General features: G+C 34.8%; 1 protein-coding gene across 1 annotated transcript; it reads left to right on the forward strand.

The window, feature by feature from the left end:
* Positions 1 to 18,925: 18,925 nt before the first annotated feature.
* LOC145094198 (putative carotenoid cleavage dioxygenase 4, chloroplastic) lies at positions 18,926 to 35,955 on the forward strand. Its single transcript, XM_079032521.1, has 3 exons — positions 18,926 to 19,034; positions 33,829 to 35,301; positions 35,389 to 35,955. Exons 2-3 carry the CDS (start codon positions 33,839 to 33,841, stop codon positions 35,777 to 35,779), a joined length of 1,854 nt encoding a protein of 617 aa, XP_078888647.1. The 5' UTR covers positions 18,926 to 19,034; positions 33,829 to 33,838; the 3' UTR covers positions 35,780 to 35,955.
* Positions 35,956 to 72,089: the final 36,134 nt, after the last annotated feature.

Consider the following 72,089-nt stretch of genomic DNA (forward strand, 5'->3'; position numbering starts at 1 on the left):
AGTGTAATTTCATGGATTAGCACCTTATTCACATTTTTCCTAAGTAACTAAGATTGGGTATTATTAAGAGTTTAGTTACTTAGTATTTTCATTAATACTTTTAATGAAGGGAAAATTCTAGTCCTGTCAAACCCGTTCGGCTAACGACCCTCCACCGGTCAAGCAAGCGGTGGGTGAGAGTGGACACCCATTAAGTTGCCATTTTATAGGCAACAACCTTATACCCACCTTATAGACCGGCTTCGTGAATGAGGCGTACTAGCGGTAAGACTGACTTTACTCTTATACATATATATATTATTAACTTATAATATTATAAAGTATAAGGGTTGAATTTTAACTTTTAAAATTCTAAGGGCTAACTTGGAATTAAAGTATTCATACTTGAAAACTTTTTCAAATTCCAAAACTTGAGGGCAAGTTTTGAAACTATTCAAAACTAATTAATTCCATAACTTATGTGTTTAAAGTAGTTTTAATCCAAAAACTCTTCAAGTTCCATAACTTGAGGACAAGTTATGGAAGACTTTAAACTAATAAAAGAAGTAACTATTTCCTTTATTTTATAACTTATGGATTTAATTATGGTTACATATTTTTCTTTAATGAAGTGACTCTTGAACTTCCATAACTTGAGGACAAGTTATGGAGTCATAAAAAAAACATTCAATGACACAAGACTCTTCATTTTGTAACCATTGCCAACTCTTATGAATTTTATGAGTCTTTAATGTGACTCTTCATGTAACTTGAGGACAAGTTACACAAACACATTTTATACTCAACTCTTAGATTAAAATGGATTGAAAACAACTATTTCACTCAACATTTCTATTAATCTAAGCAACTCATAAGAACAAGATAATTCAAATCAAACTTGTTCATGTAATTAGTCTAAACCTTAAACTAATACAAAACATGAATCTATTGACAATTATCTTTGAAAATGGATTAGCATGAACATTACCTCATCAAAAACAAGTTTATAAGGTCAAAAACAACTTAGGGTAATGTTCCTAGTCCATTTCTAGCCAAAAAAACTCGAAAATATGCTGTCTGGGGGTCCAACTCGTCGAGTGCATGAGCAAACTCGGCGAGTTGGATCGAATTCATCACTTTTTAGGCATGGACTCGTCGAGTCTCCTGATGGACTCGCCGAGTCTGATGGCCAGACAGCACCAGATTCGTTTTTTCAGCTTCTATTGCAGGTATAACAAGAAAACAAGCCTAGTCTCTGATACCACTGTTGGGTTTTGAGCATTCTAACACTCCTAAGTGTACATGCAACCCTAAATACCTTGGATCTATGTTTTCTCTATTATACATGCAAATAAGAACTTCCAAGGTATTATCCTAATCTAGCATACAAAACAATAACTATAGCAAGATAGAATACATACCTCTTTGATGTAGAAAGTCTTCATGAAGCTTGAGTGCCTAGTGCCCCAAGTGTGACACCTCAAATGGAATCACAATCATCAAAACACTTGGAATGACTTGAGAGAATTCTACACTTACCAAAATCGGCTAGCCCTCTCTAGAATAATACTAGTGTCCAATTTTGTCAAGAATAAGATCTTTATATAGTGTTACAATTAGGGTAAACCCTAATTGTCATGACTTTCCATTTCCTTGGATCCATGGGTACAAATACACCATGGAGCATCCATGGACCATCCTATGGGTTTTAGCCCAACTTGATTATCCATGGAGCATTAGCCCACTATACAAGTATGGATGATTTACACAATCAACCCATATATTTAATTAGTCTTCTTTTGATCACTTAATTAATCCTAGATTAATTCTTGATCAATACTAATTAAATAATCTTATTATTCTTATTATTAATATACTAGAACTTATAATATATTAATAACCATAAGTGTCTTATTTCTCTCATCCAAGTGCATGATGGTATGCAACCCAAATGGACCATGCCGGGTCGGGTCAAGTCTTACCAAATATAGTTATGGACTTAGACATTAATCCAACAGGGTCTACAAACCTTGCACTATGGGGGCCAAACACTAATAAAGGCCACCAGAAAAGTCTCTCTCAATCTTTCTCGCTCTATTTCTCTCCCTCCTAAATCTCTCCCAAATCTCTCTCAAAATCTCTTTCAACTTTTTATAAACAACCGGACCATCCTGACTCTTCAATTAGTTGAAAACCACTCGAAACCGGAAGAAAATATGAAAAACAACACAATGGATGCGAACCTCTTGGATGCGAACCTTCTCGGATGCGAACCTTCTCGGATGTGAACCTCTTGGATGCGAACATCTTGGATGCGAACATCTTGGATGCGAACCTCCTGATGCAAACCTTCTCGGATGCGAACCTCCTGATGCGAACCTTCTCAGATGTGAACCTCCTGATGCGAAACCTCTCGAATGCGAACCCTCTCAGCTGCGAACCTTCTCAGCAGCGAACCTTCTCACTTCCCAAGTCCGGTTTTTGACCAGTTTCGCATTTTGAGTCCGTTTTTGATGATTTTGACGTGGGATTTTCACCCAATTCATATTTTTGAAATATTAGACCCTATAAACTCATATATTATCCACATCTTGAAGATTTATTAAATATAAATCTTATTTTTGTTTAGGATAATATCAAGAGGACATAAAGGTACTCTTTGACTTTTCCCATAAAGTTATGACATAAGTCACCTCCATATTTACTTTGTGTCACTATTCACACTCTACCTAGTCAAATCATTATCCTTTTAATATCTCCCAACACTCTATCAGATTATTTTGAACAAATCCAACCAATAAATCTTCATTCTTCTTATCCAAGATTTCACTTTCTCTCACTAAAAGCAAACTTCTCTTTCTCTCTCTTTCTTTCTTTCTCTCTCTCTCAGTCACGAGTTTTGCAAGGGATTTTCTTGATTTTTCCCCCATTTTGGTAAGTATCTCATCATACTTCTACACAATCTTCACATCTTCATACAAACCGTAAATCATTTACACAAATATCTACATATTTGTTTTTAGGATCTTCAAATCTTCAAACATCTTTCAAGTGTTCTTGACTTGAAACTCCTCATCTCTAACCTTCATCCACAAGAAATCACAAAAGGTGACTTCATAACCCTATGTTTTCTTCAAGTTTTAGGGGCGGGGGGGATACAAGTTACAACACCGAAATAATATTCTAAACTTAATCAACAGGTTTCAACATAAAAGTTTTGGTCTATTCACGAACTGTTTTGACCATCTTAAACTTAATATTTTTCAAAACTGTTCAATATGCATTTACTTCAGGTTTATACCTTTCTAATGTCTAGTTGAACACGTTCATATAACTTTTATACAATTTATGGCGATTTTTACAAAATTGCCTATCATTTTAGAAATGATTTCGGACTAGTCTGTGAAGATGGACATTTTCACACTGGTTAGAGACAACTAAAAATTATAATAAAAATTATGAACAAACTAGACACATTTTCTGAACTCCCAGAGTTTACGGATTCCGTTTTCGACTTACAGTGATTTTTCTATTATTTTTCTGAAAACAGTGACAGAAAAGTTAAAACTAGTAAAATAATTTATAAGTTCATTAACACTTTGTAATGTGTTGAGAAAAGTGTATAACAATAAATAGCTACAATGTTGATTGTATTTCATGTTAGTTTACTTCCTTGAAATAGAAATAGACCTTCACATTAGGGTCTTTCATCATTACAAACACATATGATAAACTATAATATGTATAGTTTATGGTACATTAATACTTCGAACATACTAAGGAAGGTACACATATGATAAACTATAATAGGTATAGTTTATGGTACATTAACATTACAAACATACTAAGGAAGGTTTCATTCACACTACACGTAAACTCGTTGAATCAAATTTGTGAGATACTACTTTATTGTACTCCTTAGAGTACTGGTTAAAGTGTTGTATTATAACCATAATGTATTGAAGGGAGAGCGTGATACTTGAGTATAGATCTATATTGGGACTGACAATCCTGCACCCTAAGTTGCATGCAACAGCTAGACCTGCAGGTCTGGGGTGACAAATGTCAAAACATTCTGATGCCCGAAGTACGTCGTAACAGGCTTACTATGTCAATTGCACGGTTATAATAACTCACATAAGGAAACAACGACACATATAGTTTACAAGAATTCTCACATTCAAATGGGTTTTATTTATTTAAACCTGCACTTACTATCATAAGTATGGAAGATACTTGTATATTTCGGTCTTTGAGCTTTAAGACTACAAATCATTCTATAAGGAAAATATTGGATTTTTCTTGAACATACATTACATTTACAAAGAAAGAAGTTCTAATTATGTACTACTGCAATATACTATTTCCAATAACAAACATTCACTCTTGTCGGTCTTAGGGTAGTTAAGACTACATTTCGTCTAGAATGGTTAGATTCCATCCATAATTGCTACATGTATATATATAAAATTTAGACACGATCGACTTGGAAATAGCTGGGTCCGCCTTAGATCTTGTTCTTTGTTTGGTTGTGGGCTTAGGGTAGACCCATTATATTCGACGGTTTATTCGATCTTGATTTTTTTATAACTTTTATACACTTGGGGATTTTAGAAGGAAGCTATAGGTTTTTCTAGGAGTACACTATTTTATGACACAGAAACTTACATATCTAGAGTAACTTTTACTCGGGAGCTTGCATACATAAGGGTTGTATCATCATAAAACTACATTGCACTGTTTCAAGTACATAACAACTTTTAATTTGGAAATCATTCATCCAAATGGTTTTTATATAGATTAAAAATCTACGTAATATTACCACTTAAGAATACGATAATATTTATACATTTTGGTCCGAAGGGACTAAGACTACATTCCATTTTACTAAGAAAATATAGGATTTTCTGGAGGAGCATACGAACATTTTCAAGGAACAAAGAACTTATTTTCTAAAACAAAATGCTTATGAGCTCACCAACTTAAATGTTGATACACTTTCAAAATTACTTGTATTCTTAGGAAACCAGTAGGCAGGTACACACATAGGTTTTCAAAAAGATGGAGCATAATAGCTTGTAGTCTTAGTTTTTACTATATACATTTGGAGTCATTCAAGCTATGTTTCAAATACAATGTAAACACTATATTATCAATACAATGGTTGTTGTTACTTTAATTACTATTATTCAACTGTGATGATATTGTACATGGCACGCTCATGCACTACGTATGTTGGGCGTACTAAGTCGTACGTGGGGCGTACGTGGTATGTGAAAAAACCCTAATCTTAGGGCATGTACCCTATTTAAGCTCTTTTTTAGCTTTCAGACCTCACTCTTATCAGCCCCCACTACCTCCAAACGTCCCTAAAAACCCTAAGTTGCCATTAGAAGTTATCCTTGAGCTTGAGGTGTCAAAAGTAACCCTTTTTGGTGTGTTTTCAAGGAAAAGAAGGTGGTGAACAAGTCTTGGTCGTGGTTGAGCTTCTAGATCCTACATCTACATCACCTTGAGAAGCTTTTGGAGTGTGAGATTTACGAATCGGTAGCCAAGTAGTATTATTTACTTGCAGCATGAGGTGAGTCTTTTTCACTATATCAATGGGTCGAAGGCACCAATGCCGACCCATTACTTGTCACGTGAATTGATAGTTGATTATGTATTAATTGTTTGAAGATCCCAAGGGTAGCCTGTGACACTCATATGAAGACCATGGGGGTAGCCCATGACACTTAGATATCAGACCATGGGGGTAGCCCATGACATTCCAGGTAAAGACCATGGGGGTAACCCATAGCATTCGAGGTAAAGACCATGGGGGTAGCCCATGACAATATGTATGTAACATGGTATTCCATGGTTGTATGTTATTTGATACTTTGGGAACTCACTAAGCTTTTGCTTACAGTTTATTTGGGTGTTTTCAGGTACTTCTGGTACTAAAGGGAAGATCCCGGCTTAATGACGCAACATTCGTTCTCGAACAATGCATTTATTGATATCGATACTCTAATATTTTTACATGATATGATGAAATGAATTTTTGGGAACAAATTATGATTGTAATATCCTATTTTAAAAATGAAAAATTTTATCTGATTTTCGGGCTGTTACATCTCTCACGTTTCTATCTCTTCTGCCATATATGTGACTGATTCCTCTGTTGCCTCCCGTCTTCTAGGGTTAGAATCAGTCCATCTCTCGTACTCCACATACAAATGCATCGACCATAGTCTAGGATTTGAATCAGTTTAAGGTTCACCGTCGATTTTCTTTTTTCTCACCCGCTCTCCAGAACCACTACCATGACACATACTCCTTTGTGCGTTCTCAGTTGTGAAATAGAAAATGAGGGATGAAAGATTAATGATAGTATGAAAATCGTGAGAAAGTGAAGGAATGTTGCCGATAGATAGAGCGATCCGAATAAAAGAAGAATGAAAGGTATTGGTGGTGACATCAGGTTGCTTCACAGGCCGACCAACGTCGGCTAGTCGGCAACGACGACGACGACGACGACCTGAGGTGGTGGTGGTTGAAGTGTTCCTCCATACTCATTAAAGTGAATGGTGGTGATAGCAGGTTACGATAATTTTTTTACCCCAAAATCATAAATTTTGCTTTATATCTGCAAACTATCAAGTCTTGGGAATTAGATACCTTATAGCCTTTCTCCAAATGTACAAAAATTGTATGCTTTTTTTGTTAATCTTTTACTCATCCATTTTCATACTATGTTTTTCATCTCCTTTGTTGTATGACATTTTTTATAATTTAGAAACCTTGTTGGATGTAGATATATTGTCACCCTTCCATGGTCCCTATCGCAAATGGTTGGCACCCTTCCATGGTCCATATCACAAATAGATTCTCTAGAATACTTGTGAGTAACTTTTTATATTTTAAAACATGAATTTTACTTTGGTTTTGTTGGTTATGTTTTCTTTTTTATTGTTGAACATCAATGTTGCCCACAAACTAATTAGTGGCCATTGCCTCACATGTTCTGGCAACTTTCATCTCTTCCGTTTATTTGCTTTTGATGTTTTACCCTAATTTGAAAACATGCCCCCAAGGAGAATGAAGAAATAACTTATTTAGACAAAAAAGATAAAGAAGAATTCAAATGTGTACTAATCATTTTGTGTTCATACTCTTATTCTCTATTTGTTCTCAACGGGTATATGATGGTAGTTATCGACAACTAGTGGTGGGTGGTATGTTTTTCACTTTTACAATTAATTGTAAAAGACTCAATTTCATTAGGGATCAGACATAATCACTACGCATATCTTATTAGCTTTATCTATATTTGCTTATAAACTATCATGCTTATATAAGGATGCCAACATCCATGCAATGTAATCGATAATTCTTTAAGGCATGTTACAGGATCCAGAAAATCAACTTTATCATAAATCATTTGAAGTGGCTGCAAAGGTATATATTCAATTATGTTTCACTTATTTTTTTAGTTAATTTATAAAACAATGTTTCATATTTTCACCAATTTATGCAACTAACATTATTAATAAAACAATGATTCACCTTTTTACCATATATATGGATGGGTTATTCTTGCTATGTTGATTGTGGTGTATACGCACTCAATTTGATTTGCAATTACAATAAAGACAAGCTGAAATGGATGTGTAATTAGTTGATTGCAAATAAGATAACATGAAATGAATATGCCAAAAACACAACTAGAAGAAAAAAATGGTGTTTATTTTGAGACATTTGAACAACCCACTTGGTAATTCGCCTAATAGTTCTTAGCTTTATGATTTTGTTAGACATTAATTTATTTGACTATTTTAATGTATTTGACAAATTTTCTTATAATGAATATTATTTTTTGTGGTTGAATATGAATATAATGTTAGGTCTAATGTATTGGGTTTTTTCTAGCATTTTGGGTAGAAAAAATCTGAATTTTGTTACAACTATTTAATTTTTTAAAAAATAAAATTCTTTTAGTGACGGATTTTCGACAGATAAATCTGTCACAACAAATTGGAAAAGTCGTAGGCAATTTGTAGTAAAATATTTTGTAGTCAATCCATATGAAATGATTATGTATTAAATTGATAGGTAATAATTCTGTAGAAAATCCGTAGATGATAATTTCATAGGTGATCTGTAGTAAAAAAAGGTTACGTAGGTAGCCCATAAGTAAATGTAGCTGTAGGCAATCCGTAGGTAAATTACCATCGAAAATTTCCATAGGCAGTTTGTAGGAAACTTCGTAGGTAATCCATCACAACCAATTACCCACAAGTTATATTCCTAAGGAGCTGTTTCCATAGGCAATCTGTATGTAACCTGTTTTACCTACAGATTACCTCTGGAATCTTTTGTAGGTAATGTGCATTTTTCTAGTAGTGATATTGTTGTTAAGAAAAGACTAAACTGCAAATTTGGTCCCTATGGTTAGCAAAAAAGTGTGGATAAGGTCCAAAATCTTTTCGACTTGCATGGATGGTCTAAAATCGAAGACATTTTGTGGTTTTGGTCCCTAATAAAGTTAAAATGACTACTTTACCCTTTTCATTTTTAATGTTTTTTTTTTACATTTTTAATGTTTTTTTTACTATTAGTCCTTTCAAATTTTCCAGGGACCAAAACCAAAAAAAGTTTTTGATTTTGGACCAATGGTGCAAGTCTAAAAGATTTTAGACTCTATCTACATTTTTTTGCTAACCACAAGGACCAAATTTGTAGTTTTGTCTTAAGAAAAAATCTTACTATAAAGGGTTGATAAAAGTCGTCACCATTGATAAGCAGGTTGTCTCCCCAATGGCGACATTGTCATGGGTTTCATCGCCATAGGTTTATGCATGTTGTTTATTGTCAAGATTTCGTTGCTACAGATGAGCCTCTCCCGTAATAAAACCTGTATAACAAAATTCCATCTCTATAATCATTTAAACTGATAAACATGAATTAAGCATCCACCTTGATGAGAAGTCATCAGAACATGCCTTTTTAATTTTTTTATTTAAATATATGGTAAAAAAACAATCATCAATATATGTATTTATTACACACAAGCCTTCAACCTAGCAGTAGGTATGACTCCCCCGCTTTTTCTTGAGTTGGGTTTGATACTGATTTGGTTTGGTTTGGTTTTTAATTTCATAATGCTTTTGGTTTTGAATTGTTTGGTTTTGACTTTGATTCTATATCATGTGATTGTTTTTTTGTTTCTGGTTTCATTTGATTTGGTGACAAAGATGACAAGTGGGGTTTGCCAAAGGTGAATGTGTCATTGGATCTAATCTATATCTATCTATCTATCTATATCTATATCTATATCTATATATATTATAAAGCTAGCATTTTTCCTTGAACCTCATGTATTTTAAACTACCATGCATTTTTTTTTCTTTCACCACATTCATTTGAAACTCCCATGACTTTTTAATTTCTTTATAATAATAATTATAAGTTGGTTAATAAGGTTAAATAAATATCAAACCTAAAATATAATCATATATAAACTAAATTTCAATATTAAAATAATATCATTACTTCTACTTATAAAGTTATGTTTTTAACGATTAACATATTATACTTAATTTATTAGTTTTAATATATTGTTGGATGTAAATCATTATCATTTTAAAGATACAATTTTGGAACAATTTGTATAAAATACATAAATTATTAATTTAAATATAACATTGCAGGGTCAACTTAAATATAAATTTTAGTTTACCTTAAACAACCCAAAAAATATTTTGTAAATAGTTAAAATTGATAAATTGTAGTGTCTTTCTAATAATGATTATAATTTGGTTAATAAGATTTAATAAATATCAAACCTAAAGTGTAATTATAAATAAACTAAATTTTAATTTTAAAATAATATCTTTTCTTCTACTTATAAAGTTATATCTTTAACTTCTAACATATTATACTTAACTTATTAGATTTAAAATGTTGTTGTATGTAAACAATTATCAGTTTAAAGCTACAATTTTTTAACAGTTTAGACAAAATACTTAAATTGTTAATTTAAATATAATATTATAGTGTCAACTTAAATATAAATTTTAGTTCCACTTAAAAAAACAAAAGAATATCAATTTAACTAAAATTGAAATTTGTAATATCAATTTAACTAAATTGTAATATCAATTTAACTAAAATATTTTCTAAAGATATTTTTATAATTGTTTAAAGTTTTCAAATAAGTAGCTTAAAATAACTTACAATAACAATAGTTAAAAATAACTCTATATAAATAATTATATTGTTACATTTAAAATCAAAAACCAATGTTTCATGTTTTAAATAATTATAATGGTAAAAATTAAAACGTTAAGCAAATAAATTTTAAAAAATTAATTAACAATAACAACAACTATAAACAACATTAAACCATATATTATATTAAATTTTATTCGTGATACTACTAGAAAAACAACGTTTTACAATGCGCAATGTGTGTCGTAAAACGCTCAGACGATGCACAAATGCGTGTCAAGGAAGACTCTGTCATAACGAGAGACGACACATTTTTGCGTGTCGTCTATTTACGACGCAAAATTACGACACACATTTACGACGCGCGTTTATGACACACATTGCGTGTCAAGGAAGACCCTGTCATAAAGAAAGATGGCACACATTTCCGTGTCGTAACCTTACGATGCGCGTTTAGGACATGCATTACGTATCATTAAAGCCCCTGTCATAAAAGAAGATGACACACATTTGCATGTCATAAAATTCAACAACCATTTACGATATACATTTACGACACATCTTTACGATATTCATTTACGCATAATACAAAAATATGGAAACAAAATATATACCAAAACAATTAGGGATGGCAAAAAAACCCGAACCCGACGGGGAAACCCGAAACCCGATCATTTCGGGTCGGGTAACGGGTCGTTATCGGGTTTTTTATCGGGTTCGGGGCAGGGAGTGGGTTATCCTCTCCCCGACCCGCCCCGCCCCGATTATATATATATATATATATATATATATATATATATATATATATATATATATATATATATATATATATATATATATATATATATATATATGTTCAAAAAATTTTGCTGTTAATTGTACGTGTTAAAATATAAAATACTTATCGTGGACAAATTTTTTAGTTATTAACAATCTGGTATCAATGATCATTTTTATGTGTTTTGACGTATTAAAAAAAACTTAAATCAAATAATTTTTAATATAACGTCCAATTTATTTTATTAAAGTGATGCATCATGGTTTTAATTTAAAAGAGTTGCTAGAACATATATATTTTATAAGACATTGGGGTACCCTAAAAGAGAATAAAGATTTCGTTATCAATTGTTTTAAACCCGATAAGATACCCGAAACCCAACGGGGAAACTCGAAACCCAATGGGGCACCCCGATAAGAAACTCGAAAGTTATCGGGGTGGGTTTGGGAATCCATGCCCCACCCCGAACCTGCCCCGTTGCCGTTCCTAAAAACAATCAATTTCATCAAATAGCATCATGTCAAAAAATTGTAATACGTTGTTATTAAGGGGATCTGATTGTATATTGCTATTAAAAGGTTTTCCCTAACTATATAACCTAATACTACATTGCTATTAAGGAACACCTTCTTGTAACATGTATAGAGGAGAGGGGGTAGAGTTAAGGATAGGGTAACACAATAAAAGAAATAAAAAACAAAATAGCTCTAAACATACAAAATAATATTTAGTAAAGGTAAAATAGTTATTTATATCTTTACGGGTGTGAAATTCATTACATATGGTCTGAATAAAAATAAAGATAGTTAAGAAACGTACAATTACTCCAATCAATAGAGATTATTTATGTAATTCACTCTTAATTTTGATATGTTGATTGATAAGCTATTATTATTTTAATGCTACAACTTTTAAAATATCAATCTATTATACTTAATTACTTAAGTTAGATACGGTGTAAAACGTAAAATCTAAATTAAAAGTTGTTATATATAAATGACAAATTGAAAAACCGGTCCCTGTAGTTGGTAAAATTTATTTATTTTTGGTCTGAAACAAAATATTGGTGCATCATTGGTCCAATTTTGAATACCTTGTGCAATTTTGGTCCCTATGATTGACATTTTTGTGTGGTTTTGGTTCACACCCAACTTAAAAAGACGGATACGCCCTTATATTTCTTTTATTAATTTCCTTGTTAATTTCTTATTATTAAAAGAAAAAGAAATAACACCTACCCCACCCCTCGTACCCACCTTTACCCCCACTCACTTATATTTTCTCTCTCTCTCTCTCACACACACACACACACATAAAAACACCATCACCGGTCACCCTACCACCTACCGAATCGACCTCCACCTGCCGGACAACCATCTTTTCATTTCCAGATCTGCAAAACGAGACCGGTGTCATCATAACACCTCTCTTCCACTACCAACGTTCATCGTTGTCACCACCCTTCACCTCCACCGAGTCCGATACTGTCACCCCTTACCATCCATACCCGCACCGGCGACCATTATACCACCAGAACCAACCGAAAACCATAGCCTCGCCGGTAGAAGACCACTAACACCACCTGTGGGATCTGCCATGGAAAGCCCTAAAAATCCCACCTTCTTTCTCTCTCTGCTCTATCTTTGATTACCATCTATGAGACTGGAGGAGGTGGTGGCTCAACAATTGAGATTTGAGAATCGATAAATCCAACCCACCTTTCCATTTGAAACGAACCTTTCGATCAAGACCAAGTTCATCTCATTTATCTGAATCTAATCGTCAACGAAACCATTTTGATCACCAAATCGATGCAGTGAAATTCTTACCACTGAGATCGACAACAAATTGAAATCCATTAATCAAGATCTAAATGATTTAAACAAACATACATATCACAGATTCTAGAAAATGAAGAACACGATGGGAGGAAAAACAAAAATCTTAAAACTAGTATCCAATGTGTTTAATGCTCAAATAATAACCATCTCCAACCACCATCATATATCTTCTCTATTTTTTAGTAACCATCTATGTAAGAACAACAATGGTGAAGGAGAGGTTTTTCAAATTTGAGTTTTTCAGATATGAGGAGAGGTCTCATCGAGTTAAGGCCAATGAGATATGGAGGTAAGGGTAGGGAGATGAAGGTGGTTAGTAGCGGATGGTTGTAGCGAACGGCGATGGCTGGAAAATGGTGATGCCAGTGTCGACTTCTCCGTCATCACCGTTGTCCCTTTCTTCTACCGGCTCTATGGTGCAGAACGAAGTCATCACTGCTCCTTCCCCGATGTATGAAGATATCCGTGGCGTCTGGTGGTGCTGGAGGATGGTGGTGGCAGTGGAGGTGTTCTTGAATGTGTTTTCTTGAAAGAGAGATGAGAGGTGAAGAAGATGAAATCTACCACGAGAGAGAGAGAGAGAGAGAGAGAGAGAGAGAGCCATTCTCTAATTTTTAATTACTTAATATCATTAACATTTATATAAAAATAAGAAAAACAAATATAAAGGGTATAATTGTCTTTTTAAGTGGATAGGGACCAAAATCACTAAAAAGATCCAATTCTAGACCAGTGGTGTACCGACATTTCGTTTTAAACAAAAAACATAAAATTTTGACAACCACACAGACTATTTTTGCAAATTTGTCTATATAAATTTTCAAGTGCAACCTATGATTACAAACTATTAAGATGATTATTTTCTAATAAATATCTTGTTTATCACACTAGTCACAATAATTATAATGCTTAATATCAAATTAGTTGAGAATTATTTTTATAGTCGATGACGATGGCATAGTTATTTGTAACAACTATTCAAGAAAACGCCTTAAAAAGGACAGACCATAAAAATTTTAGGGTTGGCGCAAAGCAAATTTCAAATCATCTATATTTCAACTATAGGGTGGGGGCAAAATAGATTTTGAACGTTCTATATTTCAATGGTCTTTTTCAGAGTGGGTTTAGACAATTATATTTGGGTTAATACCTTAAAAACCATTATTTATACATCCTTGTTTCGATTTAACCCCAAATTTATTTTTTGTTCTTCATTTGCCATTATATTTTAGAAAACGTTTCATTTTCGGACCCTTGACCGGTCATCAACAGGTAATGATGACGTGTCAGTTTTTGCATTTTTTTGTTTGCATTTGGCCCCAACATTTCCGTATAAGTTTGCATTTAACCCCAATATTTTTTGTTCCCCATTTGCCATTATTTTTTAGACAAAATTTCGTTTTAGCCATTGGTCAGTCACGAATAGATATTTTAAAACGTAAGAGTTGAAACTACGACTTCTCATTGAGGGTGAGGCGTGTTACCTAGTAAGCCAATAACTTTTTTTTTGTATTATCAGTGTTTGTTGTATTTAATCTATACATGTATTTTAAAATGAAGGAAAAATATCTAGTGTAAGTCTTGAGTCTGTAACATCTAATAAACAATATGACATGCTAATCTTTAAGCTAATCAAAATTGTTAATTCATTCGTAATTCATCTAAAAACAGTTGGTTATGTTTACCAACATATTTGTTAAGAAACCATATATTTCTAAAGAGTAAAAAATGTGCCTTCTCTTTAAGGGACGAGACGTGTTACATGTTTACATTAAATTCAATACAACAAATATTGATAATACAAAAAAAGAACCATTAACTTACCATCTAACACGCCTCGTCCCTTAAAGAGAAGGCACATTTTTTACTCTTTAGAAATATATGGTTTCTTAACAAATATGTCGGTAAACATAACCAATTATTTTTAGATGAATTACGAATGAATTAACAATTTTGATTAGCTTAAAGATTAGCATGTCATATTGTTTATTAGATGTTACAGACTCAAGACTTACACTAGATATTTTTCCATCATTTTAAAATACATGTGTAGATTAAATACAACAAACACTGATAATATAAAAAAAAAGTTATTGGCTTACTAGGTAACACGCCTCACTCTCAATGAGAAGTCGTAGTTTCAACTCTTACGTTTTAAAATATCTATTCGTGACTGACCAATGGCTAAAACGAAATTTTGTCTAAAAAATAATGGCAAATGGGGAACAAAAAATATTGGGGTTAAACGCAAACTTATACGGAAATGTTGGGGTCAAATGCAAACAAAAAAAATGCAAAAACTGACACGTCATCATTACCTGTTGATGACCGGTCAAGGGTCCGAAAATGAAACGTTTTCTAAAATATAATGGCAAATGAAGAACAAAAAATAAATTTGGGGTTAAATCGAAACGAGGATGTATAAATAATGGTTTTTAAGGTATTAACCCATTATATTTCGATTGAATTTGTAACAAATTTATACTTGTTTTGATACTTGAAATTTATACTTATATATGCATGAAAGAAAAAAAAACAAACAAACAATAACAAAGAGAATTGTGTAGATAGGATGTAAGAATGTAAACAATGGAAGAATTTTTAGGAATATATTTCCCACATCGATGGTTACGAAGATATACCAAGAAGAGTTAGTGGGTTTTACAAAATAGAGGGAATAGTTACTCTAAACACGGAGGCCTTTTTACATCTTAATAAATATTAAGCATTTTGTGATTTGTGATATTTGAAGGGTGCAAACTGACAACTTAATTTTTCAAATCAGAAAATATCAAACATATTTGGAACCTAGTGGAGGCATGTGCCCCCACCCCACGGTACGTGGAGCCCGCCTGACAAAATCCATTAAAATTGCAATGAAAAGTACCACCAAGTGGAGTAATCATGTTTGACGATACGATATGATGTCGATTTTTTTTTAATAATATAAAAACGAATAAACTAGAAAAAGATCAACACAACACAATAATATAAAAATGGGATAATGACTTGAAAGGGTAACAAATTTTTGATTTTTTTCACATTTAGTCACTAAACTTTTTTTCGTTATCTATTTGCCATTGAACTATTGAAACTGTTCACATTTTACCCTTATGACTGGCTGTTATCGGTCATAAGGGTAAAATGTGAACAGTTTCAATAGTTTAATGACAAATAGATAACGAAAAAAAGTTTAGTGACTAAATATGAACAAAATCGAAAGTTCGTTTCCCTCTAAAAAGTTCAATGACTAAATGTGAACAAACTTCCTCTTTATTATGTTTTAGCAAATTATTTATTTTTGTTAAATTGTATCAACATTTGTTGATGAGAAATCTATGAAATAAAAAAAACCCTGAAAATATATTTAAAAAAAAAACAAAAAACCGAAACCGAAATAAAAAACCAATGGTTTGACATTTTCCAAAATAAAAAATCAAAATTTCCAATATGGTTTTGGTTTTACAAAAAAATTGAACCATTCTCATTGATGTGAATTATGACCATTGGTTTAACATGCGGAATTTGTGACATCCCATGAATACGTAGTTACAACATCGTTTGAACTCGTAATTCATAGTAAGGGGTTAGTATCATCGCATGAATACGTAGTTACAACATCGCCTGAACTCGTAATTCATCACCTACAGGTTATGGGTCTATTGGTGTTTCCACTGGGTTGTCTAGAATAGTCCGTGGTCGCCATCTATACTCTGGTAGATGACTACATCGCCACATTTCCGGTTAAGGTTATGGTATCTCCTTTCATCCTATATCACCTATTCATCATCATCTATTTACCTAATTATCATCACATATCTCTCATCATTTTATTTCATTACACACCACCTATTTCATCTACCCATGTTTCATCCGCAACATATTTGTAGATATAAAATAAATATACCGTTTAAATCTTTTAAAACATGTATAAAATCGTTCATCCAACATAGACATCAAGTATTCAAATAATATGCACACATAACACGTAATTTATATAAAATACTTCATATCTATGTGTAAGATGAAAGTAACTATATACACCATAAAAATTCCATAAATGCTTCCTAACTTCAAACCTCAAGGTTTACTCTACTAAAGCTTCATATTCTCGGCTCTCTGGACCTAGAAGGGTCCAGATTCTTAACTTCAAACCCCAAGGTTTACTCTACTAAAGCTTCATATTCTCGGCTCTCTGGAACTAGAAGGGTCCATATCTATAACACAAACTTGCAAGAGGGGTTTGAGGCATTCAAAACCCCAAAGATGAAGTGATTCAAGCCCTAACCCCAAAATGGAATCTACATGATAGGGAAGGAAAGGGGTTCATTTTTGTACCTCATAATGAAGCTCCTTGCTTGAATAACTCTGAACAATAACCTTCCTTGGTCCCTCTTGCTGGAACTCTTCTCCTTTCTTGCAAAATCACACCAAAAAGCTCAAGATAGCTCTTCCTCTCACTATACATACTCAAGCTCGCTAGGGTTCTCACTTATGGGAAAGGTAGTCGCAATTGAAGGCCATAAGTGCCTTTAAATATGGCTCGGGCCCAAAGATTTAGGGTTTCTACCAACAACGCGGACTCGTCGAGTCGCCTCACCGACTCGTCGAATCCATTCATTAATCCGAGTCATCAGTTGCGACCTTACTCGACGAGTTGAGGCGTCAACTTGTCGAGTCTCTCTTCTTAACTCAAGAGAAAAATACTTAAATTATGATACCTGGAAATCCGGATGCTACATTTTGTTTTTTTATTTCATAGATTTCTTTATCAACAAATGTTGCTACAATTTTATATATATATATATATATATATATATATATATATATATATATATATATATATTTCAAAGTTCAATACATATCGATTGAAGGCAAACGGGCAATAAGCTGCGCCGTCAACCCTTTCTGGATGACAAAACCAATTCTTTTGAAAACAACATTTATGGATCTAGGAGATATGACATTAGAATGCATGACCCGTTGGACTCTATTAAGGAGCTCCACTGCCTATGGTGCGAGAAAACCAAATGTATCGAATGCAAAATGAACAAACACATGTTGATTTTCTCTACATGCATTCTTGTGCTTTACCACTTTGCACGCAGCGGCTTTCAAAGCGGCATGCCCAGCTACGAAACCTCCGCTCCCCAAACCAACGAGAGGAGAGACCCCAGTAAGATCCACGCACGCATGTTTCCCTCCTATCCATCCAAAGACCAAAATGTCAGCCGGTCTAAGTGTGGACCTGCCATCCTGCTACAATTAAACAAAAATAAATAATTTGCTAAAACATAATACAATAGGAAGTTTGTTCACATTTAGCCATTGAACTTTTTAGAGGGAAATGAACTTTTGATTTTGTTCACATTTAGTCACTATTTGCCACTAAACTATTGAAACTGTTCACATTTTACCCTTATGACCGGTAACAGCCGGTCATAAGGGTAAAATGTGAACAGTTTCAATAGTTCAATGGCAAATAGATAACGAAAAAAAGTTTAGTGACTAAATGTGAACAAAGTCGAAAGTTCATTACCCTTTCAAGTCATTATCCCTATAAAAATAACAAAGAATAACAATTATTTAATTTATTAATATTTAATTATACATAAACACCAAAAACACTCCAAATTATAAATGTTAAATCGTGTTAATTTCATTTAAGATTTCAAACCCGAACACAAACTTCTATTTCAGTTTCATCCAAATATCTTTTCATGTTGTATATTTTTATTGTATCGTATAATCCGTTGTCACCTCTAAATTTATCTACCCGTCGTAGTCGTAGAGAGATGCTTTAAGTTCATCCAAATGAAAGTGTTATATCCAAGAAAAAATTGTTCTAGTTTCTTATATATTTCATTTAAATTACGTACATATATCGCATTTATTAATGTATAATATATAAATAGGAAAACAAAGAATATATAAGTATAACTTAATATTTTGAGATAAATGAAAGAGATAGATAAAACGTGTAAAATGCTCGAAAATTTAAAAGTAAATATTATTGGCAACAGCGACAGCGACAGCCATTTCCAATTTGATTTGCACCAACTAGCTAGGTGGCTATATATACCTACGCATTTTTTAAAGAGTGCAAACAGCAGCTTCTGTTGGCTTATGATTATGAAGCTCCATAAATAAAATACCCTCCCTCTCATCGGCAGCAGTCTTCATATCTATATTTCCTGCAGCCTAAAGAGTCAAATATATAGGTAATATATACTTCTTTGTGGTTTGCGTTGGATTTTGTTGTTGCTTTGTATCTTGCAACTAAGTGCCGTAATACTGCTAGCCAAGTAGTTTTCACTTTCTTTCTAGTTATATTATATATTAACTCTGTGTTGATGAAACATCTAAAAGTTATAACAACACAACTCATGCTGAATGATGACTTAGAAATGTAGAGAGTTGTTTCTATAAAGATAACAAAATAAGAAACTGAAACACTTGCTAAACAATGCATATGTATTATGTAATCATCTTGCTAATCGAAAAATCGGAAAAATCGAACCGTAGAACCGAAAAACCGTACTATTTTAGGTTAATTGAATAGCTTTTTTTTTCCTGGTTTGGTTAAGTAACAATTCATGTTCTTTGTCACGGATGTTTACAAACAACCAATTTTTTTATGCAGGATGTTTATGTTTAAACTTTAGTATTTATATTTGATTAATCTAATTAAAAATTAAAGTGCCTATTCTATTTTCGAGTATCTTTTCCAAATCCATAATTATCATTTTTAATTGTAATATTATTGGACTAGTTGTTTTGTGAGACCCATATAATACATAGATTAATTTAAAAAAAAATTAAATATAAATGTCAAAATATTTGAAACTTTGAATTTACAAAAAAAAAAAATAATGAATTATTATAGTTGAAATGATTTTTATTTTTTAATTTTAAACAAATAATTTAAATAAATAAACATAAGAAACTAATGAGTTTTAATTTGAGAATTTTGAAATTAAAAAGTAAGTTTATTAATAGAATTGATATCCATTTATTATTATATTTATTGCAATTATTACATTAAATATTATGTTTAATTTAATAAAATAGAAAAACTCATAAAATAATATATGAAAAAAATTAATTTAAAACAACTACAAAATAATATTTGACAAATTAAATAAAAATATGACATGTGACAAAAAAAACCTTTATTTGTTAGAGCAAATTAAAATATGATTGTAATATTATTGTTGTTATTAATATTTTTTCAAAAAAAAAGAAAAGAACCAAATTAACTTTAATAATATCATCTACCAAATTTCAATAATGTACATTAGAGTAACAATTACTTTTTGTTTCTTGCCCATTTCTCAACAATCACATCATTCATCACACTTTTCATCTTTAGGATCATATAAATTTATATCATCTTTAATAAATAAATAATCTTTTGTCACATGTCACACTCTCATTGATTTGGTCACATATCATTTTGTGGTTATTTTCAATTAATTTTTTTCCATATGACATTTTGTGTTTTTTTTTTTCATTTTATTAATGTCAACATAATATTCAAATGTAATAATTACAATAAATGTAATAATAAATACATATCAATTTCATTAATTGACTTCTTTCTAATTTCAAATTTTCTAAATTAAAGTTCCATTAGTTTCCTTTGTTTATTTATCTAAATTACTTGTTTAATTTAAAAGAAAAACAAACAATTTAATTTTAATAACTCAATATTTTTGTATTTTTTTTTTCTTATGAATTCAAACTTTTCAGATGTTTAGAATTTCATATATATATATTTTTTTTAAAATGAACCCAAGTAATACATGGGTCTTACACCTAGTAAATTTATAAAATGACGACATAAATACATGATATACTTCACTCGTTTTAGTTAATAACTATGTGAATCTGTGAATTTACGCGCAGTATGTGATAACGTGAAAATATAATTAAATAAATAAAATGGTAACTTTTAATAAATTGTGATTTGATATTTACAAATAAAAAAACAAAGTTAATTATTAGCAAATCAAATGTATAATTAAGTTATTAATTTTATTTAGTATTATAATTTTAAATTATTACTTATGTCTACTATTAATCGATGATTTTATATATTATTTTAAGTTGTGTAAATTGTATATCAAAAATATGTAGATAGATATTTTTAACAAATTATGATTTAATATTTATTTATAAAAAAACAAATAGTATGAAAAATACTACTACTTTTAATGTTTTTATAGACTAATTTAAGTTGTGTAATTATATATAAAAAAATACGTTGTTTTATGTATAACGCATAACAAATCATATAAAAAGTATTACAACTTTTAATAACATAAAAACATTATAACATATACTATACATTTGTATCAATTTGTTTATTAGATGCCTATAAATCATGCAAAAAAAATATTGAAATCAACGTACATTTTATATATAGAAACATTATTATCCTAAGAAAAATTTATATTGTAATAATCTCTGATGCCATAAAACTTATTTTTCAACTCGTTATATTTAAATCAAAAATCTCTTTAAACACATGAAATTTTTTTATGAGCAAAACATAGTCATATACTATAGCTACAATGTGAATAAGTGAGGAAAATAAAAAGTCATTATCAGTTAATAACAATAAGTTAAAAAAACTCTTGAGTTGTAATAATTAACTAGTAAAAACCCCATACTACGTTGCAGGTTTGAAATAGTTTATTGTGACATGAAACTGTAACATGCAAGTTTTATGATCAATGATTTGTTTTTTTGCTAATGATTGGTTGTTTTGCAAAATCTTGGGGCAAAAATCCAAAAAAGAAAATTTTATTATTTTAGGGACTAAAATTGTCAAAATAGAAAAAGAAATGTGAGCAAAAATTAAGGTAAAAAACGGAAAAGGCAGATGAGTCAGCAACATAGTCGAAAGTTGAGAAATATTGGGGCAAAAAGGCAAAAAAGAAAATTTTATTATTTTAGAGACTGAAGTTGTCAAAATAGGAAAATAAATGTGGCAACCATACAGATAACAACATTGATATATGAGCCTTCAGCCTGGACCGCCTTGTTTGGCCTATAATTTTAAATTATTACTTATGTCTACTATTAATCGATGATTTTATATATTATTTTAAGTTGTGTAAATTGTATATCAAAAATATGTAGATAGATATTTTTAACAAATTATGATTTAATATTTATTTATAAAAAAAACAAATAGTATGAAAAATACTACTACTTTTAATGTTTTTATAGACTAATTTAAGTTGTGTAATTATATATAAAAAAATACGTTGTTTTATGTATAACGCATAACAAATCATATAAAAAGTATTACAACTTTTAATAACATAAAAACATTATAACATATACTATACATTTGTATCAATTTGTTTATTAGATGCCTATAAATCATGCAAAAAAAATATTGAAATCAACGTACATTTTATATATAGAAACACTATTATCCTAAGAAAAATTTATATTGTAATAATCTCTGATGCCATAAAACTTATTTTTCAACTCGTTATATTTAAATCAAAAATCTCTTTAAACACATGAAATTTTTTTATGAGCAAAACATAGTCATATACTATAGCTACAATGTGAATAAGTGAGGAAAATAAAAAGTCATTATCAGTTAATAACAATAAGTTAAAAAAACTCTTGAGTTGTAGTAATTAACTAGTAAAAACCCCATACTACGTTGCAGGTTTGAAATAGTTTATTGTGACATGAAACTGTAACATGCAAGTTTTATGATCAATGATTTGTTTTTTTGCTAATGATTGGTTGTTTTGCAAAATCTTGGGGCAAAAATCCAAAAAAGAAAATTTTATTATTTTAGGGACTAAAATTGTCAAAATAGAAAAAGAAATGTGAGCAAAAATTAAGGTAAAAAACGGAAAAGGCAGATGAGTCAGCAACATAGTCGAAAGTTGAGAAATATTGGGGCAAAAAGGAAAAAAAGAAAATTTTATTATTTTAGAGACTGAAGTTGTCAAAATAGGAAAATAAATGTGGCAACCATACAGATAACAACATTGATATATGAGCCTTCAGCCTGGACCGCCTTGTTTGGCCTACATCCTATCTGGACTGCTCTTCGAGCCTTCGGTCTGACTGGACCACCTTGCAGGGCCTATAGCCTATCCAGACCGCTCTTTGGGCCTTCGGCCTAACTGGACCACCTTGTCGGGCCTACAACCTATCTGGACTGCCTTATGTATCTTGGCCTCAACCCAACAAACCATAACATGTTGACATATACCATAACAAATAATAACCAATAAGTACATGTAATCATACCGATATACCAATCTAACACATAACCAGGGAATACAGGTAATTATATGGATCTAACAGTCTGTCATATACCAGCATAGCATCATCCAATATACTAGGATACATAATCCATTAGGGCGATATTGGTGCCTTCGACCCACAAGTATAGTGAGGAAAACTCACCTAATAGTCTAAAATGTAGCTAAACAGATCACAACTCCAACGGTTGACTCTAAAGATCACATATACAACAATTAGTAACCTAATCTCAATCTACTGCTCAAAATACCCAAAATACCCATAGGTCAAACTTTGTTAAAATAGCGATCAAAGTAAGGGTCAAAAAGTCAAAAGTCCCACCTAGGCTGACTATGTCTTGCATACTCCTCTCTACGCCCAACGTCGAGGGTGCCTCTCAAATTATGGGAGCTAAACCTAGTATGCGCAACGTATCTCCAGGTACCCCCCAACATACAAGCACTAAATCCCTATTTCATCATTAAGTCCTTATTTTATTAAGCCAAAGCAATAAACTTCCTATCCAGGTTAAAAAGGATGTCTTAATGGATAAAGTCTCCGACTTTATCCATTTGCATGCATACAAGATGATATAAACTCAAAACCTTGGTCCAAAAGTCATCCAAAGCTCAAAATCACTTGCATGGCTTAATAAGAGTGTCCAAGCTCTCATTTTTATGAATCTACGAGCTCAAAACTATAGAAAACTACAATTCAAGGACCTGGAGTAGCTCATACTCCACAAGAACAAAACTATGAGACCAAAAATGTACACAAACACTAGACTAGAAAGATCTAAGCAAACAACTCATCAAGTTCCAAGCTTTATACCTTCAAATGATGCCTGAGGTGAGATACTTCTGGATCTAGGTTGCCTTGAGCTTCCAAGATGATTTCACTATCTTCTCCTTCCTTTAAGAACACAAAAATACACACTCTCAAGCTAAAAAATGCTCATACAATGGATTAGGGTTTGTAAGGGTTGATTTGGGAGATGTAGGCTAGTAAGGGAAAAGGTCTTAAGGATATAATGATGTTTAAATATGATTCAAACCCTAAAAATTAAAGTTTGGACCCCAGCCACGTATGTCCGATATACGCTTGATTACGCTCAATGTCTTAACACAACACGTGTTTTTCACTAAGTGAGCTATAGGACCAATTTTGCAACAAATTTAATACTAGGGGGTGAAAATGGAAAATACCTGGCATTTGGGTGTTACATTATAGTGGAAACAGTATTGTAAAAATTGGTCTAGGCGACCGTGTAGGCTTTAGGCAACCTCTTATTGCCTATGATTAATTCTAGTATGTCAAACTAGTCAGAATCGGTCCTTAGTGGTCTAACACGATCAAAAAGTCAAACAATCAAAATTTTCAAAAAAGTCCCCGATTAGTCAAATTTATGAAAATCGGTGAAATAATTATAATGAATGATGACTAAAATTGTGAAAAAGATCATACATTAGTCTAAAATGTATGATATATAACGATTTAAATAGTCAGACTAATGAATATATCAAAACTTTATGGTTATTTACTTATTTTGTTAGGATACGGGTAATATTTATTTATTTTTAAATAAATTCTATTATAATTAAGGGTCTCCGACTAGGCGCCGTTTAATCCTCGCCTAGACCGATTAGTCCCTTAACCCCATACGACCATCCGACCACCACTTAACGAATTTTACAACCTTAAGTGGAAGTTTAAAATGTATATTGTGCAAGGAAATTAGCCTCTATTATTCTCTCTCTCTCTCTCTCTATGTGCATGTGTGTGTGTATATATATATATATATATATATATATATATATATATATATATATATATATATATATATATATATATATATAGGTTCAGGTTCATTTGAAACCATTCTAATTTTGTGAGACCGTGAGACCAAATCTAAAAATAATTTTAAAATGCAAAATAAATGGAAAAATCCAAAAATTCTTTTTTTAAATGTTATTTTCGGAACTTGAATTAACTAAAAAAAAATAAAAAAAATCCCGTTTTTTTGAAAAATACGTGAAATATTCTAATAGAATATTACACTGTACATATTCTAAAAAATAATTTTAAAATACAAAATAAATGGAAAAATCTAAAAATTCTTTTTTTAAATATTATTTTCGGAACTTTAATTAACTAAAAATAAAAATAAAAATAATCCTGTTTTTTTTTTGAAAATACGTGAAATATTTTAATACAATATTACACTGTACATATTCTAAAAAATAATTTTAAAATGCAAAATAAATGGAAAAATCCAAAAATTCTTTTTTTAAATATTATTTTCGGAACTTGAATTAACCAAAAAAAAATAAAAAATAAAAAAATGCGTCTCACGGTCTCACAAAATATAGGTGGTCTCAAATGAATCTAACCTCTCTCTCTCTCTCTCTCTCTCTATATATATATATATATATATATATATATATATATATATATATATATATATATATATATATATATATATATATATATATATATGTTGGAAAAGCTTAAACCTAACTTTTTCACTTTAGTCTCTTATAAAGATTTCTCAAATACTTATATTGGATTTTTTTTTTCCGAAGAGTTCAATTTCTATAATGAATCTAGAGGGGAGAATGAATTACAATAGAAGAAAAATAGAAATATAGCTGGATTTTGAATCTAAAAGACCTAATTAATGATATTTTTATATTTCTATTTTTTTTATTTTTTTAGAAACAACAATATATATAAAAAAACCCAATGCTTAACAAGTGACTAGGCAAAGACAAAGAAGAACAAAATAGTTTTTAGTTTATTACATGGGGGAAAGGGGGGAGGAATTCCAATCTATCCAATTACCGACTCGACCATTGCGCCTGCATTTGAGCCACAAATATGCCAACGCTTTGATGTTTTGAATGCCTCTACAAATTCTAGTAGATGCACCTCGAAACAATCTGTCATTCCTGATCCTCCAAAGATTCCAAAACAGACTGTAGCAAATACAAAGCAGTTTAATGCGTTTTTTAGGGCAACGATCCCATGAGGCTGCAAAATGAAGTAGTTCACCAACATTATTGAATTATTCTTTGTTTAATTCACACCATTTGAAAATCTTGTTCATTATAAGTTTTGCGTATGAGCATCTCATCAAAATATGATCAGCACACTCAACTTCACCAATACAAGTTCCACATAGTGTCGAGTCGATATCCATGCCACGAGATTGTAATGCTATAGCAGATGGAATGCGTCCTTATGCAGCCCTCCAGACAAAGCAGAGCACCTTTATTGGGATAACCTTGCACCAACTGATCAATGGAAGACTGGAAGAGTGCAGTGCAACTTTGTCTAGTCTCCTTTTGATTGCTTCCACTGTGAAACTTCCTTCTGGCGGTAACAAGCATGTCCATTTATCATGACCAGGTTGTAGTTGACACGAAGCAATCTCCTGTTTTAACCTTTCTAATTCTGCGGATAATCCTCCTAATAATGGACAAGATTTCCATTCCCAAAAGTTACCGGTATTTACAATACGAGAGGAAACAGAGCATAATTTATGTAATTCTAAATCATAATGTGAAGGATATTTCGTTTTTAGTTTCTCGTTATTCATCTAAGTGTCCTGCCAGAACATGGTATTTTCGCCTGATTTGATCTCCTGTCTAAAAATGTCGTTGAGATTAAGTCCAACTCTCTGAATATTTTTCATGGTCCCTGTAATATTTTTCCACACCCCAGTAATAGTTTTCTTTGAGAGATAATCATAGGGTTTATTAGAAAGACAGTGAATACCTGTTATAACCTGACTCCAAAGTGATGTTGGTTCATTTTTCAAACGCCACCACCATTTGACAATGAGTCCAACGTTAAGTGCATGTATTGATCCTACACCTAATCCACCATATTCCTTTGGTGTCGTTACTTTTTCCCATGATACCCAGTGAATCTTGTTTTTCCTTTCTGTGCCCCCCCCCCCCCCCAAAAAAAAGGAATTTCCTACGAATTTTTTCAAGTGCATCAATCACTGTCATTGGGGCTTTGAATATCGAAAGGTAGTATGTTGGAAGATTGCCTAGAACTTATTTGATTAGTGTTAATTTGCCCCCAAATGACAAAGTTTTTGATTTCCATGACGAGAGCTTAGAATGAAACTTATCGATAATTGGTTTCCAATTTTTTACCAAGTTCATATTTTCCCCAACCGGAACTCCGAGGTAAGTGAATGGTAGGGAGCCGGCTTTGCATCCAAGGATGTTGGCCCAATTTGAGGTTTCAACATTTGAAGCCCCAATACCAAAGACTTTGAATTTGAAGAAATTGACTTTGAGCCCTGAAGATGCATGAAAACATCGCAGGATACGAGCCAAGTTTTTAAGATTGGATCGGGACCACTCTCCGATGAACAACGCATCATCGGCATAGAATAAATGAGAGATCAATGGTCCATTTTCAGGGATTTTAATTCCTTTGAAAATTCCTTTTTCAATCGCCGCTTTGAGAGCTACGTTCAGACCTTCCATTGCGATGATAAAGAGGAATGGAGAAAGAGGGTCGCCCTGTCGTACCCCCTTGCTTATGTCAAATTCTTTGGTGTGTGAACCATTGACAATCACAGAAGCTCGAGATGATGATAAGAACCCACAAATCCATGATCTCCATTTATTCCCAAATCCCATTTAAATAAGCACTGAATCTAGAAATCCCCAGTTTAATGAGTCAAATGCTTTATCGAAGTCAACTTTGAAAAATAATATTTTTTTCGTACGATTTGCCCAAGATCAGATCCCGTTGACAATTAATGGTCCATCAAGAATGCTTCGTCCTTCCACATAAGCTGATTGAACCTCTCCGATGACCCCACCAATAACGCTCTTTAATCTCCTGGATAAGATCTTGGTGCTGATTTTGTATAAACACCCAATAAGACTAATTGGACGATAGTCAGAAAGGGTAAGTGGATCCTTAATTTTTGATGCTAACGTGATGAATGAGGAGTTACTGCCTAGAGATAAGATGCCGTGATCCTCAAAATGTCGAACAAATCTTATTATATCTTTAGAGATTGTATCCCAATATTTCTTTATGAACTTGAATGTGAATCCATCTGGTCCTGGAGCCTTGTCATTGCCACTTGCCCAAACTGCATTTTTAACTTCTTCTCGCGAGATTGGTGATTCAAGTCTGATGGCATCCATCATGGAAATCGATTTGAAGTGAGGACTGATTAGTTTTGGACGTGTCGGCCATTCTTCTTTGAACTTGCCTTGGAAGAATTTATATGCTTCATTTTTTTATTTCATTGACGTCTGACGTCCACCTTCCGTTTGGGTCAACTCCTTCTGAGTCGTGATCAGTTGAATCCCAACATCCATCAATGTTAATGCTAGAGTGGTTCATCATTTGTGTTTCCTGTAGTCCCATGAAGTTTATTTTGTGAGTAACTTTCAATCTACGCACCCATTGAGTTTTGACATCCACCCCCAGGCCTCTTGTATTTAAGGATAAGCAATTCATTGATCACAAGTTTGTCCACCCGACTCACCAACAATTTGTGCCATGATTCCATTATCATCGTCAAAATGGAAACCTAACTCTCTTCCAATTGCCACAGTTTGTTGAAATTCGCACGAGTTAGATGGTAAACTACTTTCTAACTCCGATTGGGTAGTTAAATTAACTGTTGGATTTGCATTAAGATCAATTTGACGGTTTGGTTGTGTATTAGGAAAGGGAATGGGTAAATTAGGTAATAGAATAAGTTGAGTAAGATGCGGTGATGAACGAGTATTAGTTTTAATTCTCTTGCGTTTCCTGGGTTTTGATCCACTAGTGTTTGATTCACTACCAGATACCGAGTCACCAATATGGGCTGCTGGGGATGAAAATTGAATTGGTATTGTATTAGGGAAAGGCCCGAAACAGCCACTAGACATAAGGTCTTGGATGGGCTCAAATATATTAGTGCCAGGCGATGTAGATCCCCCAATTGGCTCTCCAAATGTTGAATAATTAGGTTCAGCCGCAAGGGTGTTCCCATTGTTAGTTACGTTATTAACTTTGACCGCCTCTTCCGTCGATTTACCGTTTGCGTTCTTCAAATTCATTGCATCGGGAAGGGAATCGCTCCCATTAATTGCACAGTCACGATTTTCTTTCGTGAACGGCAACGCTTCAGTTTCCTGGTCGGTGCCTACTCCGTCAGTTGCCAGAGAAGAAGACTCGGCACCATCGTTGCCTTGGTGTTTCGTGGTGGTTTCCGCTATAATTTCACCTTCCTCTGGTTCGTTTGCGTCATCTTGCATGTATGTGTCGGAGATCCCGTCCTCGTCGTCTTCATTTTCTGTCTCCTCTTCATCTTCCGATTCCTCCACCACTTTGTCGAATGGGACCGGATGGAAAGGAGACCAGTCATCGGTGTATTCTACAACACCCACCGTAAAGGATATGCCGTCTGCCATGATGTTAACCGTCTCATTTATCCATCTCTTTTCGGTCGTTAATACACCCACTTTTCCCATTGAGAAGTCGCGTCTGGTGATGATATGACTGAATGGATTGATCACTCTACCAAATCGTTGAGCAATCAGATTGAAATTTTCTTCTTCCCACAATTGAATAGGTAGTCCTAGTATTTTTAACCAAGCAGTTCTTTCGTAGGGAAGTTCATACTGATCCGCTCTTGATAATTTTTTGAATCAATCTTTCCATCTAGTGTTATCCTCCAGAAATTGAGTTGCATCAATTGAGTGGTTGAACTTTAGGGTAATCCTAAGACCACCAAGGTACTTTGTATTTTCGTTCATAAGTAGAGAAGCCGGGAGGTTAGCAATATGGTCAAGGCTGAAGGCTTCACCAATTAGGACTGTTTCCATGCAAAACAGTCTTTCTTATCTAACTTTAAACAATACACATCCAATGCATTGACTCCAAAACCTTGCATTTTTACTATCTCCTACCTATTTTTAATGGTTAAAAAAGAATAATGCAATTATCATTTAACTTTCGGCTATAAGCTAATATACACACCCATACTCCACCACCAAACCCTAATATAGGATGACTCAAATGAAAATGAATAAAAAAAGGTTAAGAATGCAAGAATCACTAATATGTGACATTTTATTTTATGGAAAAAAATCCGATTACATGAAAATCAATGTTTTTTTATTCTATATAAAAAATTGTCATATCGATACAAATTTTTTATAGAAAAATTGACTTTTTTATTTTTTATTTTTTTAATTTTAGCTCTCATATATGTTTTATTCATATATTAGTAAAACGTGTATCAAAATATTATGAAAAACTCATTATTTATTCACATGTGAATAAACTATAAATATACATGGTTTATTTATATATGAATAAAGAAGATTTTAACATAAATGCAAACGAAAATTCTGACTTTTTGTAACTTTTCCAAAAAGAACTTTTGGGGTTTGAAAAGCTAAGTCAAACACCCCTTTAGTTATCTTTTTTACTTGATAATATATAAAGATAAAAAACTATTTGTCAAATGATATTTGGAGGATTTTGGTGGACGTGACCCACCTGATGCATGAATGTAGAAATATATATTTAATTGTACCGGTTTATATGATTGCATCCATTTGAGATATAAGGGCATCTCCAACTTACCCCCAAACTCTATTTATTTTTTCATTTTTTTCTTCATTCTTCTCCAACCCTACCCCATTTTCACTTCCATTTTTGGAGATATGAATAGTATTTCCCCATATATGGGGGCATACTATTCATCTCTCCAAAAATGAAGGTGAAGTTTGATTGTCAATTTTAGTCCCTCTTTTTTTTTATTTTATACATTTCTAGTTTATTTTATCTACTAATTATAATTTAAATGCAATATTTAATATTTATAATATCATGTTATATACTAATTTATATTAATTAATCATAAATATAGAGTTTAATTAGTAGAGGGATGTATTTGATAATATATATAAATTATACAAATGGAATATTCTAGTAATATACTTTTTTGGGGTAAAAAATGGGGTAGAAAATGGAATAGGGTTGGAGATGAAACACTATTTACTCCATTTTTTATTCCATTTTTGGGGGAAAAAATAAAGATGGATTGGAGATGGTCTAAGACCCGGTGGGTGCCATAAGACCGCATTTTTGCCACGATGTCAAGGAGGAGCACCGTCCTCATACCACGGTTTCCAATGTAGTTTAAAGGCATAGGGTAGAATTTGGCTGCACCTTTCTCGTACTTTTTTTTTCCAAAGCATTGAACGGCTAACTTTTTATTAAATTCATTAGGTGTGAGACATGTGTACTACACGAGTTTATTTAAAAAAAGTTATATATGAAAATATAAATATTAAGTAATTTTTTAAAGAAAATGTTAAATATCAAGATGTAAACATTAAGTATTTTTAAAGTAAAATTTTAAAATAAATGCAAACAAAATGATGATTAAATAAATAATTCAATTTATACTAATAAAACAAACTACGGAGAAATAATTATATTTTGGCCATATTTGTTGTTTAACCACATTTTTTTAGTTTTATCAATGAAATACAACAAAGTTTGATTATTTTTCCTATATAAACTATTTTGGTCTAAAATGAAAATAAACTTTGAAAGAAAATGCCAACTATGAATTATGTACATTGAAGGAAACATATTAAAATTTGATAATATAAAGAAACAAGTTAATGACACATTAATTACTTTTTATAACCTAAAAATTAAAATAGTTAATTAAGAAAATTGAAAATTATCACAAAACGACAAGTGGAAATGAATTTATAAGAATTAACCACAAAATTACATGTGACAAAATGCATGAGAATGTGACAAGTGACAAAAATTATTTTTATTTATTATAGTAGATTTATTTTACCTATAAATAAATCCTTACAACTCTTAATTCACCACAATTTCATCCAACTGTTCTATCTTTCAAATTCTCTTTTTGTCAAAGCTTTCTACATATCTTCTTCCAACAACCCAAACAATCAAAAAACACCCAATATAAAACCACAATCCTAAGACTTTTGTATGATCAACTGATTTATCCGCCCGCAGTTTATTACTATGGTGGTCTGCTACCGTATTATTTGCATCAATTCCTACAACAATACTCACAACCACAATCGCAAACACAAACACAACCTCAAAATGAACCCAAGTTTAATCCGTTTGACTTTTTGTCTCAACCTAAATCAAGAGACTCAAGCACCCACTTCTGATTCCGAACTCGAAATCGTTCGAGAAATGCAACTCGCTAAAGTACCAACTAAAAGAACAAAGAAGGCGGCAACCAAAAAATGGGAACCCGATTACCCGAAGAAGTTATGGCATTGGCACAAGCATGAATCGATATTTCTGAAGACGTAAAAACATGAAAAGACAAAAACATGACCATTTTTGGAGGCGAGTTACGAAAAGGTTCCACAAAAGATTGAACCTTCTAGAGTATCGTTTAAAAGACCAAGTGTATTCAAAATAGGGGAATACAAACAAGGAAATCATGTTGTTTAATGATTTGTATAGCAACGTCCAACGTCAATGGAAAAGTGGAGAAAATGATGAATTAATTTTGAAGAAAGCTCTAAACATGTATCAAAAAGAAAACAAGAAGGCTTTCAAGTCTATTGACTTTTGGAATCTTTGGAAAGATAATCAAAAATGGGAAAAGGGCAAAACATCCGAAAAACATATCGATAGTGGTTCAAAACGCTTAAGAACATTTGAATCTGACTACACTACATTTGATGTTCGTGTTGGTATCGACTTCAACGATGATGAACCCGTTCAAGTTACACCACCTTCTCGACCAATGGAATGGATAAAGCGAAATGCAAAGACATAGGCATAATGGTAAATTCAAATGATTTGAAAGAAATGATGGACAATGAAGGGTATAAAAGAAAAATGAACAAGATTCTGCAAATTGCCTACAAAAGAGAGCGTATGAAACAAAAAGACAGTGACATGAAAATACTAACGTTAGACACAACGAACATGAGCCGGGAGGAGCTTGAAATTGCTTTCGCAATGAAAGTTGTCGTCAAAAAACGTTATGCTAAATAGGCTTGAAAATTCTAGTTACTTTTAATCATTTGATTTTTTTTTTGAGTTTATAGGTTTAAGATTTCAATTTTTTTATTTTCAAAGTGTTTAGGATTTTTTTATTGTCATGTTATGTTTTTTTTTTAATTTTTTTTTTTTAATTTTGAAGTAATGAAATGTCATGTTTTGTTTTAATTAAAATTGAGGTTTTTATTTAAATTAAATGGGTAAAAAAAATATAGCACCAAGAAAACACATTTTTCTGGTAAAAATAACATGATAATGACATGGAGTAACAAAAAGTATAGTTTTTTTATGGTTGAACTCTTCACAACTTATTAAAGCCGATCGGTGTGGGCAACGCATACACCGGCGTTTTTAGATAAAAACAAAGAAACGGCGTTAAACGAAGGTAGTTACGGCAACGGGAAGCAACGGCAGGCATATAACGCCCAAAAATGGTGAAATGGGGCGGTGTTTGTGCGATGCCCAAAAAAGCCCACACCCTAATAGATATAACGCCCAAAAAATGGTGAAATGGGGCGGTGTTTATGTGATGTTTTTATTTGGACATCTATGGCACCACTCTCCCTGCTTAATTAATAGTTCCCAAACCGATGAATTATGATGGTAGGCACGTTCACAAAGAGTAATTTTTCTTAAAATTGAAAGTAACGATATCTATGTTTTACTTAGCAGGCAATGACTGATGATCGCAGGAATGGAAATATTGTCCCACTCGACACACATGACTTCGTTATTTCATACATACCCCTATTTCCATTCTCCCACCAAAATCGCAAAATCTCGACCAGCTTTCAAGGCATCAGTTCTTGGAAACAATGAAGAGGTGCATGTAATAAGAATAACCCCAAAAACACATAACCAACAAGAAATTTCTCCCATCGTGGAATCCAAAAGATCTTTGCAGGTAATTTGGGCTCGAGTTGATTCAAGAAAACCATCATCAGAGCTATCGTTACTCGAAAAGATATTTAAAAAAATTAATAGCTACATCATCAAATTCCTCGATAGTCCTCTTCATCTGTCAGTCGACCCGAGTTACACACTATCAGACAATTTTGCACCGGTTGATGAGCTGAGCCCCACCAAATGTGAGGTCATACATGGCTTCATTCCTCCTTGCCTCGATGGTGCCTACATTCGTAACGGACCTAACCCACAGTTCATCTCCGGTGGTCCACATCACTACCTTGACGGGGATGGGATGATGCACTGCATTAGGATCTCCGATGGTCAACCCACTTTCTGCAGCCGATACGTGAAGACCAACAAGTATATCTTTGAGCACCAAGCTAGATCCAACCTCGTCCCAAATGTTATTGGAGGCATGGAAAGTCTCGCCCCCTTTGTTGCTCGTGTTGCATTGTTTCTTGCACGAGTTGTTTCCGGAGATTATGATATTAGCAAAGGCTTTGGTGTAGCGAATACCAGTTTAGCCTTTTTTGGGGGTAACTTGTATGCCTTATGTGAGTCCGATCTACCCTATGCAATCAAAGTTGAAGAAGATGGCGATATAACAACCTTAGGTCGCCATGATTTTCATGGTAAGCTTTCCATGAACATGACGGCTCACCCAAAGACTGATCCAGAGACTAAAGAGACTTTCGCATTTCGTTATTGGGCAACACGTCCATATCTGACTTACTTTCGCATTGATGCATACGGAAATAAGCAACCTGAAGTCCCCATATTTTCCATGAAACACCCATCTTTAACTCATGACTTGGCTATCACCCAAAAGTATGCAGTCATCTTTGATATTCAACTTGGAGCAGATCCTATGAACTTGGTACGTGGACGTCGGCTACTAAGTGTAGACCCAAAAAAGGTTTCGAGAATCGGTATTCTTCAGCGATATGCAAAGGATGAATCCGACATGATGTGGTTTGAGGTGCCAGGATTGAATATATTTCATGTAGTAAATGCATGGGATGAGAGGGATAAAGATGGCCAAGATGTGGTGGTGTTGGTGGCACCAAATATGTTGTCGGTGGAACATTTCTTTGATCGAATGGATCTGATGCGAACATCCATGGAGAAAGTAACGATTAACTTGGGTACAGGGGTTGTTTCAAGGCACACTATGGCGACTGATTATAACTTGGAGTGTCCTGTAATCAATCCAGCCTATATTGCAAAAAGAAACAAGTAAGCAAAAAGCTTCAATTTGTGTTGATAATGAAATGTATTTTGTTCTAATCATCAGGCATTAAGAGAAATATTTCCATTATGCAGGTATGTCTATGCAGCAATTTTCGAGAAAACACCAATAAGTTCGAGGATGATTAGGACAATAGGGGTGGCAAAGCTTGACATTTTCGCATCAGAAGACAACACTGATCAACATAATAAGCACACTGTGGCAAGTCGGATATATGGAAATGACTGCTTCGGAGGTGAACCATTTTTCATTGCAAGAGACTCGGAGAATCCCAACTCAGAAGAGGATGATGGGTATGTGGTGTCTTATGTGCATGATGAAAACTCGGGTGAGTCAAGGTTCTTGGTAATGGATGCCCGGTCACCCACTCTAGAGGTTGTAGCGGCAGTGAAACTACCTCGACAAGTGCCGTACGGCTTACATGGGATATTCATTAAAGAAAACGATCTCATCAATGAAACATGACAACTTGACTTTATATGTTATGGTATGTGTACATGGTTGGATCAATAGTTTTCATATAGATCTTAGGAGAAGTCCTAACATATATTGTAGGGGAAAATTAATTATATTCAAGAAGAAAATGTTATTGAACTCCCTCTGGAATATGAAATATAATTATGCAGTCACTAACTATTCAAGATCTGTTTATTATATAATTCACCATTCCCATTTATATGTGAGTAACCGTAATTAACTATTATAACCACTTATTTCATTAGCTAATCTCTTCGACAGCCAAGGCAGCTCTGAAATTATTTTAGGTCCGACACCAAAAAAAACCCGTTAGATTATGGGTTACACATAGCTTACATGACTTTCATATATTTAAGAAAAATGTAAGATATAAGCAATGTATTACACATATCTTAATGATAAAAAAATTAAAGAAACGCAAAATATAGTTTTTGGAGTAAAGCAAAGACCAATCCACCAATTGCGGTACAGTAGAGTTGTAATTCGCTAATTATTCCAGATGCTCGCCAAATCTGAAAAAACTAGAGGTTATTTGTATTCCTCGGATGCCCCCGCCCACATCACCATTCAATATTTCTTGGCCCACTATCGGCCAAACCACTTGGGCTCTAGGCCTAATCTGAGTCGGATCGTTTAGCCATGCTTCATAATTGGAAAAACGAGCACCGTGAAAATACATGTCACTCAGCCAAAGAAAGATGATAGAGAGTTGACCGAAATGCACACTAAATACTTTTCGATATAGTTAAAAAAAGAAAAACTGAAAGAGGCATAATTAAAAAAATGAAACTGAAAAAAGTATAAAAACGTGCAAAAACTTTATACGATAAAATAAAAATGACAAAAGAAGTGAATAATCATTATTTTCACACTCAACCATTTGTAAAAATCACAATATTTTTTTTCTTAGGTTTTTATAAGTCACCCTTATGATTTGGAGAACCTAAATGTATGATGATTGTTATGAAGCTCGTATACAAAAGCTAAAATATTTTTTTTTTTATTTTTTATTTTATTTTTTTAGATTGTGATTGAGAGAACATAAATGGTATAATGATTTTTTTCTGACCTCCAAATTTTAAGTGTAATATGTTCATGGAAAACCCTTGTCACAAGCAAAAAAAAACATAATTCAAACGGTGTTCGTATGAAAAAGTACTTATGAAGGTTTCAAGTTTGCAAAATGATCAAAAATATCGCAGGTAGGGATGAGCATACGACCCGTGGGACCGGACCGGACCGGAAAAAAACCGGGACTGGATCCAGACCGAACTGGATTATCATATTAATGGGCCGATTTTCGGGTTTGGTTTTTTATCAATAATCGGGTTTCGGGTTTGGACTGTACCGTACCCGAATTAAAGGATTTAACCCGGACCAAATCGGAAAACCAAAATTATTTTTTTTTGATCGACAAACAGTAAGCGAGAATTATCAAAATAAAAAAAAAATGTTGTCCGATTGAATTGATTCGGCCTCTCCTGTGGATCACTTTATAGAGTCAATTTTTTTTGTTTCGGCCTCTTCTCTTGATCGTATTATGGTGTCGATTTTTTTTTCTCGAAAAACCAAAAGTTATTTCCTACTACATTTTTTTAATAAAAATAGTGCAGTTTTTTTTTAAATAATGCAGTATTTTTTAATAAAAATAATGTTGTTAAGTGTAATTTTTTTTATAAAAATAGTGCAATTTTTTTATATAATAATAGTGATGTTAAGTGCAATTTTTTTATATATAAATAGTGTAGGGTTTTTTTTTAATAAAATAGTGTGACTTTTTACTAACGTTTTTATTTGTTCGCATACATCTCATTTGCACGTATTCTAATTAGAGTCTCGCAGGATTGGACCGAAACCATAAACAACACTACTAAAGTCTAATTCGATCCAAAACCCGAAACCCGGTTTAGTACCCGGAACCGGACCGGACCGAACCCGGACCCGCTACACCCAAAAACGGTCCGGTTTTTGGGTAAGGTAATTCACGATTTTCGGTCTTCGGGTTTTCGGTCTTCGGGTTGGTCTGGTCCGAGTTCGGCCCGTTGCTCATCCCTACAGGTAACTATGAAAAATCTATATTTCGTATTTTTGCAGTTGGACCACCTGCAAAAATTATGGGTATTTTGGTTATTTTTCATTTTTTTAGCTATTTTATCGTAAAAAATAAAAATAGAAATGGTTATTAAGGTCATTTCTCTAGACAAAATGATATAGGCATGTTGGACCTAATTTGCATTTAGTCCATAATTTCTTTTATTGACATCTTTTCATTTCTGACTTCTAGTTTTGTATGGCCTTCTCTTTACAAGACTTTGTATGGCCTTCTCTTCACAAGACTTTGACAACTCCTTGACCTCCGATGCGTATTGATACTCAAAAGGCACTACAAGGAAAAAGGCCATTACCGGCGACAAAAAGTTGCCGGTAAAAGTCCCAAAAGTCACCGGTAATTCTAATAGCGACGACGCGTCGTCGATACTGAGTCGCCTCTACTGCTTCGTCGCTATTGATCAGTTTATCGCCGCTAATGATAAATGCCGCCGCTATTAACTCTTTCACCGCTAATGAGTATTGTCGCCGCTAATAAGCTAGTCGCCGGTAATTTGTTTTTCAATTTTTAATTTTTTTTAATTAATGATTTTGGTTGCCGGTGATAATGTCGCCGGTAATAACAATATTCGATTAAATATCAAAACCAATAGTGTCGACGCTAATTACAAAACAAACATCCTATTAAATATCAAACATAATAGTGTCAATGCAAATTAGAAACAAACATCCAAATACAATTAAATATCAAAAGTCATAATATCCGAGTAGAAAAACAACAAAATTTTTACAATCTACCAAGTAGCAAAACGTGACAATATATGCAAATAAAATCCATCCTTACATACCATCATCGTCGTTCCCATCGTTTCCTTGATTATTTTCGGATTGAAAAAACGAATAAAGCTCATCCCTACATGCCGGGTCGGCGAGCATTGCACGAAGATTTTCCAACTACATAGTTAATAACAATATATATATAAACTTATAAGTTAGATCGTCAAACATAAACAAAAACTATCAAAATACATTGCTATTTTTAAACTAAGATAGAAAACCAAAGTACATTGCTATTTCTTGCACTTGGGACAAAAACCAAATTACCAAACTTTTTAGCAAATAATCACCACAAAACCAAAACTACCAAATCAACATGCATTTTTCGATGCTAAAGTAGATTGCTATTTTTAAACAAAGATAGAAAACCAAAGTACAATGCTATTTCTTGCACTTGGGACAAAAACTCAATTACCAAACTTTTTAGCAAATAATCACCACAAAACCAAAACTACCAATTCAACATGCATCTTACGATGCTAAAGTAGATTGCTATTTTTAAACTAAGATAGAAAACCAAAGTACATTGCTATTTCTTGCACTTGGGACAAAAACCAAATTACCAAACTTTTTAGCAAATAATCACCACAAAACCAAAACTACCAAATCAACATGCATTTTACGATGCTAAAGTAGATTGCTATTTTACCTGTGATGGTTGTGATGGTGGTTGTGATGGTTGCGAAGGCTGTGGAATCGTCGGGAGACCAGAAGGTTTGCGGCCAATGCCTCTAATGTGGCCACGTCGCTCTCCTAATACTTTCTCGAACGTAGCTCTTTCTTGAGCGGGTGTTAACTCACTTTCACCTTGAGTTTGTTCTAACAGCTCTTCAACTAAGCGATTCTATAACTCCTAAAAGTGAGTAATAATTAAGTATAAATAAACATTTAAATATATGATAAAATTATAATTAAATACTTACATATTGTTGTTCCGATTCAGCAGTAACAAATACACCATTCTTATCGGTATGAGCTTTGCGAAATGTTTCCACTCTCTTAAGGTTCTGTTTAACTTTAAAAATTAGATTATATTTTAAATAAATAATTACATGTATCGTACGGTACCTTCTTATAACAAGTACTGCTATACGAGCTCGAACCCCCACGATTCACATTTGTTTGCTTTTCACGGATTTTTTTTGTTCCTTTCTAAAGCAATTATGTGTTCGTCAGTTTGAAAATACTCAACTACCTTCACCCAGTTATCAACAAGCATACCATCCGGAGGATTGGCCAATGCTCTCGGGATATCTTCATACCCTCCGACCATATTGAAATATTCTTTTGCGTCGGCTTTACGCTCTCGATAACCTTTTAACAAGGCTGCTTGAAAACTCTCTGTTAATAGATTAGCTTGTGCATCCTGGTACATTTGATTGAGATCAAACTTTGTCTACAAAAAAAAAATAACCAAGTAAAAAACAATTATAGTTAACCCTTAAATAAATAATTACCGCTAAATGTTGTAATGCAGTGTCCTTTATATCAGGGGAAACTCTTTTCCAACTCCATTTGTCAAAAGGGACCATCTGCCACATTGTTTTTCCAACTTCTCGGGAAAACATGTCTCCCGCCTCTCATACGGGATTAAATGTGATATCCCTATCATATTGCATGCCAATTGGTTTCCCCTAGTTCTGTAAGATTGTTTTTTCAAGCTTTATATTTTTAGCTTTTTCTCGAACTTTCCTTTGGGCACGTTCCTCAACTACAAATGTAATTAAAAATTATTAGAAACGATATTTAATTTATGATAATTGAACAAAAATAGTAAATAAAAATTCATGATAAGACTTACCGTCCTGCTCGTGCTGGCCAGGACCTCTACCACCTGGGAAAGGTGGGTCCTCAGCTCCGTCTCCCCCATGTCCACGACCCATGACAGCAGTCATAGTAAACATAAACAAAAGCCACACTCTCATCATTTCCTGAAAAATTATAAGATATACAAAAATTAAATAATACAAAAATTAAATAATAAAAAATAAAATAAATAAATTAAAAATTTTATTTATGCATTTTTTTAATTAATTTTAATTAAAATTACTTGTAAGTTTTTAAACAATTTTATAATAGACATTATGTTGTTGTGTTGCTCTTTTTTATCGTCGAGATTAAAATATATATAAGTTTTTAAACAATTTTATAATTTTTTTTTTTGTGTTTTTTTTCCAATTATAACAATAATTTTTTTTTTCAATTATAGCATCCTTTAACCTATTTTTATGGTAACCGATTATTATTGGTTATAGAAATATAATCTTATGAATTAATTTGAAGATTATAAGTTAACTATATAACTTATTGGTTAATTAATTTGGAGTTAGCTTGAGTAAAAACTAGAAACTTTCTAGTTTTTGTATATAAGTTTTTAAACAATTTTATAATTTTATTTTTTTGTTTTTTTTTCAAATTATAACAATATTTTTTTTTCAATTATAGCATCCTACTTATACCAAAACCACATACTTTTACATAATACACAAGAGGATGAAATTCACATACTTTTACATACATATACCACATATACACCAAATACAAATACATACACATACACACAAAATAACATCTTACTTAAACCAAATACACATAATTTCACATATAGATAATAACATCCTATTTATACCAAATACAAAAGTTTCACAATCATATACCACATTTACAACAAACATATATACATTCATATACACACACAATAACATCCTACTTATAACAAATACATATCATTTTTACCAAATACTCATATACCACATATACATCAAATACACATACATTGACATATATACAACAAATTCACACATATTTAAATTAAAAGTGAAATTAGCAAATGAACTTACCTTTCTTCAAAAAAATGGAGTTAGAAATAGGTCCCAAAAGCTTTAACCACACCTAATCCAAAACAACACCACCAAAAACAAATATATGAACAATTTATTACCATTCAATCACTAGATGAAGCTAAAAATCGAAATTAACATACAAATTGAAAAGGAAATTACAAAATCAACTTGCCTTTGTTGAAGAAATGAAGTTAGAAATTGGTCCCAAAAGCTTTAACCACACCTAGATTCTTAATAGGACACAATGTGGGAAGAAATTTGCTTGGAACAAGCAAATAGAAGTGAAAAATCGGAAGAAGCTGGAAATGGCAAAGGAAAGAAGCGCAGCAAACAGAAAGCAAATGGAGAAATGAGGGTTCCTCGTTTGTGTTTTTTTTTATCTGCGAGAAGCAATAGCGGCGACACCTTTAGTGGCGACAAGTAGAGCTTTACCGGCGACTTTTAGCAATAGCGGCGACAAACTGGAGGGAAGGGTACCGCGTGTTTTTTCGTTGACTATTAGCGGCGACTTTTTTAACTCTTTAGCGGCGACAAATATGTCGCCGGTATTAGGTTAGATGGGATAAGACACCCCACCCGATGGATTAGATATCTCATCGAACGGTTCAGATGTAACAGAGGGGGAAAGTGCGGATCCGGGTGCCAACCCTTTACCGACAACACTATTACCGGCGACAAAGGGCTTTAGCGGCGACAATATCTAGAGTCACCGGTAAATGGTATATCACTTGTAGTGTGTGATTGAGAGAACATAAATGGTATAATGATTTTTTTTTCTGACCTCCAAATTTTAAGTGTAATATGTCCATGGAAAACCCTTGTCACAAGCAAAATGAAAAAAAAAACATAATTCAAACGGTGTTCGTATGAAAAGGTACTTATGAAGGTTTGAAGTTTGTAAAATGATCAAAAATATCGCAGGTAACTATGGATGAGCATACGACCCGTGGGACCGGACCGGACCGGAAAAAAACCGGGACCGGATCCAGACCGAACTGGATTATCATATTAATGGGCCGGTTTTCGGGTTTGGTTTTTATCAATAATCAGGTTTCGGGTTTGGACTGTACCGTACCCGAATTAAAGGATTTAACCCAGACCAGACCGGAAAACCAAAAAATATTTTCTTTTTTTTTATCGACAAACAGTAAGCGAGGATTACCAAAATAAAAAAAATGTTGTCCGATTGAATTGATTCGGCCTCTCCTGTGGATCACTTTATAGTGTCAAATTTTTTTTTTGTTTCGGCCTCTTCTCTTGATCGTATTATGGTGTCGATTTTTTTTTCTCGAAAAACCAAAAGTTATTTCCTACTACATTTTTTTAACAAAAATAGTGCAGTTTTTTTTAAATAATGCAGTATTTTTTTAATAAAAATAATGTTGTTAAGTGTAATTTTTTTTATAAAAATAGTGCAGTTTTTTTATATAATAATAATGATGTTAAGTGCAAATTTTTTTATATATAAATAGTGTAGGTTTTTTTTAATAAAATAGTGTGACTTTTTACTAACGTTTTTATTTGTTTGCATACATCTCATTTGCACGTATTCTAATTAGAGTCTCGCATCGTACCATTGTATTCATCATCTTTTATGTATTTTTTTTAGTTCAATTGTGCAAACAACAAAGATACGAATGATGGATGTTACGTAATAAGATTATAATTTGAAATACTATGCTAGAGAGTGACATGACAAACAAAACCTGAAACCGTAAACAACAAACATACGAAACCGAGTTTGGTTCAGGATTGGACCGAAACCATAAACAACACTACTAAAGTCTAATTCGGTCCAAAACCCGGAACCCGATTTAGTACCCGGAACCGGACCGGACCGAACGCGAACCCGCTACACCCAAAAACGGTCCGGTTTTTGGGTAAGGTAATTCATGATTTTCGGTCTTCGGGTTTTCGGTCTTCGGGTCGGTCTGGTCCGGGTTCGGCCCGTTGCTCATCCCTACAGGTAACTATGAAAAATCTATATTTCGTATTTTCGCAGTTGGACCACCTGCAAAAATTATGGGTATTTTGGTTATTTTTCATTTTTCTAGCTATTTTATCGTAAAAAATTAAAACAGAAATGGTTATTAAGGTCATTTCTCTAGATAAAATGATATAGGCATGTTGGACTTAATTTGTATTTAGTCCATAATTTCTTTTATTGACATCTTTTCATTTCTGACTTCTGAGTTTTGTATGACCTTCTCTTCACAAGACTTTGACAACTCCTTGATCTCCAATGCGTATTGATACTCAAAAGGCACATATATACATGCTCTTCAAGCTCTTCTACTTGTTTCCTAAACTAAACATGACTCTTCTCAACCTCCCTAAAAATCTGCAAACAAATCTTATCTTCCCCACGACCTCTTTCCAAACATAACTCTATCATCTTTAGATTTCGATTAATTTCATCATTAAGACCATTCATAAGCCGAATTATTGTATCAAAGCCCTTATTCAAAATATATGTACCCTTCATTGGAACATCAAGCTGATCTGTAGCTCTCCTCAAAACTCTGCTTTGGAGAAACTATAAACTTCCAAGTTTCTTCTTTAATGACTTCAAGGGTAGGCTAAAGATCATTGGTCCCATGACAAGTGCACTTAGGGTGTGGGCTGCTAAAGCCATGGCAGTGACCGCAAGAAAACCACAAACTGTAGTCAAGCATATTCCTGAAGCTTTGTTGAAGTAACTTATGAGCTTTATCTTCCTATCTACCTTTCTCCTCCTTATTTTCATCTTATGTAAAGCTGATGAATATTTTTCACTTATCACCTCAAAATCTTTATTGCTAATGTTAAAGAATGGATTGTTGTAGGTAATGAGATTAGATGGCTTCGAATCATTGGCAACATTAGATTGATGGGGACAATCTTGAAGGACAATGTTGAGAATTTGTTGAATTGGTGCATAGTTGGATCGAACTTGTATGATAGATTTCAGGATCTCAATGCATATTTTTGATCCTTCAGAACTAACAGCAAAGTAGTCGCGTATGAGGACTTTCATATTATCATTTTTTGAAATGGTTCTAGACTCAAGAATCGTAGCTATGGTTTCTTGATTAGGTTAGAGGAGAAATCTATGATGAAGATAGGATTGTGCCATAAATGATGACCGATCTTCTACAAGTAAGTGGGATTTTGAGAAAAAATGTATAAAAGATTTGCTTCTTAATATTTTTACTTATCTTTCATCACATCAGAAGATATAGGATTTTTTGAAGGAACATGCGAAGTTTTCTAAAAGAACTCACAACATACTTTACATCAATAAAATACTGATCTACTCTTTCAAAATAACTTGTATTCTCAGGGAACTAGTAGACACGTACGCGCGTTGGGTTTCAGAAGATGAAGTATAGTATCTTCACGTCTTGTTTTGTTATTTACTTTTGGATTCAATCTTTTGTGAATCACTACTTTGAAAACACTTTAATATAATACAATGGTTGTTTGTTACTATGATTGATATGATACATGTGTTGTGATACTAAACATGACGTCCTCCGCCCTTGAACGTTTCCGCCGTTCCAGTTTGGGAGTGTGAAAAACATCATGGTCAGAACACGTACTGGATTAGGAAACGTCAACGCTGACCAACAGCCTGAGCCACGAGTGATTGAGTGAGCACTAAAAGTTGCGGTTGCACCCAAGCCAATCATGATGGCCGAAGTTTAGGCGATGATGCAGATGATGTTAGACCGTTAGATGGAGGAGACAAGGCGTCTACTGTGGGAGAATGGGAGAGAACCTACTGCACCCATTGTGCAAAGAGGGTTGGAAGAGGAACAATCAGAAGAAGGGAACTACAGTAGGACTATCAGTCGTGTGGAACTTTGTGTGGTTAGAAGGAACCAACCAAATGAAGGAGATTATGGATGTGGTTGCAAGTACAAGGATTTCATGGCATCCAAGCCACCAAGTCTTTCTGGAAGCCCAACACCAGTGGAAGTCATGGATTGGATCTCCGAGATGGAGATGATGTTTGAAAGTTGTGACTGCAGCAACAAGCAGAAGACCGTTCTCGCGGTTACACAGTTGAAGACTGGGCTATGAAGCCGGTGGAAGCTACTAGCCGCTACCATTCCCAAAGGAAAAAATAGTAATAACGAGTTCCAGAATCTGAAGAATGGAAGGATAAGTGTCGGCGAGTATACTGCAAGTTTTATGAAGAAAATGAAGCTTGTTACTTATTTAGTTCCAACTAAACTTTCCAAGGTCAACAAGTTTTCTAATGGATTGCCAGCAGACTTTTGTCCAATGGTTAAACAAGAAACAACCTTGAAAGCTGCCATCTGGGTAGCTAAGAATGCTGAGACCCAGTTAAAGGAGAAGGGTATGGAGAGAGATGAGGTAGGAGAGAAGACTAAGTTTGATGGATCTTTAAGGTCCAACAATAAAATCAGTTTCTCGATGTTTGGTTCCAAGAAGTTTGGAGGATGAGGAGGTGAAGCAAAATAGTGTGAGAGGTGCAAGAAGAAGCACTCTAGGAAGTGTGGTGAAGAGTTGACCGGTTTCAAGTGTGATATCCCCATTTTCACGGTCAGAAAAGACCGATTTTGTTTATGCTTTATAAAAGTCAGAGTACTTTTTTTCATAAAATTGTTGCGGAATTTGTTCCCAGAAAAACACGATAAATACGTTATTAAAACATTTTCGAAGAAACGTATTTTATTCATTTTAAAACATTTGGGATGTCATTGTCAATACAGAAACATAAGCATAAACAGAACTTACATTTATTTACACTAGTGATCTACATCTCTTTAATCTCTCAGTGTAATGTGACTTCATATCAACACATGTGATATAAATAAACTGAGTGGGTCAGGTTGGGAAACCTGGTGAGTACATAGGGTTTTCAACCCACAATAATATAATTATTATGTTTAAACAATCAAGAAATTAAGCCCAATTACCCATCCCCATTATCTTCTTTACTCTTAAGGATCTACCCTAAGAATCAACTATTTCTCGTTCATTCATTCCTAAGGATTATCCTAAGGAATCGGCACGAAGTCCATCGTTACCAAAGCTTATAGATTACAACTGGTGAACACGTAGTCCAAAACATCTGGTAAACACTTAGTTCAAAAGTAACTAGTGAACACACTTAGTTCAAAATACCTAGTGAACACACTCAGTTCAAAGATACGTAGTGAACACACTCAGTTCAAAATACCTAATGAGCACCTAGTTCAAAAACACCTACAGGTTACGAGCTTACTAGCGTTCCACCGGACCGTCTAGTATCGCCCATGGTCATCATCTATACTCCACTAGATGACTGGATCACTGACAACATTGATGTCTCCCATCGTGTTATCACAAAACAACTATTTCATCTACCCATGTTTTACCCAACACATTTTGTAGATATGAAATACATATACAGTTTAAATCATTTAAAACATGTATAAAAATCTTTCACCCATCATAGACAGCAAGTATTCTGTGACATCCCCAAAATCTCGGCCAGAAAAGACCGATTTTCATTTATGCTTTTAAAATATTTTCAGAGTAAATCCTTTTGATTTGAAAGAGTTGCGGAATTTGTTCCCAAAAACAAAACATGATAAAACAATGTTTACCGAAGCATTTCATAAAAGAAATGTAATTTCATTAATATCAAAACTCGGGGTGTCATGTTCCGATACAGACCAATAAGCATAAACGAATACATTACAAGTCATTCAACAATATAAACATATGCAGACTTGTAAACAAAACAACTGATGGTTCATCCATCTCATGCCCTTGCGCCACTTCCTGTAATACAAATAAAACTGAGTGGGTCAGGCTTGGGAGCCTGGTGAGCATATAGGGTTTTCAACCCACAATAAATAATCATATTTAATTTTCACCAACCAACAATAACCCAATTACCCATTCCCGTTATTCTCACTTTATGTCCCTAAAACAACTGACACAAGGGACCTAGTCTAAGAGTATTTCATCGGGGCAACAACACATGCTTCGGGGGTACCTCAGCAATATAAGTCAAATAAGGCAACCATGAGGGGGATGGAGTACAGCAAATGAACACCCGAGTTCATTAACACCTACAGGTGGCGAACCTGCTAATGTTTCCACAAAACTGTCTAGAATAGCCAGTGGTCGTCATCTAAACTCCGCTAGATGACTAAATCAAACAACAACGAGGCCTCTTATCTGTTTATTACACACCAACTATCTACCCATGTTCTACCCAACATATTAGTAAATAAAATATACATTTTTATACATAGTTTGAAAACCTGTATAGCATGCTTTAATCAACACATAATCCACATAACATATGAGGCACACACACATAACACATATCTCATAGAGAATAAATCATATCTATGAGATAGAAGAGAGTGAATACACATTCACACATATAAACAACAATCTACTATACACATAGCACGTATTTTATAGAAAATACTTAATATTTATGTGTTAGAAGAAGGTAACTACACACTCACACTTGTAAACAACAATATACTTAATACACTCGAACCAAACTTGTATTATTATCGTGTTTATGAAAGGTAGTATACACTCACTTGATCAGAAGATGATCGGACAGCACTACGACTTGCAGAAGTAGCAATCCTCAGCAGATCTGAAAGATGTTCACAAAAATCGAACTTCTCGCGGGCAGAGCTTCGGCTCGGGAACCGCACTTCTCGGGATCTTCGGGATCTCAGGACTTGCCTTGGGGCTCGAGAATAATACCGGGGCTTCGGGGTATTTCTGGCACGCAAAACGATGCAAAACGGGAGAGAGAAGAGAAGAAATTGGCAAAAGACTCGGCTGCCTTCGGTTCCTATTTATAGGAGGCTAGAGCCTCGGAGTACGCGGGGCGTACTGCAGTACGCAGCGCACACTGCTTCCGAAATCGTCACTGCATGCGTCATCTGAAATTTCGACACTCTTCGGAGTACGCGGGGCGTACGTCGGATTGGACCGGTGACTCGTCTTCGGATAATGCCGGATTAAAAGATTAATTTTAATTACAAAATATTTAATAAACTTCGGAAATTCATAACTTTCGCATACGAACTCCGTTTTCGACGTTCTTTATATCCACGCGAAGGTGAGACCACGCTCTACAACTTTCGTTTAGACTCCGTTGGCTAATTTTGACTTTATTTTTATTATTTATTTTTAATAGGCCGCGACAGAAAAACTTCGTTATAAATTTATAACTTCTTCGTTTGACGTCCGTTCTCGCCTAACTTTTTATCGCTTTGATACCAACAATGAGATCTTCAATTCTCAATTAGATTGCTTCGGCTAAAAACCCCTCGATCTCAAATCGAGTAAAACAGGCTGCTCACCGCTAAGCCGAAATTTCGATAAATCATAACTTCCTCATACGAAGTCAGATTTGGGCATTCTATATCTATTCGGAAACCTCGTTTCAACTACTACAACATTATTCAAAGATATTAAGTTTATTTTACACTTAAATTTTGACGCTTATTTTTATTCTTAATTAATCAAACTACATAATTAAGCAATTAAGCACAAAACACACAATACTTAAATAATACAATCTTATTATTTCAAAACGGGTTACAAAGGTTAACCTAGACTATTACATTGCTAAAAGTGACAAGCCCGGAAACACAGGCGTTACATATTCAGACAATATGCACACACAGCACGTAATTTATATTTAAATACTTCATATCTATGTGTAAGATGAAAGAGACTATGCACTCACCTGAGAAGGTGGTGACTCGGTACTCGGACAACGCTTCGTTTACTTTAAAATAATTTCCTTCGACGAAATTTACAAGGGGATTTTAGCTAGGAGTCGGGCTCTGCAAGGGCAGAACTTCGTCGCTAAATCTTTCTAAGAAAGATTTGTGCAGCGCTTCAGCGCTCACCTTACTATACTAAAAACTACAGAAAGAGAAGTCGAATCACGAGGGACCGAAATGCTCGGGGGATAAGGAGAGAAAGACTCTTGAATCAAGAGAATGGTGCAAGAAATATGAGAGCCCAAGCCTCTTATTTATAGTAATTGAATTTACAAAAACTACCCTCCATAATTACTTAATGACCTTATAGTTATATAAACAACTAAACACCCCTTTATAATACTATTTTAAATAGATTTAACAATATTTGCACTAAAATAATGTCGAAAGAACTCAACATTAGTCTTATAATGACCGCATCATCGATACCTTTCTCATGATATATACATATGTATATATATATATATATATATATATATATATATATATATATCTGTGTGTGTGTACGTATATATAATTTATACTTTATTTTAATACGTAAATATGCTATTATAATTTGTAACTCGTTCATACGAACTCCGTTTTTGACGTTATTTATATCCACGCGTAGGTGGAGACGTACTCTACAACTTTCGTTTAGACTCCGTCGGCTAATTTTGACTTTATTTTTAAAGTTATATTTTTAACAGGCCGGGACAGGATTGGTCCGTTAAAATCTCATAACTTCTTTATCCGATGTTCATTTTCGTTTGTATTTTTATCGTTACGCTAATAATAATGAGATCTTCGATTCTCGTTTAGGTTGTGTCGGCTAAAAACCGCTCAATCTAATACTCGAACTTCGGGCTGTACACCGCTAAGCCGAAACTTCGAAAAATCATAACTTCCTCATAAGAAGTCAGATTTGGGCGTTCTTTTTATGGACGCTCTCAGGTTAACATATTATATGACTATCATTTAGATTACTAAGGCTAAAAGAAGCTCTATCATAAATTCACTATTTACGTCTTCGTAGTGTCGTGCCGATTTCGTTGCTAAACTTCGACGGGTCATAACTTCTTCTTTATAACTCGGATTTTGGCGCTCTTTATATGTACGGAAACCTTGAGACATACTCTACAACTTGGTTAAGATTAATTATTCTAAATAATCTTTTGTCGAAAAGTCGTTTTCGACCCCTATTATCTCTAAATTGACTAGCCCGGATCTACGGGCGTTACAATTATCTCCCCCTTAGGATGATTACGTCCCAGAATCATCAACGAAACAGGACTCACATGATGACTCCATACGATATCTCTTCATCCTAAGTAATAACCGTAACTTTGATGTTTCTTCAAATGAGTATCTAACTCTAAGACTTCCTGACTGCAGGCGGTGCCCGATCTTGGACCCGCTCTCTATCTCATGTTAGACTTCCAAATCATTATCTTCATGGTGCGATCTTGATCTTTATTAGAGACTCCTTCTTTAACAAACTTGAGAGAAGTTTCTTCCTTCGATTATCATAATAGACTGATGGTCATGTTCTAATGACCTCTCATCGTATGGTGCATCGCTTGGACTCAGGTCTTTTAGATTCAAATTCCAGGACAGACTATACCTTCCTTCATGTTCTAACCACATTTTAAAAGGTAGCATTTCTAGCTACAAGCAATCGTCGTGATACCTCTACCGATCACTTCGATTATCTTTTACTTCAATCCTATGGCTTAAGTCAGATGTTACATCAAACTTGGTTCTCTGAACCACGTAACATACTCATTGTAGTCGGACTCAATTTGATATGACCACTATGGTTGGAATAACAAAAATCTTCTTAGTCATTACTGAAACGATGGTAACGACATGCTTGAATAAAACGGAATCAATTATTGGCTTCTTGGTAACCTTGTGACTTTCCATGATCTAAGCATGAGTCCTGTGCTTCCGTCGGTATATGCATCTACTACCTTTCACACATACTCGTACTCATCCCATGTAGTGTCTCGCAGTCCCCAAGTCATTATCACATAAACAATTTTAACACATACAAATGTGTCCAAACAATCATATAATTTTCCCTAGACTCTACTAGGACTTCTTCCATGCGTATCTTCAATCATCAATTCTGCTTCAACTCGGTTGGTGATGGAAATTCCAGATGATAGGAAAACTTTAGGAATTACACCAATTGTTCTATCATCCCGCCAATCAAATGTGTACATTCAGGTGTACCGTACTTCTCTAGATGTACTACTATTTTATTAGATGTATTATAAAGGAAAGATACCTCTCTTATGATATCTTCTGATAGGTATCATTTAGTATCGTAAGCCATCTCAATTCCTCTATTTTCCCAGTCTATCATGGTTCACATCACTTCCTAAACTTCTGCTATCGTGATAGGTTCGGGTTCAGGCGTAACGACCGATGTATGACCCATCACATTCTTAGGCTCAGGTTGTCATCTTCCTCTTGTTTTGTACACCCAAGCAGACGTTCAGTGTACCGAGACGAGAATTTAAGATAGGAAAGATCTTATTTACGATAGACGTATAAATCTCCTTATTACTCTGAAACGTTACATGCTAGTTCTAATATCGTAATCATACGCTTTGAATCCTGAACACATAAGGTTTCCAGATCCGGTCGGCAACAGACCATAGATCTGAACAAATAACAGCATATAAGGCATTTTTATAGCTATAACATAAATCATTTAACACATAAAACATTTTAGGCATTTTCCTAAAATAAACTAGTGCTCGTGTCTAAATTATAGAAGACACTCATCTCACAATCATCGCTTAGCATTCTAAGTTTAAGTCTAGAAATAAATTCGTATTCCTAGTTCGCTTAAACTAATGCTCTGATACCAACTGTGATATCCCCATTTTCACGGTCAGAAAAGACCGATTTTGTTTATGCTTTATAAAAGTCAGAGTACTTCTTTTCATAAAATTGTTGCGGAATTTGTTCCCAGAAAAACACGATAAAAACGTTATTAAAACATTTTCGAAGAAACGTATTTTATTCATTTTAAAACATTTGGGATGTCATTGTCAATACAAAAACATAAGCATAAACAGAACTTACATTTATTTACACTAGTGATCTACATCTCTTTAATCTCTCAGTGTAATGTGACTTCATATCAACACATGTGATATAAATAAACTGAGTGGGTCAGATTGGGAAACCTGGTGAGTACATATGGTTTTCAACCCACAATAATATAATTATTATGTTTAAACAATCAAGCAATTAAACCCAATTACCCATCCCCATTATCTTCTTTACTCTTAAGGATCTACCCTAAGAATCAGCTATTTCTCGCTCATTCATTCCTAAGGATTATCCTAAGGAATCGGCACGAAGTCCATCGTTACCAAAGCTTATAGATTACAACTGGTGAACACGTAGTCCAAAACATCTGGTAAACACTTAGTTCAAAAGTAACTAGTGAACACACTTAGTTCAAAATACCTAGTGAACACACTCAGTTCAAAGATACGTAGTGAACACACTCAGTTCAAAATACCTAATGAGCACCTAGTTCAAAAACACCTACAGGTTACGAGCTTACTAGCGTTCCACCGGACCGTCTAGTATCGCCCATGGTCATCATCTATACTCCACTAGATGACTGGATCACTGACAACATTGATGTCTCCCATCGTGTTATCACAAGACAACTATTTCATCTACCCATGTTTTACCCAACACATTTTGTAGATATGAAATACATATACAGTTTAAATCATTTAAAACATGTATAAAAATCTTTCACCCATCATAGACAGCAAGTATTCAGACAATATGCACACACAGCACGTAATTTATATTTAAATACTTCATATTTATGTGTAAGATGAAAGAGACTATGCACTCACCTGAGAAGGTGGTGACTCGGTACTCGGACAACGCTTCGTTTACTTTAAAATAATTTCCTTCGACGAAACTTACAAGGGGATTTTAGCTAGGAGTCGGGCTCTGCAGGGGCAGAACTTCGTCGCTGAATCTTTTTAAGAAAGATTTGTGCATCGCTTCAACGCTCACCTTACTATACTAAAAACTACAGAAAGAGAAGTCGAATCACGAGGGACCGAAATGCTCGGGGGATAAGGAGAGAAAGACTCTTGAATCAAGAGAATGGTGCAAGAAATATGAGAGCCCAAGCCTCTTATTTATAGTAATTGAATTTACAAAAACTACCCTCCATAATTACTTAATGACCTTATAGTTATATAAACAACTAAACACCCCTTTATAATACTATTTTATATAGATTTAACAATATTTGCACTAAACTAATGTCGAAAGTACTCAACATTAGTCTTATAATGACCGCATCGTCGATACCTTTCTCATGATATATACATATGTATATATATGTGTACGTATATATGATTTATACTTTATTTTAATACGTAAATATGCTATTATAATTTGTAACTCGTTCATACGAACTCTGTTTTTGACGTTATTTATATCCACGCGTAGGTGGAGACGTACTCTACAACTTTCGTTTAGACTCCGTCGGCTAATTTTGACTTTATTTTTAAAGTTATATTTTTAACAGGCCGGGACAGGATTGGTCCGTTAAAATCTCATAACTTCTTTATCCGATGTCCATTTTCGTCTGTATTTTTATTGTTACGCTACTAATAACGAGATCTTCGATTCTCGTTTAGGTTGTGTCGGCTAAAAACCGCTCGATCTAATACTCGAACTTCGGGTTGTACACCGCTAAGCCGAAACTTCGAAAAATCATAACTTCCTCATAAGAAGTCAGATTTGGGCATTCTTTTTATGGACGCTCTCAGGTTAACATATTATATGACTATCATTTAGATTACTAAGGCTAAAAGAAGATCTATCATAAATTCACTATTTACGTCTTCGTGGTGCCGTGCTGTCACACCCCAAAACCACGAACGGCGGAAACGTTCCGGGGCGGAGGACGTCATGTACAGTATCACAAACAATGAATAATAGTAAACAAGCAACAACATCATCCATTGCATAAATAAAATAATTTCATACATGTGTGTTCTTGTCAAAGTTATAGACACCAAAATATACATATCAAAATAATAAGATGAGTCTTGAACGAACTCCATCTTCTCAAAAACCTGGCAGCTGTACCTATCTAGTAGTGACCTAAGAATACAAGTTATTTTGAAAGCGAGTATCAGCTTAATGCTGGTGAGATCATAAGTATATTAATGTCTGAGTTTGTATGAAAACGTTAGTAAGATGTTTCTGCAATATGTTTTTGTGTAATGTTTGAACTCTCCTAGAAAACCCTATGTTTTCTACTAACTGTAGCCTTCTACCAAGGCATCTAGTGTCTGTGCGCATGTCTCTTGAGAGATTGTGTGTTTTCCCCACTTCGTACTATCTTTTACCAAAAATATAGATTCTACATTACCGTGCATCGTGTGAAAATTCACGAAGTGAATGTAAGTGGGAAAAATGAAATAGTACTATGGTGTAGTGTCGTACTACAACCGTACTAATTACCTTAAGTCTAGGGTAACTTTTATAAGTACCGTAGTATTTGTAATAAGTGACTACCCCAGTACTCCTATTGCCTTATTTGAAGGATAAGGCCTAATGTGATGGCTAGATCCCAGGCTAAACGCTCCCCTGTCAAAGGGATTTTGGGACCTTTACACGACGCTTGCCTGTATGCAAACCGTGAACATCCACATTACTATGATCATGTATACCCGATATAACTACCACAATGCGTTGTGATTCATCGGTATAGTTAGATCCTGAACTTATTCCTATGCTATAGCACCTAATGATGTCTGTCCTATCAAAGTATATGTAATCGCACTCATGTAAACGAATATGTGTAAACGTACTCATGTAAGTGTAATTATGTAAAACATATCTATGTAATAGTATAGTAATGTACTGTAATGTTCTGCGTGTGCTAGCTGTAACGAATGTTCTCTCTCTATCTAGCAAGTATTGACTCATGAATGAACCGACGCATTGTATGTTTCATCGTTCTAGTAATAATAGACTCTTCTTGTGCTACCCCTATGGTAACTTACTGGTGATGTACTGGTACATATGAACATGGGAGTATACCCTCGCTACCCAAGGGTATCGAATGAACTGGAAGGACTTTTTATGACTATATATGTACACATGATATATAACTAATATTTAAACGACCTTCAGATGGGTACCCGATATCCCACCAGACCACATCTCAAGCGTGAAAAGGAAATAGGGCGGGCAGGCCTTCCTAAGCTTTTTAAACATTGCTTATATAACTATACATACCTAGACATGCAATTGATAATAAGGAAAACAGAGTTTAAACAAATGTATTTGATAAGTATAAGAATTTTGTAAAATAGTTTGAAGCAAAACAGTTTGATAAACAATTTGAACAATAAGGAAATCACTAGTTTTGTAGTTATTAATCACATGTGATTGATGTAATAACTATAAGTACTTGAATTGTATTCCCCCCCCCCCCCTTAAAGCATTTAAAAACATTTAAATCATTGGTTAAGGGGTATGAACTCACCTGTGGTGAGTGGATTGGATTGTAGTGTCAGATACCGTGCTAGGTGGCAAACGTAGACTTGTTCACACGCACGAGCCTAGTTATCATATAATAAGCATATATATAACTAATTAGCCAAATAATAACTTAATGAAATAAGTTGGGACACTTAGGAACATGTAAACACTTTGTATAAGTGTTATAGGTCCTAATGGTTGCATCTAAGTCGTTATGGGACAAGGCAAAAGGGGTTTAATGCACTAAAGGACCTTGTATAGGAGTTTACTACCCATAAAACCCCACACAAGGAGTTTATGGTCGTAAACCCTTGAGTTTACGGCCGTGAACTCCACTCTTGGTGGATTTGGGTGTTTTAAGGTGCTAAATGAATTCTAGAATAAGCCTAGCTTGGTGGTTTAATCCTTTGGGTAGTTTAGGGCATAGATAACACTCCTTTGAGGAGTTTAAGGCCTAAAGACCATACCCCTTAGAGTTTACGGCCGTAAACTCTCATGGGGTGGATGTTTTAATTCTTTTAAGTCCCTTGCACAAGTAGGATAATTTCTAGGCTTTTGATTTAGGCTAAGGTGAACCCTAGGCACACTTTGGTGCCTTTACTTGGAGTTTATGGCCCAAGAGCATTTCTTGGCCGTAAACTCCCTTTTAGGGATGATTTTGATGTGTTTTAGTCCCCATTTTAGCTACAAGTATTTGAGGGTTAAAGTCTAAAGCCTTAGGGGTGATTAGGGCTCATTTTGCCCTTGAAAATGGTGTTTACGGTCCAAGAAATTCTTGGGCCGTAAACTCCTAAAACTTGGTGTTCTTGAATGATTTCTAGCCTTAAATGATCCTACATATTATGCTAAACTAGTTGTCTAACAAGGAATTGGGACTAGATAGCCTTAAAGCTCCATTTTGGAGTTTACTCCCCAAGAACGTTCTTGGGCGGTAAACTCCCGGATCTCATATATTAGACATGTAATCTATGTTAATAAGCATAAAACAAACATTATAACACAACTAGAGAAGTGTACTCACGATTTGGGATGAAAACCCGAAGATCCGTGAGAGGGAATATGGCTTTTCTCTAGTTGGAAATGTGAATAATGAATGAATTTAGTTCAGAAATCTATTTATAGTCCTGAAATATTTTGGCAAAAAATATTTTTATTCTGGAATTGGACTCTAACATTATGAAGTTTTGAAATGCTCAAGTTTCACAAACCCAAGAGCATCCACTCTCCTGATATCTCCTTAAATGTAAACCCTAGTGTACACAAACTTATTCGGAAATGCTTGAAATTCATTGAAACTGGACTAGCTTCTATTGAATAGTTAATGTTCGTACAAAATGGAAATTTCGGGTTGTCACACGTGCCGGTTTCGTTGCTAAACTTCGACGGGTCATAACTTCTTCTTTATAACTCGGATTTCGGCGCTCTTTATATGTACGGAACCCTTGAGACATATTCTACAACTTGGTTAAGATTATTTATTCTAAATAATCTTTTGTCGAAAAGTCGTTTTCGACCCCTATTATCTCTAAATTGACTAGCCCGGATCTACGGGCGTTACATCAAGTGCGAGAGGATGAGTCATTATGTCAACAAATATACATCCAACAAGAAGGTTTGTTATGGATGTAATGAAGAGGGAAATATTGCAAAAGACTGTCCGAAGAAGAAGGAGGCTGCAAGGCCTAATGTGCCACCAAGGCCTAAGGCAAGAGCATTCCAGATGACACTAGAAGCAGCAAGGGAGGAAGAAGATGTCGCTTCAAGTACTATTCTCGTAAATGGATTGTCTGCCAATATTTTATTTGATTCCGGATCTAAGTACTCCTTTATTTTGCATAAATTTGGTAGAATACTAGCATTGCCTGTAGATAGACTAGATAGTGCTCTAGTAGTAGAGGTAGCTAGTGGAAAATTCATACATGTTAGTGAATGCATTAGGAATATCATCATCGACTTGAATGGGAATATATTCCATGAGTAATTGTTGCCCATTGAGGTAAACGAATTCAACATAGTGTTAGGCATGGATTGGCTTAGTGCAAATGATGTCGACATCAAGTGTAGAAAGAAGATCGTAGTGATCAAACCACCTGGAAGAGAACCATTTATGGTGTATGGGGACAAACATAGAGTAAATTTTAGAATCATCTCTGTGATGAAATCCAGAAAATGATTGTCCAAGAGATATACATCATATCTAGCATTCATAATCAATGCAAAGAAAGAAAAGAAGGGGATGCAGAGGATACCGGTTGTGTGTGGGTTTCCAGAACTCTTTCCTGAAGATCTTCTTGGATTTCCCCCCTGATAGACAAGTGGAATTTATGACAGACTTGTTACCAGGAACCACACCGATCACCAAAGCACCTTACCGACTAGCACCGATGAATATGAAGGAGCTTATGATGCAGCTTCATTATTTTTGGAGAAAGATTTCATTAGATCTAGTTCTTTACCCTGGGGAGCTCTGATGATATTCGTAAAGAAGAAATATAGAAGCATGAGGATGTGCATTGACTATAGAGAGCTGAATAAGGCGAAGATAAAGAACAAGTACCCTTTGCCTAGGATTGATGATATGTTCGATAAGCTACTGGGTGCAAACTATTTCTCGAAGGTCGATTGTAGGTTAGGATATCATCAGCTGAAGGTGAGAGAGCGGTATATGGAGAAGACTTATTTCAGAATGAGATATGGACACTATGAGTTTTTGGTTATGTCATTTGGACTGGCCAACATTCCAATAACATTTACGGATTTGATGAATAGGGTTTCTAAACTTTTCCTTGAAAAATTTGTAGTAGTGCTCATTGATGATATTCTCATATATTCGAAGAGCCAGCATGAGCATGTCAAACACTTAAGAGAAGTGTTAGAATTTCTGAAGAAAGAGAAGTTGTACGCAAAGTTCTCCAAGTGTGAATTTTGGATTCGAGAAGTCCAATTCTTGGGTCATATGGTTAACCAAGAAGGAATAATGGTTGGCCTAGCAAAGTTCGAAGTTGTAATGAAGTGGGAACAACCAAAAAGTCCCATTGAGATTTGTAGCATTCTAGGATTAGTTGGATATTACATAAGGTTTATCCAAGGCTTTTCTTTGACAGTTGATCCCTTACTAGCTTTGACCCATAAAGGAGCTACATATATGTGGAGCGAGAAGCATGAAGAAGCTTTCAAGTAAATAAAGAATAATTTGTGTGAAGCACCGATTGTTTGTTTACGTGACGGAACTGAAGACTTCGCAATTTATAGTGATGCATCTGGAGTTGGGTTAAGTTGTTTTCTGAGCCAAAGAGATAAAGTAATTGCATATGAATCTCGACAACTGAAGGAGAACGAGAAGAACTACCTCACTCATGATCTAGAGTTGCCAATGGTAGTATTTGCATTAAATATATGGATACATTATCTTTATGGCACGAAATGCAAGCTTTGCACTAATCATAAGAGCCTCCGGTATCTCTTTGATCAAAAGAAATTGAATATGAGAAAGCGACGCTGGTTGGAGTTACTCAAGGACTATGACTATCCGATACTTTACCATCCTGGTAAAGCGAATATCGTAGCAGATGCTTTGAGTAGGAAGGTAAATTTGGAAAGAAAGAAGCCAAGAGCATTGAGAATAGAGATTGTATCAACAATTTTAGAAAGCATCAGGAAAGCTCAGGAGAAGCTTTGGAAGGAGATAACCGAAAGGAGGAACGTTTAGGCAAAACGTTGGAATTCAGTACGAACATTCAGGGGTTGAAGGTATTCCAAAATAGGATTTGGGTACTTAAAGGAGTAGGAATGAGAGATCTTCTCATGGAAGAAGCGCAAAAGACCATGTACTCGATTCATCATGGCAGTACCAAGACGTATAGGGATCTAAAACCTTACTATTAGTGGCTGACAATGAAGCTTGATGTTACAAAGTATGTGGGTGACTGTGTGACTTGTGCAAGAGTTAAAGCGTAGCACCAAAAATCTTATGGGAATTTGGAGCCTTTACTAATTCCCATGGGTAAATAGGAAGACGTCACCATGGATTTTGTGACTAAGTTGCCTAGGAAAAAAATGGTCACGATATGATTTGGGTAATCATAGATCGATTGACAAAGAGTGCACATTTCATAGCAGCCAATGAGAAGTGACCTATGGATAAGCTTGTAGATATCTATGTGAAAGAGATAGTAGGACTTCATGGTGTTCCTTTAACAATTGTGTCGGATCGTGATAGTCATTTCACTTCTAGGTTTTAGAAAAGCATAGATGAAGAAATGGGTATGAAGTTATGTTTAAGTACAACCTACCATCCAAAGACTGATGGTCAGAGTGAAAAGACGATTCAAACACTAGAAGATATGCTAAGAGCAAGTACCCTAGAATTTCAAGGTATCTGGGATGAACATGTACCCCTAGTAGAGTTTTCATATAACAATAGTTAACATTCAAGCATTAAGATGGCACCTTATAAAGCCTTGTATGGAAAGAAGTGTCGTACGCCATCTTGTTGGCTTGAAGCTGGATAAAAGCGGTTTATCGGACCAGAAATAGTATATCAGACTACTGAGAATCTAATGGTGATTAGATCTAGAAAGGATGTTAACAGATCAAGATCGTCAGAAAGAGCTACACTGATAAGAAGCGATGACCAATGACATTCAAAGTTGGAGATTTGGTGTTGCTTAAATTCTCTCCATGGAAGGGAATTATAAGATTCGATAAGATAGGGAAGCTAAGCCCAAGGTTTATCGGAGCATATAAAGTGCTTCGGAGAGTTATAAATCAAGCTTACAAGTTGGAATTGTAACATCCCCCTCTAGAACGTATCAGTTCGCTTTGGGCCACCCGGCACGAGGACTTCCCAGGGGGTCACCCATCCCGGTACTACTCCCGCCCGAGCACGCTTAACTACAGAGTTCTAATGAGATTTGCTGCCCTCACGACTTTAAAACGCGTTATGACAAGGAAGGTATCCACACCCCTTTATAAGAAAGTGTTTCGTTCTCCTTCTAAGCCGATGTGAGATCAGATACAACCCACCTTCACCCCCCATTATAGGGTTCGACGTCCCCATCGAACGCATCGACCCGTGCCCCAGCTCTGATACCATACATCCCAAATTTTCACGGCCAGAAAAGACCGATTTGTTTATGCTTTGTTTTATAAAATTAAAGTAATCCTTTGATTAAAAGAGTTGCAAAATTTGTTCCCAAAACAAAATATGATAAGTATTTATCAAAGCATTTCTTTAAAGAAATGTATTTTCATTAAATAACAAAATCTCGGGATGTCATGTTCCGATACAGACCAAAAGCATAAACAATATAAAATAGACCTCACAACAATTATTTATAACTACTGATCTATAATCCAAAATCTCTCGTCAAGTCCACCAACTTATACTGTTGTGTCATTACCTGTAATGCAAAGAAAACTGAGTGGGTCAGGCTTGGGAGCCTGGTGAGCATATAGGGTTTTCAACCCACAGTAAGATATTATATTATATTTAATCATCAGACAATCAACCGAAATTATCCATCCCCATTATCTCTTTCTATTTCTTAAAGCTTTACCCTAAGAGTCAATTATCCTTCATTCATTCGTTCCTAAGGATTGACCTAAGGAATTGACACAAAGTCCATTACTGCCAAAGTTTATCTATCAGGTACTTAATCCATAGCTATCAGGCGCTAACTACATAGTCACTAAGGTTCACTTAACAGGCGCTAACTCCATAGTCACCAAGGTTCACTCAACTGGCGCTAACTCCATAGTCACCAAGGCGTTCCCCGAGCGCAGCGCGTTCCATACGAACCCAACGCGTAGGATTGGGGTTCTGATCCTATCCCTTATCCGCTGAGTCAGCATTAATGTGGCCAATCCAAAGCCATGTACTGAACGCGGGGCGTTCCCTAATTGAACGTGGGGCGTTCCCTCTTTGGGATGCGTGCCTCGAACTTCAGAAAATCATAACTTTCGCATACGATCACCATTTTCGACGTTCTTTATATCCACGTGTTGGTGAGATTATGTTCTACAAATTTCGTTTAGACTTCGTCGGCTAATTTTGAATTATATTTTTATTATATTATTTTGAGTAGGCCGGGACAGGAAAACTCCGTTAGAAAATCATAACTTCTTCATCCAACGTCCGTTTTCGTCTGTCTTTCTACCGTTGGACTACTATCGATGAGATCTTCGATTCTCGTTTAGATTGTTTCGGCTAGAAATCCCTCGATCTCAAATCCGAACTTCGGGTTGCATACCGCTAAGCTAAAACTTTGGAAATTCATAACTTCCTCATACGAAGTCAGATTTAGACGTTCTTTTTATGTACGCTCTCGGTTTAACATATTCTACGACTTTCGTTTAGGTCGCTAAGGACAAATATCGCTCTAACATAAATTCACTATTTTACGTCGCGTTGTGTCGTGTCGATTCTGTCGCGAAATTTCAACAGGTCATAACTTCTTCGTTATAACTCGGATTTCGGCGTTCTTTATATGCACGGAAACCTTGTGAAATATACTACAACTTGATTATGATTACTCATTCTAAACACTCTTCTATCAAAAAGTCATTTTTGACGCTTATCGTCTCTATGGGCGTTACAATTATCTCCCCCTTAGGATGATTACGTCCCGAAATCATCAACGAAAATAGGACTTGTATAATGATTCCATACGTTATATCATTTCATCCTAGGAAATAATCGTAACATATATGTTTCTTTGAATGAGTATCGAACTCTTGGTCTTCTTGACCGCAGGTGATGCTCAATCTTGCACCTACTCTTCGTACTATGTTGGACTTTCAGTCGTAACCTACGAGTTACAAAATAAATCCTTATTAAGGAATCCTTCTTCTTCTTAGAATAAATAATTTCTTTTATCTATTGTAACAGACCGATGGGTCGTGCTCTAATGACCTCTGATTGTAGGATGCAACGTTTAGACTCAAGTCTCTGAGTGTCAAAATCCAGAATGGAATATACATTCCTTCATATTCTAATGTGATATGATCATATTTTTGTATGTAGAATTTCTAGCTACAAGCTTCCTTAACAACGAGTGTGATGCTATCAATCGCATTGATTTCAATCTTCTGACTTAGGTCAGAAGTTACATCGAACTCGATTCTCAGAACCACGTAACAAACCTATCGTAGTCGGACTCAATTGATATGACCACTAGGGTCGGAATAACAATCATCCTACTAGTCATTACCGAAACAATGATAATGACATACTTTGAACAAAACGGAATCAATTACTAGCTTCTTGGTAACCTTGTGACTTTCCCGGATCCAAGCGTGAGTCCTATGCTTCCGGTAGTATAGGCCTCTACTACCATTCACACCTACTCATACTCGTCCCAAGTATTGTCTCGCAGTCAACCAAGTCATCATTCATAAATCACACAATCATTCACCACATGAAATAACAAAACCAGGGTTTATATTAATTCTTGAAACTATTACACAGAGGTTCAAGTTCACCCTATACTACCCCCTCAATAGGCTACACTTCCTGATATAGACTATATATCAATGTGATATATACACAGAGGTTCAAGTTCACCCTATACTACCCCTATACTACCCCCTCAATAGGCTACACTTCCAGAATGGAATATACATTCCTTCATATTCTAATGTGATATGATCATATTTTTGTATGTAGAATTTCTAGCTACAAGCTTCCTTAACAACAAGTGTGATGCTATCAATCGCATTGATTTCAATCTTCTGACTTAGGTCAGAAGTTACATCGAACTCGATTCTCGGAACCACGTAACAAACCTATCGTAGTCGGACTCAATTGATATGACCACTAGGGTCGGAATAACAATCATCCTACTAGTCATTACCTAAACAATGATAATGACATACTTTGAACAAAAAGGAATCAATTACTAGCTTCTTGGTAACCTTGTGACTTTCCCGGATCCAAGCGTGAGTCCTATGCTTCCAGTAGTATAGGCCTCTACTACCATTCACACCTACTCATACTCGTCCCAAGTATTGTCTCGCAGTCAACCAAGTCATCATTCATAAATCACACAATCATTCACCACATGAAATAACAAAACCAGGGTTTATATTAATTCTTGAAACTATTACACAGAGGTTCAAGTTCACCCTATACTACCCCCTCAATAGGCTACACTTCCTGATATAGACTATATATCAATGTGATATATACACAGAGGTTCAAGTTCACCCTATACTACCCCTATACTACCCCCTCAATAGGCTACACTTCCAGAATGGAATATACATTCCTTCATATTCTAATGTGATATGATCATATTTTTGTATGTAGAATTTCTAGCTACAAGCTTCCTTAACAACGAGTGTGATGCTATCAATCGCATTGATTTCAATCTTCTGACTTAGGTCAGAAGTTACATCGAACTCGATTCTCAGAACCACGTAACAAACCTATCGTAGTCGGACTCAATTGATATGACCACTAGGGTCGGAATAACAATCATCCTACTAGTCATTACCTAAACAATGATAATGACATACTTTGAACAAAACGGAATCAATTACTAGCTTCTTGGTAACCTTGTGACTTTCCCGGATCCAAGCGTGAGTCCTATGCTTCCGGTAGTATAGGCCTCTACTACCATTCACACCTACTCATACTCGTCCCAAGTATTGTCTCGCAGTCAACCAAGTCATCATTCATAAATCACACAATCATTCACCACATGAAATAACAAAACCAGGGTTTATATTAATTCTTGAAACTATTACACAGAGGTTCAAGTTCACCCTATACTACCCCCTCAATAGGCTACACTTCCTGATATAGACTATATATCAATATGAAGTCTTCATACACGATTCCTCATGTTGTTTTCTGCATCGTCGAGGATCATGTGGAATGCCCTTGGCTGTGGTGGTGTGTTCTTCTTTGGGCAGTCTTTAGAAATATGCCCTACTTGTTGGCGTAATGCCCTGTCTTCCCACATTTATAGCAAGTCATCTCCTCGCTACATTTCCCGAAGTGTTTCTTCTTACACTTCTCACATCACCTAGCTTCATCTCTTCCCCCAGAGTTCAAGAATTTTCTTTCTTTGTTGATTATTGAAGATCCTTCACGTTTCCTTTTCTCTCCAACTTCAGCTCTCTTCAGAACCTTTTCTTTTATTTGGGTCTCAACATTCTTGGCTACCCAGATGGCGGTTTTCACAGTGGTTGCTTGCTTGACTATCGGACCAAAGTCCACTGGTAATCCATTGGCAAACTTGTTGACCTTGGAAAGTTCAGTTGGAATTAGGTATGGAATAAGCTTCATCTTCTCCGTAAAGCTTGTAGCGTATTCAGTGACGCTCGATCTTCCCTTCGTCAGATTCTGGAACTCATTGTTGATTTCCAGAAGATCCTGCTCAGAGCAGTATTGCATTTTCAGTTGCACCACGAACTCTTCCCAAGACATCTTTCTAGCTTCTCCCTTAGGTAGTGAACCGGCTAGCAGCTTCCACCAGCTTAGCACTCCATCTTTTAACAGAGGAATTGTAAGAGCGGTCTTCTACCTGTTGCTACACTTGTAACTTTCAAACATTGTCTCCATCTCGGAGATCCAGTCCATAACTCCCACTAGTGTCGGGCTTCCAGCTAGACACGGTGGTTTGGATGCCATGAAATCCTTGTACTTGCATCCACGTCCGTCATTTCCTCCATCCAGATTGTTTTTTCGAACTAATGGTGGGTCGGCTTGATCGATAATCCCACTTAAGTTTCCCCCTTCTGACCGCCTCCATTCACTTCAGGCTCTTCAACTTGTATTGAAAGTTCTTCACGATTTTGCTGAAGCAGACGTTTAGTTTCCTCCATTTGACGATCCAAAATCATTTGAATCATCGCTTGTATCCCAACCATTGTCATTGGCTCAGGTACTGCTGCTACCGCAGCTACTTGCTTAACTACAGGTGGTTGATTCCTGTTTTCGTTCACGTTTCCAACTCCACTCCTAGTTCTTGCCATTTTTTTGATCTATACACCGAATAAGGTGATTTTAGATCCTCATTCTTGGTAGATATTTAAATCATCCTTATCACTCCAAAACGTTTACATGCTAGTTCTAATATCATAGTCGTACGCTTAGAATCCTAAACACATAAGTTTTCCAGATCCGGTCGGCAACAAACCATAGATCCGAACAAACAATTTCATATATGGAAAACATATAGCATTTAGCACATAAAAGCATTTTAGACATCTTTCCTAAAATATACTAGTGCTCGTGTCTAAAATATGGTAGACACTCATCTCACAATCATCGCTTAGCATTCTAAGTTTAACTCTAGAAATTCTACAAATTCCTAGTTTGCTTAAACTAATGCTCTGATACCAACTGTGACATCCCCGATTTTCACGTCCAGAAAAGACCGATTTGTTTATGCTTTGTTTTATAAAATCAGAGTAACTCTTTGATTAAAAGAGTTATGGAATTTGTTCCCAAAACAAAATATGATAAGTATTTATCAAAGCATTTCTTTAAAGAAATGTATTTTCATTAAATAACAAAATCTCGGGATGTCATCTTCCGATACAGACCAAAAGCATAAACAATATAAAATAGACCTTACAACAGTTATTTATAACTACTGATCTATAATCCAAAATATCTCGTCAAGTCCACCAACTTATATTCTTGTGTCTTTACCTGTAATGCAAAGAAAACTGAGTGGGTCAGGCTTTGGAGCCTGGTGAGCATATATGGTTTTCAACCCACAGTAAGATATTATATTATATTTAATCATCAGACAATCAACCCAAATTACCCATCCCCATTATCTCTTTCTATTTCTTAAAGCTTTACCCTAAGAGTCAATTACCCTTCATTCATTCGTTCCTAAGGATTGACCTAAAGAATTGACACAAAGTCCATTGCTGCCAAAGTTTATCTATCAGGTACTAAATCCATAGCTATCAGGTGCTAACTACATAGTCACTAAGGTTCACTTAACAGGCGCTAACTCCATAGTCACCAAGGTTCACTCAATTGGCGCTAACTCCTTAGTCACCAAGGTTCACTTAACTGGTGCTAACTCCATAGTCACCAAGGTTCACTTAACTGGCGCTAACACCATAGTCACCAAGGTTCACTTAACTGGTGCTATGTCACATAGTCACCAAATATTTCATCTACCCATGTTCTACCCAACATATTTGTAGATATAAAATACATATACGGTTTAAATCATTAAAAACCTGTATAAAACATCCATTCCACACCCATCTCAAATAAACAAACAATACATAACACATAGCACATATTTCATAGCAAATACTTCATATTTATGTGTTAGATGAAAGTAACTACACACTCAATTGATAAGACGATGATCGGACAGCACCTCGTCTCTTAAAATAATCTTTTCCGATAAAACCAGGACGTTTTTTCCAAAACCAGGCTTTACGCGGGTAGAGTTTTGGCTCGGAAACTTTACTTCTCGGGATCATCGGGGCTTCGGGACTTCCTTCGGGTGTTGGGATGATATTGGGGCTTCGGGGGTATAAATTTCACGCAAAACGAGGCAATGAGGAGTGAGAGAGAAGAAATGAGCAACAAATCTCGGTTGCCCAAGCGATCTGTTTATAGTGCTGAAGTCGGCCTCGAACGCAGTGCGTTCCATCTGGGAACGCAGGGCGTTCCCCGAACGCAGCACATAGGAGCAGGGTTCTGATCCTACCCCTTATCCGTTGAGTCAGCATTGACGTGGCCAATCCGGAGCCATGTACTAAACGCGGGGCGTTCCCTCTTTGGGATGCGTGCCTCGAACTTCAGAAAATCATAACTTTTGCATATGATCTCTGTTTTCGACGTTCTTTATATCCACGTGTAGGTGATATTATGCTCTACAACTTTCGTTTAGACTCCATCGGCTAATTTTGGCTTTTATTTTTATTATATTATTTATTGTAAGCCGGGACAGAAAAACTCCGTTAGAAAATCATAACTTCTTCATTTGGCGTTTGTATTCGTCTGTCTTTCTACCGTTGGACTACTATTGACGAGATCTTTGATTCTTCTTTAGATTGTTTTGGCTAGAAATCCCTTCATCTCAAATCCGAACTTCGGGCTGCATACCGCTAAGCTGCAACTTCGGAAATTCATAACTTCCTCGTACGATGTCGGATTTAGACATTCTTTTTATGTACGCTCACGGTTTAACATAATCTACGACTTTCCTTTAGATCTCTAAGGCTAAATATCGCTCTAATGTAAATTCACTATTTTACGTCGCGTTGTGTCGTGCCGGTTCTGTCGCGAAACTTCAACAGGTCATAACTTATTCGTTATAACTCAGATTTCGGCGCTCTTTATATGCATAGAAACCTTATGACATATACTACAACTTGGTTATGATTATTCATTCTAAACACTCTACTATCAAAAAGTCATTTTTGACGCTTATCGTCTCTAAATCGACTAGCCCGGATCTACGGGCGTTACAGGAATTGCCTACAGAGCTTGAGTAAATTCATAACACCTTCCATGCGTGTTATTTGAGGAGGTTCTCAGGAGAAGTTCCCGATATAATTCCACTCTCGAAGTTAAGGACTGATGAAAGTAAGAGTCTGATTGAAGTGACCGAGGAGATTGTTGACCATAAGACAAAGAATTTACGGTAGAAGATGGTTAAATTAGTGCTAGTATGACGGAAACTTTCGAATGACCTAATCTCACCTGGGAGACAGAGGACGAAATGAGGAGTCGTTATCCTCATTTGTTTGATGATTTCGGGACGAAATTATCCTAAAGAGAAGAGAATTGTAACACCTACATTTCCCAGTAGACATTAATAAAGATAATGAATTGGTTAGGGTCAATAATTGTAATCTTTTAAGGTTAATAGAAGAGGGTTATTTGATTGTTGCGTGGTATTTGTATGTATATATATGTATACATTCTGTGTTAATATGTAATAAAATAGGGATAAAATCCGTGTCTAAATAGATTAAAGATTAGGACGAATAAACTACGAGTCAGATGAAGTAGTCATAATAAGGATTATGGAGGTATAAGGAGCGCTCAAAACGAACTTATCACATATGGGTTATGACCCATTGAAGTTTCATGTTCAAACCGACGCGACTATGATATCGTAAATAGCAAATCAGAGTTCGGACAATTATTAGCCTTAGTAATCTAAACGAAAGTCCTAGTAGTCATTAAAACTGACAATGTATATATATAAAGAATGCCAAATCTAACTTCGTAAGAGGAAGTTAGGATTTTTAGAAGTTTCAGCGTAGCAGTATATGAATCAGAAACCAAAGTAGAAATCGGTTGATTGTTACGACAAGCAATCTAAATGAGGGTTGAAGATCTGATCCGTATGGTTTCGTTGATATAAAGACAGTTGATAACAAATATCATATGAGGAAGTTATGAATTTTTACTGACTTTAAGCGTCTAACCCTGTAACAAACATAGCTTTAAAAAAATAAAGTCAAAATTAGCCGACAAAGTTTAAACGAAATTTTTAGATCTTGTCGAGAGCTTTCTGGGAATATAAAGAACGTCAAAAAAGGAGCTCGTATGAATATGATACGATTTTCTGAAGTTTTTCGAGAAGCGTCACGCGTAGGTGGGTTGCACGGATCAGTAATTCCATGTATACTGATTGATCTACTTATGGAAGAGGTGTTTAGAATGGTCATGTTGGCTTGGTTGTTGGATTTCAGAAAAGCTATTATACCAAAATGATCCTCCCTCCCAATTATCCTACCTATCTAATCCTTACTTGATAGATCTTGATGTAGACATTGGGTTTAGTGAGGATCTAGACTATTCTTAATCTCCAGGATCATTAGGCTAAGACTTTGTAGTAAATATACTTAGGTCACAGGGTCTTAGGCAAAGCTCTCACCCATTTTATCATGTGAGTGCATAGTTACTTTCATCTTATAGATAGATATAAAGTATTTAAAATAATTACATGCTATATGTGCCTATTATCTGTGTTCCTGATATCTATGCTAGATGAACAATTTATACATGTTTTACTCGATTTTAAACCGTATATGTTAGGTAAAAATAGGTAGATATAAGATGGCATAGATGAAGAAAGATGAAAGGTGATATACATGACGGGAGATGAAAGATGATATACATGATTAGAGTCCTAGACAGTGTAGTGGAACTAGCAGGCTCGCAACTTGTAGGTTTTTTGAACTTAGTGTTCTTTAGGTGTACTCCACCCCCCATGGTTGCCTTATTGACATATATTGCTAAGAACTCCCCTGAGCATTATTTTCTATGCTAAAGATGATCCTTAGGATAGGTTTCTTCAAATTAGATGTTAGGGACAGAGAGTGAGGATAGCAGGAAGGGGTAACCGGGTTGATGATTTCATAATAATAAATAAGGATTTAATTATTGTGGGTTGAAAACCTTATATGCTCACTAGGCCCCCAAGCCCAACCCACTTAGTTTCTTATATTACAGGTAGTGGCACAAGAGCACATGTGTGATGATATCATGAGAGATTTATGGATGCCTATAGGCTAGTAGTTTAGATAAACTAGTGTAAGGCATGTATTATTTCGTTTATGCTTAAGTATTGTATCAATAATGACATCCCAAGGTTTTTAATATAAATAAAATACATTTCTTTGAAAATGTTTGGATAATATAATTATCATGTTTTTGGAAACAAATTTCGCAATATTATTCTTTTAAGGATAGTCTGATTTCAAAATAAGCATAAATAAATTGGTCTTTTCTGGCCGTGAAATTGGGGATGTCTCATGTTATGCCATCACGTCAGGCCTTTTCCTTATGAACTGGAAGTACCTAAAACCATAAACATAAACTGTAAGCATAAAGCTTAGTGAGCTTCCCAAATTACAACAACAACATACATAAAATATAATAGCATGTGGTTGTGTCAGGTCCGTATCAACCTCCGGGTCTAAATCAACCCAAAATAACAACATGTAGTTGTGTCGGGTCAGAATGAAGCTCCGGTTCCGTATCAACTCTAAGTTCATAATGACTCCGAGCCCATATACATCAATACATAAATCATACAAGCACATCAAACTAAATCATACCATAATATACAGTTTCTACTCATACATTATAGTGGGTCGGTCTTGGTGCCTTCGGCCCACTTAAGGTGGCATGAAAGACTCACCTCATAAATAGACGAAAAGTTGAATTGACACGCTGCTCTGAAACCCATGCTACTGGTCACCTTTACGAATAATAGTAACCAAAACTCAGACTACCATTTTAATACCTAAAATACCCCTAGGTCAAACCATAGTCAAAGTCAACCAAGTCAACTGGTTTGACTCTGTCATTATACGTGGAAAATCCCTCGTATACACGTACTTTGTAGTTGACCGAGGATCGGGGAGCTGACCTCGTACCCGCAACGTACCCCTCGATACTCCCAGCGTACGTGGCTGCTCACCACCCCTATTATTAAGTGCTTAATCCTTTAAGCACTTACATCCAAACTTTAGATCTAAGCAACAAAAGATGTTCTTAACAATAAAGCTTCTAACTTTATGGTCTAGCATGGCTATTAAGTCCTTAACTCCTTAAACCCTAGTCTCTTAATCCATTAAGATCATCTAGAACTTGAATGGAGAGAAACTAGTGATCAAAAACCCAACTTTATGACTTAACACCCCTTAAAATCCCTAAAAGGACAACCCAAATGCCTTGGAGTACCTTTTGCTCCCAAAGACCAAGTTTGGGACCAAAAGGGGAGCAACTTTTAGCTAAAAAAGATCCATAAGATTTCTACATCAAGGTTGAAACTTTTACCTCTACAAGGTGCACAAGGGGGACAACATGTTGCATCTAAAGCCCTGTGCAACATTCTATTTTGGAATTTAAATAAATAAGATAAAATAAAATAAATTAATAAATGAACCCCGGGATGAGAAGTATATTTAAAATTATTTTATTGAGGCCCTAAATCCATAATAGTTTATTAGTGTTAGCCTTGGGAGTAAAATGTTATAAATTCGGGAATTTATGGTCTAAATGGTATCATTTGGACTTTTGTTGAATAGATTTTTGGGAAGTAAGGGCTAAATGGTAAAATTTGGATTCAGTTTGTGATGTTTGGGGAAGGAGGGGCCGATTGTGTAAAAGGGAAGGAAGTTTGAATATGGAGTTGGGTTAAGATAGTCGACTCCCGCTCCCCCTAGTCGCATCTCTAAAACCCTAAACCTACATCTATAGCCGCCACCACCATGTGAGTCCCTTCAGCCACCGCTTGCATCACCAAGTCCGACCGCCGC

This window comes from Lactuca serriola, chromosome 1, assembly GCF_051521515.1.
Source record: "Lactuca serriola cultivar US96UC23 chromosome 1, Lser_US96UC23_V15, whole genome shotgun sequence".
In the NCBI taxonomy this organism is placed as follows: domain Eukaryota; kingdom Viridiplantae; phylum Streptophyta; class Magnoliopsida; order Asterales; family Asteraceae; genus Lactuca; species Lactuca serriola.

Bases quoted from the DNA above. Each gene is read 5' to 3' on its own strand.
- LOC145094198 (XM_079032521.1), top strand. From the start codon at position 33,839: ATGATCGCAGGAATGGAAATATTGTCCCACTCGACACACATGACTTCG. The intron at 35,302-35,388 runs GTAAGCAAAAAG...TCCATTATGCAG, and splicing joins TATATTGCAAAAAGAAACAA to GTATGTCTATGCAGCAATTT.